This window comes from Papio anubis, chromosome 20 (genome assembly GCF_008728515.1).
Source record: "Papio anubis isolate 15944 chromosome 20, Panubis1.0, whole genome shotgun sequence".
NCBI classification, from domain to species: Eukaryota; Metazoa; Chordata; class Mammalia; order Primates; family Cercopithecidae; genus Papio; species Papio anubis.
The window spans coordinates 739196-810351 of NC_044995.1; the positions used below are offsets into that span (position 1 = coordinate 739196).

Below are 71156 nucleotides of genomic sequence, written 5' to 3' on the forward strand. Positions count from 1 at the left end.
TGGCCTTCTACTCTGCGTCTGTGTCTTCTCCTCTTTTTTATCTCATAAGGATACTTGTTATTGGATTTAAGGCGCACCAGACAATTAATGACACTCTCATCCTGAGATTCTTCACTGGATGACATCTGCAAAGACCCTTTTTCCAAATAAGGTCACATTGGTAGGTTCCAGAGGTTGGAATGTGAACGTATCTTTTGGGCACCATCAGTCACCAATTATAAATGTAGACTTGGAATAAAACTACCTGGGATCAAATCCCAGCTCTACCACTTAGGAGCTACGTGACTTCGTAAAACGATTAACCACTCCGAACACCCACTTTTTTAACTCTAAAGTAGAGATAATAATAGTTCCCTGGTACGTATGAAAGCATTTATGAAACATCAAGGATCGGCATTTTGTCCTCACTCCTACCTGACTTTGTCCATTTGATTTCAACTCATCCTCAGATTCATTTCTCAGATGTGATCCATTGAAATTTCAGGTTGTTCTATGTTAGTGAAGACATTTCCCTCCCGACACATCAAGCGCTCAGGCCTTTCTGCCTTCGCCTCACTGCAGCATTGAGAAAACCATCGGTTTAAATTAAGTGAAATTTGGCCTAAAGCTGCCTCCTTATGTGGCAAACTGTAACCTAACAATACATAAACAAACTTCAACCGAACTGAAGAGTATATGGCTGGGCGTGGTGGCTCACACCTGTAACCCCAGCACTTTGGGAGGCTGAGGCAGGCAGATCATTTGAGGTCAGGAGTTCAAGACCAGCCTGGCCAACATGGTGAAACCCTGTCTCTACTAAATATACAAAAAAAAAAAAAAAATTAGCTGGGCATGGTGTCACATGCCTGTAGTCCCAGCTACTCAGGAGACTGAGACAGGAAAATCGCTTGAACTCGGGAGGCAGAGGTTGCAGCGAGCCGAAATTCTGCCACTGCACTCCCGCCTGGGTGACAGAGAAAGACCCTGTCTCAAAAAAAATAAAAAAGAAAGAAATCATTGAGGGAGTGAGGCTACAGATAATGATATATGAAGGGATCCCACTGGTTGAGCACTTAATCTCCAAAAGTGTTCATATTTTGTTTCAAAAAGTGTTTGCATATGTGGTCAGAAGATCAAACATACAGAATAAGAGAGAAATTCTGAATTCTGTGTTGAGGACTTACTGTGTTTGGTTTCTGTCCTCCCTTCCTGGCATCTTCAATAGCCTGAAACCCCAGATCCGCTAAGGACAATTTAAGATCCCTAAAACACATGCATGTTTTAGGGATCTTAAATTGAGTCTGGGCTTATATGCAGAGGGGAAATTATTGGACAAGATGGGGCCCAGCCCATAGTTAGTGTTCAAATAATTCACTGAGTATCAAATACATGAAAGGATGAGAAGAGTCAATCTGTGGCATAGGATAAGGGGACAGTGAGCACTCTCCAGGGAAACAGAATCAACAGGAAAGTGACTGATTTTAAGAAACTGGGCTGGACACGGTGGCTCACGCCTGTAATCCCAACACTTTGGGAGGCAGAGACAGGTGAATTGCTTGAGGTCAGGAGTTCGAGACCAGCCTGACCAGCATGGGGAAACCCCGTCTCTACTAAAAACACAAAAATTAGCTGGGCGTGGTGGCATGTGGCTGTAATCCCAGCTACTTGGGAGGCTGAGGCACAAGAATCACTTGAACCCGGAAGACAGAGGTTGCAGTGAGCCGAGATCATGCCACTGCACTCCAGCCTGGGCAACAGAGCAAGACTCTGTCTTAAAAAAAAAAAAAAGGGGGGGAGGAGTAAAGAAATTGACTCATGCAATTGTGCAGGCTGGCAAGTCCAAAATCTGTAGGGCAGGCTGGAAGTGTGGAAGCTTAGAGAGGATTTGATGCTGCAGGCTTAAGGCGGAATTTCTTCTACAGGAAACCTGTTTATGTTCTTAAGGCCTTCAACTGATTCGCTCAGGCCCACCCAGGTTATCGCCGTTCATCTCCTTTATTTAAAATCAACTGATTGTAGATGTTAACTATGTCTACGAAATACCGTCACAGCAACACCTACACTAGCATTCGATTAAATAACTGGGTACTGGGCAGGGCATGGTGGCTCACACCTGGGGGGCTGAGGCGGGTGGATTGCTTGAGGTCAGGAGTTCAAGACCAGCCCAGCCAACATGGTGAAACCCTGTCTCTACTAAAAATACAAAAATTAACCAGGTGTGGTGGCGGGCACCTGTAATCCCAGCTACTCAGGAGGCTGAGGCAGGAGAATTGCTTGAACCCGAGAGGCGGAGGTTGCAGTGAGCTGGGATTGTGCCACTGCACTCCAGCCTGGATGACAGGGCAAGATTCTGTCAATAAATAAATAAATAAAACTGGGTACTGCAGGCTAGCCAGATGACACAAAAGTCTAAGCATCACAGATATCATTAGGGTCAACTGGTAGAAATTAAAGGACTTAAATTAGTGTTTCAGTAGGAACGCTCGAACCCGAATTTTGGGGGTGGGGGTGGGGTGCAGAATTCTGTGCATCGACTGCTGACTGCTCAGAGTCAGGAAACAAATCATACAAATTCTGTTTGCCCCATCTGGGCTATGCTACTATGGTATCTTGCAATAAATCCTAACAATTAGGAACCCTATTTAGGTTGGTGCAAAAGTAATTGCGGATTTTGCCATTGAAAGTAATGGCCAAAACCACAGTTCCTTTTGCACCGATCTATAGATTGAAACGGGACTGATGATTTCCTCCCTGGAGACTTATAAAAAGGATGGGAGCCGTCCAGGCAGTTAGAGGAATTATACTTCCTGGGGGTGGGGGACTAAACTAGAAGTCCACAATAAAACCATTTCCTGGCCGGGCGTGGTGGCTCACGCCTGTAATCCCAGCGCTTTGGGAGGCCAAGGCGGGTGGATCACCTGGGGTCAGGCGTTCGAGACCAGTCCAACCGACATGGAGAAATCCCGTCTCTACTAAAAATACAAAATTAGCCAGGCGTGGTGGCGCATGCCTGTAATCCCAGCTACTCGGGAGACTGAGGCAGGAGACTCGCTTGAACCCGGGAGGTGGAGGTTGCAGTGAGCCGAGGTCGCACCATTGCACTCCAGCCTGGGCAACAAGAGCGAAACTACATCTCAAAAACAAAAACAAAAACAAACAAAAAAAAACCATTTCCTATTCTCATCCAGCAGATACTAAATACAGATTGCATTCAACCTCAGGCATTCGCTTCCTAACTCCTACAATTTTTATCTGTTTTCTTCTACAAAAAAATTATGTGCACAGGGTCAGAAGGGCAGTGAAAAATGAAGAATGTTCCACTTTATTGTTGCTGGGGTGTTCCTTAATATCCTGCAAATGCAGGAGTCCTCTGCCAACTGGTGCCAGCGCTCAAGGCTTTGGCCTGGAATCGATGTGAAACTTCTGTTCTCTCTTCCTGCAAATCCAGATGGAGCCCCTGGAGCATAAAATAAAAACGGGACCAATGTCCAGGAGTGGCTCCTGTTAGGTTGGGGCAAAAGTAATTGCGGTTTCTTGGCTGGGCACGGTGCCTCATGCCTGTAATCCCACCACTTTGGGAGGCTGAGACGGGTGGATCACCTGAGGTCAGGAGTTCCAGACCAGCCTGGCCAAAAGGGTGAAACCCCGTCTCTATTAAAAATACAAAAATTAGCTGGCCGTGGCAGCAGGTGCCTGTAATTCCAGCTGCTTGGGAGGCTGAGGCAGATAATTGCTTGAATCTGGGAGGCAGTGGTTGCAATGAGCCGGGGTTGCATGGTGAAACCCCATCTCTACTTAAAATACAAAAATTAGCTGAGCATGGTGGCACACACCTATAATCCCAGCTACTCGGGAGGCTGAGGCAGGAGAATCGCTTGAACTTGGGACACAGAGGTTGCAGTGAGCTAAGATCACGCCACTGCACTCCAGCCTGGATGACAGAGTGAGACTCCACCTAAAAAAATAAATAAATAAATAAAAATAAACCATACAAATAAAGAAGCCGGGCATGGCGCTCACACCTGTAATCCCAACACCTTGGGAGGCCGAGGCGGGTGAATCACAAGGTCAGGAGTTCAAGACCAGCCTGGGCAACATGGTGAAACTCTGTCTCTACTAAAAATACAAACATTAGCTGGGCATGGTGGTGGGTGTCTGTCATCCCAGCTACTCAGGAGGCTGAGGTAGAGAATTGCTTGAACCTGGGAGGCAGAGGTTGCAGTGAGCCGAGATCGCGCCACTGCACTCCAGCCTGGGCAACAGAGTGAGACTCCGTCTCAACAACAACAACAACAACAAAAGTAAATGCAATGTCATAAATGTAATGGCAAAAACCGCAATTGCTTTTCCACCAACCTAATGGAAGGAGATCCTGGTGCCTTGCCCAGGCATGCCGTTTATACGGAAACAGAAAGGGCAAAGGTACACAGGGAGATAACTAGATAGCATGAAGCTCTGATCTCAGGTCTTTGTCCGCTTGTGGCAGGGGGAATTAAGCCTATTTAACAGAAACTCAAAGGCACACTTGCCCTGCTGTACAGCGAACACACCCATTTGTAGAGCTTGGACCACATATATCAGTGACCCTTGACTTGACATAGCGTGCAGATGGAAAATGGGGTGAAAGTCCTTCTTCCAGAGTCTGAAGTTGACCCATGAGCTGTCTGAAGCCAGCAGGCCTGGCCAGGGCTTAACGCATCCTCCCATAGTGCACACACATTAGCCAGACTACATGTTTATTTCTCAACCTACATATCGACTCTCCACTCTGTGTAGTTTACAACAGTGAACATCCAAAAATCTATCAAATAACCATTATTCTTACAGTCAAAGTGGATTTTTATCAATAGCATTCTTTTCAGATTTCTTCAGTAAACTATCTACCAAAGGGAAGGTATAAACCCTTCTGCTATGAACAGTTATCACATAAAGATATGTATTTCCATCCTGGTCATGTTATTTGGGTTTGTGTGATCTTTATTGGGCCACAAGAATATTAGCATCTGGAAGTCAGCAAGTTCTCTGAAAAATCAAACTGGTGACTTGTTGCCAAAGATGGTACCCAAAGAGCTATTTATCCAGCATTTATTCCCTGTGTCATTCCTTCCCCTTGAATCAGGACTGGACCTGTGACTAGGTTTTAACCAATAGAATAAAGCAGAAGGGATGCCTGTGACTCCTAAAATCAGATCCTAAGGAACATCGAAAGTATCACCCTAAGTCTCTTGGAGCATCCTCACTGGGAGACGGCCATGCTGTAAGGAAGCCCAAGCTAGTCATGTGGAGAGGCAGCTTTTAATTTGGGGTTTTTTAGAAATCGGAATGGGGGGAGAAAAAGAAATTGGAATAGGAGTATGAGAGGCATCTTTAAGATACAGATGTCCAAACAGCCCCAAGCTGTTCCAACCTTCAGAGCCCAGGTGCAAGTCGTGTGAGTGAAGCAGTCTTCAAACAATCCCAACCCTAGATATTATCTGGCTGCAGTGTCATGATGGACTTCAAATAAGAACCACTCAACTGAGCCCAGGAAAGCCTTAGAACCACAGAACTGTGTGTTAAGCCGGGAGTCAGCAAACTACCTGATGCAAACCAAATCGGGCCCACTACCTTGTTTGCTAAGCAAAGTTTTATTGGCACACGGCCACACTCATTCATCGATGTATTGTCTATAATGCTTTCATGCTGTAATGGCAGAGTAGTAGAAACACGGCCTTCAAAGCTGAAAATATTCATTCTCTAGCCCTTCTCAAAAAAAAAAAAAAGTCTGCCCCAATTGAGTCAGAGAACACAAAACAGTTCTGTACCCTCCCTTTGCAGGTAGGATGGTGGTGAAGGAGGTTGGACCGTGGAAGACCTGGGGTAGGGGAGCCGCCTCACTCCCTCCCTCCACCAGAAACAAACAAACAAAAAAGTTTGCCAAATCTGTGTTTTAAGCCACTAAGTTTGGGGGTGGTTTGTTAGGCACCAGTAAAGAAAACAGAACATGGATAATTTCACAATCTGTATTTTGCAACTGAAGGATACTGAAAAACCGATTTCTAAACTAAGTACTATAAAATGTTGCCAAGGCCACTTGTTCCTTTGCCCACATTCTTTCCTGGAGCAAATGTTCTAAGTGTTCCGATTCCATTAGCAGAATGATGACTCAGCACAAATTCAAAGGACTAAACCCGAGTTTGAATCACAGCTGGGTCAATTTTTTTTTTTTTTTTTTTTTTTTTTTTGAGACATAGTCTCACTCTGTTACCCAGACTGGAGTGCAGTGGCGTGATATCGACTCACTGCAAACTTCGCCTCCCGGGTTCAAGCGATTCTCCTGCCTCAACCTCCCAAATAGCTGAGACTATAGGAATGCACCACCACGCCTGGCTAATTTTTCTATTTTGACTAGAGACGAGGTTTCACCATGTTGACCAGACTGGTCTCGAACTCTTGACCTTAGGTGATCCGCCCGCCTCGGCCTCCCAAAGTGCTGGGATTACAAGTGTGAGCCTCCGTGCCCGGCCACAGCTGGGTCACTTTCTAACTCTGTAACCAAGGATGAGTTAATTAATCATTTTTTTTCCTGCTGGAGAAAAGGGAGCCTCACAAATGTTGTGATTAAGAGCACATGCTCTGGGTTCCAATCTGAGGTGGGAACTTGTTTGCTGTGTGTTCTTGAGCCCACAAGCCTGACCTCTCTGTGGCTCAGATCCTGCGTCTGTAAAATGAAGAAGGTAATATTAACTGCTTCATAGAATTCTTAGAAGCATTCAAATCATTTAATGTTTTGTGAAGTACTTAGAGTGCCTGGCACAAAATATAATCTTCATCTAAATGTTTATGGGTGAAAAAATACTGACTTTAGACCAGGCGCGGTGGCTCACACTTGTAATCCCAGCACTTTGGGAGGCCAAGGTGGGCAGATCACTTGAGGTCAGGAATTCGAGAGCAGCCTGGCCAACATGGTGAAACCCCGTCTCTACTAAAAAATACAAAAATTAGCCAGGCACGGTAGTGGGGGACTGTAATCCCAGCTGCTTGGGAGGCTGAGGCAGGAGAATGGTTTGAACCGAGAAGTGGAGGTTGCAGTGAGCTGAGATTGCATCACTGCACCCCAGCCTCGGCAACAGAGCAAAACTCTGTCTCAAAAACCAAAACAAAAGTAAAGAAAAGAAATACTGACTTTAAAAGTTCAAAAGCACCCTTCAAGATCTGTGCGTCTCAGTTTCATCATCTGTGAAATAAAGTAAAATAATTTCTCACCCTTCCCATGGTCATTGTGAAAACTAAATAACATAATCTTGTTGTTGGCAGTATTATCATAATTGTCATAATACATGATTGCTTATGATATATGATTGCTTTTAGAATTTTATAATCTAGCTTGTTTTTTTTGTTTGTTTGTTTTCTTTGTTTGTTTGTGTTGAGACGGAGTCTCGCTCTGTCACCCAGGTTCTCGGCTCACTGCAAGCTCCGCCCCGGGTTCACACCATTCTCCTGCCTCAGCCTCCTGAGTAGCTGGGAGTAACCACACGCCCGGCTAATTTTTTGTATTTTTAGTAGAGATGGGGTTTTACTGTGTTAGCCAGGATGGTCTCGATCTCCTGACCTCATGATCTGCCCACCTCGGCCTCCCAAAGTGCTGGGATTACAGGCGTGAGCCACCGCGGCCGGCCTATAATCTAGTTCTTTTAGAAAGAATGAATGTGAAATGGAAATATTTGCCCATGTGAAAGATGGCATCTATTCTAAATGTGCCTCCAGGAGATGAACTCTACCCTCCTCTCTGCTGATGACACCAGCGTTCACCTGATGTATCCGTGAGATCATCAGCTGTTACATCCAAGACAGTGGTTCTCAACTGGGGGAAAATTTTCTTTTTTTTTTTTTTTTTTTTTTTTTTTTTTAAGACAGGGTCTTACTCTGTCACCCAGACTTCAGGTCTTGGTGGGCTCTGGCTCACATAACCTCCACCTCCTGGGTTCAAGTGTTTCTCCTGCCTCCCCAGCTCGGTGGCTGAGTTACAGGCACCATGCACCAGGCCTGGCTAATTTTTTTTGTATTTTCAGTAGAGATGGAGTTTCACCATGTTGACCAGGCTGGTCTCGAACTCCTGACCTCAAATGATCCACCCACCTCGGCCTCCCAAAGTGCTGGGATTACAGGCATGAGCCATCACACCTGGACAACCAGGGGCAATTTTTTTGGTTGTCACAGCTGGAGAAGGTGCTGCTAGTGGCATCTGGTGGGAGGTGAAGTCTGCTAACTACCCTACAAGCCCAGATAGCCCCGACAAGAAAGAATCATCCAGCCCCAAGTGTCCACAGTGCTGAGGTTGAGGTAGAAGATTTGGTCTAGGATAGGTACCCTCTCCTAGGCTTGAATTAGAGCTTCTTTTCCAGTCAGCCCGTGTCCTCATCCATTACTTTGAAATAGCCTGGGTTCTCATCTGTCTCCCCAGGAAATCTGGGGGTTAGGGGGCCTCAGGGACTGGGTCTGTTTTTATTATCTCTGTCTCAGCAGTACACTAGGTTTTAACCAATAGAATAAAGCAGAATGCTTCAGCAAACTAACACAGGAACAGAAAACCAAACACCGCATGTTCTCACTTCTAAGTGGGAGCTGAACTGTGAGAACACAAGGACACAGGAAGGGGAACAACACACACTGGGGCCTGTTGGGGGTTTGCGGGAAGGAGAGCACCAGGATAAATAGCTAATGCATGCTGGGCTTAATACTGGTGGGTTGATAGCTGCAGCAAACCACTTTGTTTGTTGCACATTAACAAACATGCACGTCTTGCACAGGTATCCTAGAACTTAAAATAAATTAAAATAAGAATAAAACTGAATGGACCCTTTTCACAAGATGGTGCCGAAAGCAAAGGAAGCTCCTGCCCCTCCTAAAGCCCAAGCCAAAGCGAAGGCTTTGAAGGACGAGAAGGCAGTGTTGAAAGGCATCCACAGCCACACACAAAAAAAGATCCACATGTCACCCCACTTTCAGCCGCCCAAGACATCGTGACTTTGGAGGCAGCGCAAATATCACCGGAGGAGCGCCCCCTGGAGAAACAAGCTTGACCGCTCTGTGATCATCAGTTTCACGCCAACCAATTAAACCGCAAGTGAACCGAACGACAGCAGGACGCTGCCTTCGTATAGATGTTTTTTTTTTTGAGACAAAGGAGTCTGCTCTGCCGCCCAGGCTGGAGTGCAGTGGCGTGATCTTGGCTCACTGCAAGCCTCTACTCCCCGGTTCTTGCGAATTCTCTCAAGCTCACCGGTGCGCTGGGACTACAGGCCCGCCACCTGCATGACTAGTTTTGTATTTTTAGTAGGGGCGGGGTTTCCCGTGTGTCCGGCCGGGATGGGGTGCTCGATCTCTGACCTGCATTGATCCCGGCGCCCGTCTCACGACCTCCCAGAATGCTGGGATTACGGAAGCGAGCCGCAGCGCCGACCCATTATAGATGTTGAAATAACAAAACACGAGCTCAAACAGGCTGTGAAGCTCGATTGACTGTGGGAGAGAGGGAGGGCACATGTTCAGCCGCCTCCTGGTTTACGATGCTTTGGATGTTGCCAACAAGGTGGGATCATCAAGCTGAGTCAGCTGGCTAATTCTAAAATATCATTATGTCTTTCACCACAATTAAAAAAAAAAAGGAGGGGCGGGGCGGTGGCTCACTCCTGTAATCCCAGCACTTTGGGAAGCCAAGGCGGGCAGATCAGGAGGTCAGGAAGTCGAGACCAAGCCTGTGGCTAACACAGTGACCCGTCTCTGCTAAAAATACGTGTGCCTGGCAGTGGGGCACCTTAATCCCAGCTACTCCAGGAGGCTGAGGCGGAGAATAGCCCTGGAGCAGGAGGTGGAGGTTGCTGTGGCGAGATCACGTCACTGCACTCCAGCCTGGAGCAGAAGAGCAGAATGTTATCTCTGAGAGATAACATTGGAGCATGTGTTTCATCTTTCTCCCTAAAGAATCTGAAAAGTCAACAAATGAAACTCAGATTATAGTTATCAAGCATAGGGTGCGACACACAAGTGCTCAATATTCATAGTCTGGGACGTGATGGGAGGAGAAAAAGGGATGTTAACTGTTTTCTTGGATCATCAAATTTTTTTTTTTTTTTTTTTTTTTTGAGGACAGAATAATGCTCTGTCACCCAGGCTGGAGTGCAGTGACATGATCTGGCTATTGAAAGAAAAAATGTCTTTGATCTTAAGAACAGCTACAGAAATGCTGACCTCGGCGTGTGTTTCCCTGGCACAGGTTCCCATTGTTTCCTGTTCACTATCCCGGTGTGAGTTAAAGCTGTATCCACTTCCCATGCTGTCTAGAATTTTTAAATAGAAGTTGTCTATATATCTATACCTGTTTATTTCCATGTATTATTCTATGCTCTTTCAAGGTGTTTTTTGTTTTTGTTGTTTGTTTCTGGGGCAGTCTGGCTCCTCAACAGGCTGAGCGCGGTGGCCGGATCTCGGCTCTCCAGCTCGCCTCCCGGGTTCCATGTCTCCTACCTCAGCCTCCCGAGTAGCTGGGATAGCCTTCTCCCTATGCCAGCTAGTTTTTTGTATTTTTAGTAGAGGCAGGGTTCACCGTGTTATGAGATGATCTCGATCTCCTGACCTCGTGATCACTGCCCATCCCGGCCCCTCCAGTACTTCAGGATGGGAAAAGAAAACTGGCCACCCATGGCCTCCGAGGTTGTTATTGAGGAGTAGAGGTTAACTATTGTTTTTTTGTGATGTTCCTTCTATTGACAACTATTGCAAGTTAGGTCGTGTCCCCAGCATGGTATATCCTAAAAAGCCTGGAAGCCAAGTATTTGTGAAAATAGCCTTATTTGCAGAAAGGGAATTAGCAGAAGTGATCAAGATGAGGTCGTTAGTGTGGGCCCTAATCCAATATGGCTGGTGTCCCTATATGAAGAAAAGAGGCACAGAGACAGACACACAGAAAGGCCGCATAATGACAGAGACAGAGATTGGAATGGCCCATCCTCAAGCCAAGGAACACCAAGGATTGTCAGTAACACCGGAAGCCAGGAGAAAGGCATGAAACAGATCCTCCCTTCCAGACATCAGAGAGAGCGCAGCCCTGGTGACACCTTGATGTCAGACATCTGGCCTCCAGAATGGTGAGAGAACAAATTTCCATTGTTTGGAGCCACTTTGTAGGTGGGTCTTTGTGACAGCCTCGCTGGGAAATGAATAGAAACCCTCTAAGCTGCAGAGTGTCTTTCAGATGGTCGGAGAACCATGGAGTAGTAAACCCTGCTTTCTAATTCCTGAAACAGGTGGGTTATCACTAAGAAAATGTAAGAAACTTTTCTCTATTCCAAAATTACCTTCGCCCGGTGCTGGAAGCAGTGACTGGTTTTCAGCACCTCCTATTGTTGCAGCCTTTTTTTTTTTTTTTTTTTTTTTTGGAGTCTCGCCCTGTCGCCAGGTTGGAGTACAGTGGCGTGTGGCATGATCTTGGCTCATTGCAACCTCTGCCTCCCAGGTTCAAGTGATTCTCCTGCCTCAGTCTCCCGAGTAGCTGAGACTACAGGTGTGTGCCACCATGCCCGGCTAATTTTTGTATTTTCAGTAGAGACGGGGTTCCACCATGTTGGCCAGGATGGTCTTGATCTCTTGACCTTGTGATCCACCTGCTTCAGCCTCCCAAAGTGCTGAGATTACAGGTGTGAGCCACCGCACCCATCCCTGTTGCAGCTTTTTCACTATTGATGTTCAGTAAGTGGGAGAGAGTATTTGTTATAGGTCTTTTACTCCCACCGCCAGCAAGCTCCAGGTTCTTGTCCCACAACCAAGAAGAATAAGAAACATCAACACTGGAGACTGAGTAAGGCAGAGTGGGATTTATCAAGCGGAAGTGACAGAAAAGCTGTCAACAAGGGGAGGAGACCCAACAAAGAGTTGCTGGCTACAGGGCTAAGTTCAGTGGTTTTATGAACTGGGAAGTGGGAGGAGTGTGCTGACTGGTCTGTGGGCCACTCAGGAAGACACACAACAGTGAAAAGAGTCAATTAGAGGCTGAGGTGAAGGCTTGGCCTGCAACCAATTAGGGGCTGGAGTGATGTTACACTTTATGCAAATGAGGATTTGGCCCACAGCCAATCACACAAAGATAGGAATATGTAAAATAGGTGAAAGGTAAGGACCAATCCAGAGGAAGCATGTGAAGTGAGACAAATGTGCATCAAAGGGAGGAAAATGTGTCCAAAAAAGGAGTGGAATTTGTTCGTCTAAGTTCACGGAGTAGACGTTTCCATTCAAGGACGCGGGCTGTTTCTTATCTAGGGGCTGCCGCTTGACATTCAGGCTGTTCTTGGTCTGAAGAAATTTTGCTGATGTGAGCTCTTTCTTATCTGGGGCCTGCAGCCGAATTTTCAGGCTGTTCTTTGTTTGAAGGAGTTTTACCAAGGACTCATCCTAACTGCCTTTCTGACCACTTTCTTCCTACGTCCTCTTTCACTATCCACGGCCCTGGTCCCCGCCCTTGGGGGACATTGACATCTTCTCCCAGGTCAGCTCCTCAAAGGTCTAACTCTGGGCCACAGTGGACGTGATTCTTCCAGCTCCAGAGATTCCTGCCAGACAGGGAAAGAACCCAAACCAGATGCTGGAGATAAGATCTCAGGAGCCGGGCCGGGCGCGGTGGCTCAAGCCTGTAATCCCAGCACTTTGGGAGGCCGAGACGGGCGGATCACGAGTTCAGGAGATCGAGACCATCCTGGCTAACACGGTGAAACCCCGTCTCTACTAAAAACTACAAAAAAAACTAGCCGGGCGAGGTGGCGGGCGCCTGTAGTCCTAGCTACTCGGGAGGCTGAGGCAGGAGAATGGCGTAAACCCGGGAGGCGGAGCTTGCAGTGAGCTGAGATCCGGCCACTGCACTCCAGCCTGGGCGACAGAGCGAAACCCCGTCTCAAAAAAAAAAAAAAAAAAAAAAAAGATCTCAGGAGCCGATCCCAGCCAATCTGCCAGTGCCCATGTGGAGCCATGTTTAGGTTTTATCTATTCATTTTATTATGAAATGTCTCACACATATAGAAAAGCACGTAAACAGGCTGGGCATGGTGGCTCAGGCCCATCATCCTAGCACTTTGGGAGGCTGAGGTGAGCAGATCACTTGAGGTCAGGGGTTTGAGACCAGCTTGGCCAACATGGCAAAACCCCATCTCTACTAAAAATACAAAAATTAGCCAGGTGTGTTGGTGCCTGCCTGTAATCCCAGTTACTCAGGAGGCCGAGGCAGGAGAATCACTTGAACCCAGAAGGCGGAGGTTGCAGTAAGCCGAGATCATTCCATTGCACTCCAGCCTGAACAACAGAGTGAGACTCTGTCTCAAAAAAAGAAAAAAGAAAAGAAAAAAGAAAAGCATGTGAACAAAATTCTCTATGGCTATCATTTTGCCCTATGTCTTCAGACAAAGACTCCAGTGAGAAAGTCAAAACACAATGGAGGCTTCTTCTGAAGTCTTTCCTGAGTCTGTTGCTCTGCTCCCCTTTCCAGAGGTGAAATTGTTCTGCAACTTCCTCTTGGTGTTTACGATCGTGGTACCTCTCCCCACTGCTCTGTGCCTGTGAACATTGCCTGAGCATCGTCTCTCCATAATTAGAAATCTGCCTGTTCCTCTGACATTCTGTGCTGAGTGTATGCAGGCTGAGAGATGTAAGGTCCCATTCATTCATTCAACTGTAGTGTCATATTCCACATATTCTGTAACTTATCCTGTGTTTTCAATTAATCATTCATCCCCAGATTCAACTTTTCCATTTTTCACAGTTGCAATGTTGAAATACACATTTTTTTTTCTAGTTTCCTTGTGCATGTATGAAAATGCCTCCAAAGACATGTATCTCTACAAGTTTCAACTCCACTTATTTTCTGAAACGCTCCTCCAATGCCACCATGCAAATGAACAGATCCACCAAATTCCAACAGCCTGACCAACAGGTAGTATCGTCCCATTTTTTTCTTCCAACCTATAAGAAGTGACAAGCTACATGCGTTACTGTGATTTTGATGTGTATTTCCCTGATTACCAGTATGATTAATAATCAATTGTATGGTTTAATGACCCTTCTATTTCCCTTTTCTGTCAAATGATAATATCATTTGCCTTTTTAAAAAAGATATAAGTGCCGGGCACGGTGGCTCAAGCCTGTAATCCCAGCACTTTGGGAGGCCGAGGTGGGCAGATCACGAGGTCAGGAGATTGAGACCATCCTGGCTAACATGGTGAAACTCCATCTCTACTAAAAAATACAAAAAACTGGCCGGGCGAGGTGGAAGGCGCCTGTAGTCCCAGCTACTCGGGAGGCTGAGGCAGGAGAATGGCATGAACCCGGGAGGCGGAGCTTACAGTGAGCTGAGATCTGGCCACCGCACTCCAGCCTAGGCGACAGAGCGAGACTCCGTCTCAAAAAAAAAAAAAAGATGTAAGTATGGCCAGGCATGGTGGCTCATGCCTGTAATTCTTTGGGAGGCCAAGGCGGGTGCATCTCCTGAGATAAGGAGTTCAAGACCTGCCTGGCCAACATGGTGAAACCCCACCTTTACTAAAAGTACAAAAATTAGCTGGGTGTAGTGGCACACCCTTGTAACCCCAGATGCTCAGGAGGCTGAGGCAAGAGGTTCACTTGAACCAGGGAGGCAGAAGTTGCAGTGAGCTGAGATTGCACCACTGTACTCCAGCCTGGGCAACAGAGTGAGACTCCATCTCAAAATAAAATAAAATAAAATAAATAATAAAAAATTTTTAAAAAAGATGTAAGTATTTAAAGCTAAACTATTATCTCTAAGATTTGTCTGTGTTCCACAAATGTTGATATGTTGTGTTTTTATTTTTATTCAGTTAAAAACCCTTCTTAATTTCTAATTACTTCTTTGACCCATGGGTTATTAAGATGTGTGTTGTTTAATTTAAAAGTATTTGGAGTTAGGCACAGTAGCTCATGCCTGTAATCCCAGCACTTTGGGCAGCCGAGGCAGGTGGATCACTTGAGGCCAGGAGTTCGAGACCGGCCTGGCCAACATAGTGAAACCCTGTCAGTACTAAAAATACAAAAATTAACCAGGCATGGTGGCAGGTGCCCAGCTACTCTGGAGGCTGAGGCAGGAGAATCACTTGAACCCAAGAGGCAGAGACGGCAGTGAGCTGAGATTGTGCCGCTGCACTCCAAAGTGGGTGACAGAGAAAGACTATCTTAAAAAAAAAAAAGCTACATTATAGGATATAAATCACAACTTAGTAAAATACTACCTGTACAACTTTATACAGGTACGAAATTAGCTTTCCTAGTGGAGAACAAGTATAGCTATAATCCAGGACAGAGCATGAACTTGAGCATCAATACGAAGGATTGTAGTCCAGCAGTGAGCACAGCCTCTCATGTATCTGTAAATGCTACAGTCCCGTACAGAGCATGAACTCGGTGTCACCTGGGTTAACTCTCCTCAAGTACAGAGGGTTCAGAATGTTACTGACACAGGGTAGCTGTCAATAATTTTTGTTTATTCACTGTGTCATAATTGTTATCACTATCTAAAGTTATTTGGTAATACTGAGGAATGAATCCCCTTAACCATTTGCTAAAGTTTAGCCATTTGGTCTTGTTGTAGAGATCATTCTATCTGCCTAGATAGAGCACATGTGCACCCTCAGGTCTTTGCTGGCGAAATTCTGCTCATCTCTGAGAGATAACATTAGACGTAGCCTGTTTAATCTTTCTCCCCTAAAAGTACAAAAAGGTCAACAAAGGAGTGAGACTCACATTTACGGATTATCAGCACAAGGTGTGACACACAAGTGTTCAATCTATTCACCTAGCCCGGGACTGATGGGAAAAAGGGATGGTAACTGTTTTCTTGATCATCAAATGTTCTTTTTTTTTTTTTCTAAGACAGAAATGCTCTGTGCCCCAGGCTGGAGTGCAGTGACATGATATCGGCTCATGCAACCTCCGCCTCTGGGGTTCAGGCGATTCTCCCGCCTCAGCCTCCCGAGTAGCTGGGATTACAGGCACCCGCCACCACACCCAGCTACTTGTTTTGTATTTTTAATAGAGATAGGGTTTCACCATGTTGGCCAGGCTGGTCTCGAACTCCTGACCTCAAGTGATCCGCCCACCTCAGCCTCTCAAAGTGCTGGGATTACAGGCGTGAGCCCCCACACCTGGCTGATCATCGAATATTCTAATTTAAACATTGCTACCTTCAGATTTGGGGGTTAGAGCATTCATTAGATGATACTCATTTTAGCTTAGGGAAGCCCATGGGGAAATGGTGGAAACCAGATGGTTCTATAAGTCCTCCCAGCATCCGGAGGCCACGTATTCAGTAGGCACCCTCCCTCTGGCTTGCTGTTTGAACATGTGCAGCCATAGGCCCTCTGAGCTCTCAGAGCCCTCCACCGGGAAATAAAAGAGCTGGACCAAGGAAATAATCGTACTTGTTAGGATTTTCAGTGTGGTCAATATGAGAATTTTCTTAACTCATTCCCTAACACTGAAAGTATGTAATGAATGCCTGGTACGTTAATGGCCATACAGAAAACCAGACTGGGTCCTGTCGTCCAGTTATGGCTGAATATAAATCCACTCTCCATCTGTGTGGCAACAGCAAGTTCTTGACGTTCTTACTCAAAGAGGGTACAGTCTACACTTTCTCAGTTTCCTTGCAGCTTGTTATGATTACAGGATACCTGTTGTTTACTTTTATATTAAAATATCTTCAAACTTAAAGACGTCTTACCAAAAACAAACAAAAACAACAAAAGATTCTTGTAGGCAAGTCACACAGACTAACCAATTGTAAATTTTTTTTTTCCCTGTTTGGGAAGGGTTTAGAAACTGGAAATACTAGATTCGGGAGAACGGCAGACTTGCTTGATAAGGGACCAATGTTTGTGCAGTAACTTGGAGTGTGGTTTGTTTCTGAATCTTTAATTAAAACCTGGAATTGGCCGGGCTCAGTGGCTCACGCCTGTAATCCCAACATTTTTGGAGGCCGATGCAAGTGGATCACGAGGTCAGGAGTGTGATACCAGCCTGGCCGACATGGCGAAACCCCGTCTCTACCAAAAATACAAAAATTAGCCGGGCATGGTGGCACACACCTATAATCCCAGCTACTCAGGAGGCTGAGGCAGGGGAATCGCTTGGACCCGGCAGTCGGAGGTTGCAGTGACCTGAGATCATGCCATAGCACTCTAGCCTGGGTGACAAGAGCAAGATTCCATCTCAAAATAAATAAATAAATAAATAAATAAAATTTAAAAAGTAAAACCTGGGATTATATATCCCCAATAGATATTCAAACTTGAACCACAGTCACAAATGCCAAAATTCTTAATATGTAAATTGCAAAAATTCTTAATACTATTCTTTGCACTGTATTGTAATCATTTTATATATACGAATATATATGTGTATATATATATATTGCTTACGTTGTTTGTACAGATGTGGACCACCATTGCAACAAAATAAATTCTTTTTGCTCTAAAATATTTATAAAGAAAATACTTAAATGCTATGTATAGGGTGGTAATAAGGGAAAAATCAAGTATTATAAACAAGAATGAAGGTTTTTGTAAAGATTTCTCTTCAGTGCTTTGCAAGGTATAATTCCAGGCACATTTTCCCTGAAGTTATGTGTATGTGAGTATTCTCATTCTTCCCAACTTGCCTTTGAAGAGTGAAAAACCATTATTATCAAGCAGATTTCTATTCAGCTTCTATTCCTGCCCTGCTGTTTGTCCCTTAAGAATGAGTTTCTTGGATGTTTCCAATATGTGATTTTTTAAAAAAAATCACCATTTTTTAGAATGGTGATTTTAAATGTGTGAGTGCATGCATTATTATTATTATTATTATTATTATTATTATTATTTATTTTTTTTTTTTTTTTTTTTTTGAGGCAGAGTCTCACTCTGTCATGGGCTGGAGTGCAGTGGTGCAATCTCGGCTCACACTGCAAGCTCACCTCCCGGAGTTCAGCCATTCTCCTGCCTCCAGCCCCTCCCAGTAGCTGGGACTGCAAGGCATCGCCACCTGGCTAGTTTTGGCCATTTTTTAAGTAGAGGCGGGGTTCCTGTGTTAGCAGGATGGTCTCGATCTCGACCTCATGATCACGCCGCCTCATACTCCCAAAGTGCTACAGGCGTGACCACCATGCATTATCTTATCTCAATTATTTGCACTGATCCACCCCATCTCCCTAAGCTAGAATTACTGCCAACTGATCTGTTACAGAGGTCCTTTGGAAACACATAACTAACACTTAAGGTTGGGTGCTGCTAATTTTTTTTTTTTTTTTTTTTTTGAGACGGAGTTTTAAGCTCTTGTCACTGCCAGGCTGGAGTGCAGTAACAATCTCGCTCTGCAACCTCGCTCTCATGGTTCAAAAGCGTTTTATGCCTCAGCCTGCCAATCAGCTGGGATTACGAGCCGTAAACCCACCCGCCGGCTAATTTTTGTATTTTTGGCGGGGCGGGGTTTCTGCGTGGTGAGGTCAGGCTGGTCTCCAAACTCCTGACCTCCAGGTGATCCGCCGCCTGCGGCCTCCCAAGTGCTGGGATTACAGGCATTGACACCGAGAGCCCGGCAGTGCTGCTCATTCTTTGTGAAAATCCCGTATTGTTAGGAACCGGGGAGCTGCCACTACCTCTTGATTTTTCCATCTAAAAATATATATGTTTGTCAAATCTTTCCATATTCATAGTGACTTTTCAAGTCTTTGACCTCTAAAGATTTGCAGTCTCACATTTTATACCTATTTAAATTGTTCACAATGATTACATACGTCAGTCATCAACTAAAAGTTGTACTTTTTTTTTTTTTTTTTGAGGGCGGGTCTGGCTCTATGTGAGCTGGGGGTGCGGTGGCGGGATCTCAGCTCACTGCCAACTCCGCCTCCTGGAGTTCCGCGCCATTCTCGGCCTCAGCCTCCCAGTAGCTGGGACTACAGGCATGCATACCATGACTACTTTTATTTCTTAGTAGAGGCGGGGTTTCACGGTGGTAGCCAGAATGGTCTCGATCTCTGACCTCGTGATCACCGTCTCGGCCTCTAAAGATGCTGGGATTACAGGCTTGAAGGAGCCACCGCGCCCGGCTAAAGTTGTACTTTAAAAATTTACTACAATATGTACATTGCTGATATTTGTACTTACTCTTTTTTTCTCTAGAGTGGAGGTATAATTATGTGATATTTCAGAAGTACAGATACATGATTCAAAAAGACTCAGAAAGGGAGAATAATGTATCTTTGATCATGAATAACTGATTAGTAATTCTTGCCTATATTTTCCTGATAGCACATGACAAATGTTTCTAAGGTAACAAGATGAGAACAGATAAAGATTACGTGGTGTTTTCGATTTGGAGAGAAATATTTTAATTTTTTGATGCAGTTACAAATTATAATGTATTCATATTTGTGCTTTCTGTTAGAATAGACGATTGCAGGGTTGTTTAGATTTTGTGTTGATTCTTGAGGAAAAGCTTTTTCAGTTTGCGCTCAAACCTTAAGAAATAAATTCACCCATATTATCAAAAAAAAAAATATTTGTCCTTGTGTTTCTTATTGAATTTGTAGTTCAGTCTCATGAACGCAAACTCAGATGACCCCTAAAATGGTCTCTAGATAAGTTCGTGATTGCTCAATATCTTCAATCTTTTGAGTATAGGTCACACTATACCTCTCTTTATCAGCAAGTAAACTTTACAACAAACATGTGACAGGCTGGGACAAGGTTAAAGATCGTTTTCTCCTTGCTGTAAAAGCTGATCTGCCTGCAGCCGCCACAGCCTCCAGCGGTGTCCACAGTTGGAACCCACGCAGGAAGAAGTCATCGTGATGTCGGACGATTTCTTATGGTTTGAAGGCATAGCTTTCCCTAATATGGGTTTCAGATCTGAAACCTTAAGAAAAGTACATGATGAGTTCGTGATAAAGGATGAAGATGTAATAATATTGACTTACCCCAAATCAGGTAAGGAGGCAGAATCGTGAACTGAGAAAGGCGGTCCATTCGGTGCATGACTGGAGTGCTTGCTTTATGTCAGACAGGGCTTTAAGGGGAAGGGAAGAATGCGTAATACCACTGACAATCAGAGAAAAGGATTTAGTCAGGAAATTACGCAGTAGGATGAATGTTCAGAGGGGTAATCGAAGGTATTAGGAGCATCCACAGGAGTGAATCCCAAGGCAGATTCAGGTGTTTGTTTGGTGGCAAGGGGAGGAAGGATGACTGAGGATGACCAGTGATGTCCTGAAAGAAGAAACAGCATTTAAATGGAAATGGGAAGAATGAGTATGAAATTACTTGGTGGGGAGGGATATTTTCAGATAGGAGAATCATCAGGGACAATGGCCAGGAACCACAAAAGAGCCTGGCAATCTCAAGGGGCTTAAAGATGAGGATCGTATGTCTCTGGGAGTGGGGCTGTGGATGGAGGGTGGTAGGAGCACTGCGGATGGGGTGAGGATTGAGGCTGAAGACATTGGAAGTGGCATGGGCCTGAGAGGCCAAGAGCAATGGAAACTTATTAAGAGGATTTCAGCAAATAGCCAAAAGACGGAAGCAACCGAGATATCCACTGACAGGTGAGTGAATAGACAAAATGTGGTTTATAGATATGATGGAATGTTATTCATCCTTGAGAAGGAAGAAAATTCCCATGCATGCTACAACAGGGATAAACATCAAGGACATTATGCTAAATGAAAGAAGCCAGTCACAAAAATACAAATACTATGTGATTCCACTTACATAAGGTACCTAGAGTCATCCAGTCCGTAGAAACAGAAAGTACAGTGGTGGCTGCCAGGGACTGAAGGGAAAGACAAATGGGGAGTTGGTGCTGGCTCTGCATAGAGTTTCGATTTTGCAACACAAAGATCCTCTGGAGATTGGTTGAGTAACAATGGGAATATACTTAACACTTAACACTACGAAACTGTAGGCTTAAAAGCGGTTGACAGGCCGGGCATGGTGAAAGCTCCTTACCTGTAATCCCAGTACTTTGGAAGGTCAAGAACTGAGCCATCGCCTGAGGTCAGGGGATTCAGAACCAGCCTGGCCAACATGGCAAAACAACCCGTCTCACTAAAAATGCAAAGTGTCAAAGATGTTGTGGCACGTCTGCAGTTCAGCTACTTGGGAGATTGACCAAGAATCACTTAGACAGGAGTTGGAGGTTGCAGTGAGCCAAAAGATCGTGCCACTGCTGGATTGACAGAGCAGACTCTGTCTCAAAAAAAAAAAAAAGTGGTTCATAGCTGGCTACGATAGCTCACTGCAATCCCAGTGCTGGGGAGGCAAGGTGAGCAGATGGCTAGCAGTCAAGTTCAAAGACCAGCCTGAAGGCAATATAACGAGCCTGGTCTCTACAATAACATTTTTTTAATTGGCCAGCCGGGCGTGGCTCACGCCTGTAATCCCCAGCACTTTGGGAGGCGGTGGGCGGATCACGAGTCAGGAGATCGAGACCATCACAAGCTAACATAGATAATCCGTCTCTCACAAATACAAAATTGGCATGATGGTGAGCCAATCCAACTCAGGAGGCTGAGGCAGGAGAATAGCATGAACCTTGGGACAACACGCAGCTTGCAGTGAGCAAGATCATGCCACTTTTCCTCAGCCTGGGCAACAGGGCATCTGTCTCAAAATAAATAAATAAATAATTTTAAAATTAAGGTTGAGATGTTGCTTTTCATTGGGTTTTTTTTTTGTTTTTGTTTTTGTTTTTTTTTTTTTGAGATGGAGTCTCGATCTGTTGCCCAGGCTGGAGTGCTGTGGCACAATCTCGGCTCACTGCAAGCTCCGCCTCCCAGGTTCAAGCAATTCTCTGCCTCAGTCTCCCAAGTAGCTGGGATTACAGGTGCCCGTCACCACACCTGGCTGTCGCTTTGCCTTTTATTGATTGGGATTTCACCATCTTAGCCCAGGTCTTGAACCCCTGACATCATGATCACCTGCCTTGGCCTCCCAAAGTGCTGGGATTACAGGCGTGAGCTACCGCATCCGGCTGAGATGGTACATTATATGTTATGTATATTTTACTGTAATTTTTTTCCTTCTTTCTCCAGGAACAAACTGTGGTTGATTGAGATTCTCTGGCTGATTCACTCCAACGGGGATCCCAAGTGGATCCAATCTGTGCCCATCTGGGAGAGATCACCCTGGGTAGAGACTGAGATGGGGTATAAATTACTCAGTGAAGAGGAGGGCCCACGTCTCTTCTCCTCCCACCTCCCCATCCAGTTATTCCCCAAGTCATTCTTCAGCTCCAAGGCCAAGGTCAGTGCATAATGGTTAAGACGTGTTTGATCAATGACTTTTTTTTTTTTTGGAGGCGGAGGTCTGGCTCTGTCGCCCAGGCTGGAGTGCGGTGGCCAGATCTCGGCTCACTGCAAGCTCGCACCTCCCGGGTTACACCATTCTCCTGCCTCAGCCTCCCAGTGGCTGAGGCCACTACAGGCCATACCTGGATTTTTTGTATTTTTAGTAGGGCGGGGTTTCACCATGTTAGCCAGGATGGTCTCAATCTCCTGACCTCATGATCCACCCGTCTCGGCCTCCCAAAGTGCTGGAATTACAGGCTTGAGCCACCGTGATCAATGACTTTTAAACATTGATATGCCTAAAAGTCATCTGGAGATCTTGCTGAAATGCACTCTCCTTCAGCAGGCCTGTGTTGTTGAGACCTGAGATTCCGTATCAGGTGATGCCTATGAGGCTGCTCCCAGAACAGTCCTTGAGTTCAAGGGTGTAGACCATTCCACAGATTACCCCAGCCAGATTTAAACCAGGGATAGGGTGAAACAATAATGCCAGAATCTTAGAAAACCAGGTTCTACACCCAACCAGAATGTATAGCCATATGATATTGCTAGATAACCACCTTTGGTTGCCCTAAAAATTAATTAGCCAATCCAAATTCAACAAATGCCTCCTGCCACATAAAAGACACAGAGGTGTTCCCATGGGAAGCAGCGCATTCATCAATCAATGCCTGTGTCCAGGGTGACTGCTCTGGTGCCATGCTGAGCTCTGTACCCACTTCGTCTTACTGTGTTTAGCTATGTGTTGATATCAGCAGCCACATGCATCTCCCATGGGGCTGAGGGGTGATCACAAGAGGGACTAGGCATAGCCCAGACCTTGCATGGCTCAGACTGCTTCTAGAATCATACTTTCCTGGAAGGTGTTTATTGGTGTGTGAAGAAGTTTTTTTTTTTTTTTTTTAGACGGAGTCTCGCTCTGTCGCCCAGGCTGGAGTGCAGTGGCCGGATCTCAGCTCACTGCAAGCTCCGCCTCCCAGGTTCACGCCATTCTCCTGCCTCAGCCTCCCCAGTAGCTGGGACTACAGGCGCCCGCCACCACGCCCGGCTAATTTTTTGTATTTTTAATAGAGACGGGGTTTCACCGTGTTAGCCAGGATGGTCTCGATCTCCTGACCTCGTGATCCGCCCACCTCGGCCTCCCAAAGTGCTTGGATTACAGGCGTGAGCCACCGCGCCCGGCCTGTGGTTCGATCGTATCTCACTGCAACCTCCACCCCCGCAGGTTTAAGTGATTCTCCTGCCTCAGTCTCCTGAGTAGCTGGGACTAGAGGTGTGCGCCACCATGCCTGGCTAACTTTTGTATTTTTAGTAGACACAGGGTTTCACTGTGTTGGCCAGGCTGGTCTCGAACTCCTGACTTCGAGTGATTTGGCCTCCCGAAGTGCTGGGATTACAGGCATGAGCCACCATGCCCGGCCAAAGTCTGACTTTTTTCACTCAAAGTAACGTCTGTGAGATTTATCCATGATCTTGGGCATTGTACATGGATAATATTACTACATATCTATGAATGTAGCTTAACTTATGAATTTATTCTCCTGTTAATGATCTTTAAACCATAGTACACAAATATACATCACTCACCTTTGGAAATCTTCCATTTGCTTCCCGTTGTGAGCGGACTGTAATATCCCAGAGGGAAGGAACGATGCTTCCTTCCTCCATTGTTATATTCCTAGTGCTGTGACTGCTTCACAGGCACGTTAAATTCGATGAGTGAATGCAGTAAGTAATTTATTAAAATAATCCATTGATATTATCAGGCATTATCCAGGAATTGGCGTTTTCTCCATTTTTATGAAGATACATAAGAGTGAGGAATGACTGTACTGATTTTTCATTCTCCCATTTTTCCGTGTAAGGTGATTTATCTCATGAGAAATCCCAGAGATGTTTTCGTGTCTGGTTATTTTTTCTGGAATAGCGTGAAGTTCGTTAAGAAACCAAAGTCATGGGAACAATATTTTGAATGGTTCTGTCAAGGAAATGGTGAGTGTTCTGCAAAATATGGGGGTGTCTGGAGTCTTCTATCCGACCTCATTTAACATCCAGCCTCACATCTCTAGGTCTCACCAACCCATGGGTTGAAGGGTCCACCACCTCTGGAAGCCAAATCTGCTAAGTTTGCTTACTCTCCCGCATAGCAGCAGAACTCTAGTCACCCCCTCAGCTTGCTCCGTGATAAACCATCCTAGCTATTTTCTACGTCTCTAGAACCTCCAGTACTAGCACAGGAAACTTACATTCTCCTCTACTCTCCTAATGTGTAGATTTCTGGAAGTTAGTTTTTCACTGGCTTCCGGGACGACACAATCCTGACCTTCCGCCATGTTTTTCTGATGCCTCTTTCCAAAACCCCTCTAATGTTCTGTTTCTATCTATCTGTCTCAGAACTGTTTGCATGACTCTGGGATCGCTACACATTTAGTTATGCAGAATTCCTGGGCTTTTTCACTGCTTTCCAATTGATCTCAAAACTCTATGGGCCTGCATCTCAGCTGTGATGTGTCTCTCAGCAATACACCAGCTACAGATATCTCCATCAGAGAGAGCCACCGATGCCTCTATTTCAGTACACTCAAATTTGCACACCTTTCTGGCCAGGTGCGGTGGCTCACGCCTGTAATCCCAACACTTTGGGAGGCCGAGGCCGGTGGATCACCTGAGGTCAGGAGTTCGAGACCAGCCTGGCCAACATAATGAAACCCTGTCTCTACTAAAATTACAAAAAATTAGCCGGGCATGGTGGTGGGCACCTGTAATCCCAGCTACTCTGGAGGCTGAGGCTTGAGAATCGCTTGAACCCGGGAGGCAGAGGTGGCAGTGAGCCAAGATCATGCCACTGCACTCCAGCCTGGGCAACAAAATCGAAACTCCATCTCAAAAAAAAATTTTTGAACACCTTTCTCCTATGGGCGAAATGGTTTCTAGTGCACCTTTACCTTACTCCACCCCTCACCCAAAGGCTAGCATGAGCCTAATATTTCATAAGCATCCTCTTTTCCCATCCCACTCCCCTGGACCCATCACCACTTTCCTTTCTCTAATTATTAATCAAGTCCTACCATCTTGATTAATATCTTCATTCTGGTCTCAGCACTTTGGGAGGCTGAGGCAGGCGGATCACCTGAGGTCAGGAGTTCAAGACCAGCCTGGCCAACATGGCAAAGCCCCATCTCTACTAAAAATACAAAAAATTAGCCGGGTGTGGTGGCATGTACCTGTAGTCTCCAGCTACTCGAGAGGCTAAGGCAGGAGAATCGCTTGAATCTAGGAGGCAGAGGTTTCAGCGAGCCGAGATCACTCCATGGCACTCCAACCTGGGTGACAGAGTGAGACTCTGTCTCAATAATAATAATTAATAACAATAATAATAATGTATTCCATACTTGACAAGTTCTAAGAGAGACCATCTTAAATGTTGTCACCGCCCCGACAAAAAAAGGTAAGTATATGAGGAAATGAATATGTTAATTAGCTTGCTTCTGTCTGATATGGTTTGGCTGTGTCCCCACCCAAATCTCGTCTTGAATTGTAATCCCCATAATCCCTACATGTTGCAGAAGGGACCTGGTGGGAAGTGATTGGATCATGGTAGTGGTTTCCCCCGTGCCGTTCTCATAATAGTGAGTGAGTTCTCACGAGATCTGATGGTTTTTTTGTTTTTTGTTTTTTGTTTAGAGCTTTAGGGTTTTTTTTTTTTAATTTTTCTTTTATACTTTAAAAAGGTATAGGGTGCATGTGCACAATGTACAGGTTTGTTACATATGTATACATGTGCCATGTTGGTGTGCTGCACCCATTAACTCATCATTTACATTAGGTATATCTCCTAATGCTATCCCTCCCCCTCCCTCTACCCCACGACAGGCCACCATGTGTGATGTTCCCCACCCTGTGTCCAGGTGTTCTCATTGTTCAAGTCCCGCCTATGAGTGAGAACATGCGGTGTTTGGTTTTCTGTCCTTGCGATAGTTTGCTCAGAATGATGGTTTCCCACTTCATCCATGCCCCTACAAAGGATATGAACTCATCCTTTTTTTGGCTGCATAGTATTCCATGGTGTATATGTGCCACATCTGAGATCTGATGGTTTTATAAGTGTCTGGCATTTCCCCTGCTGGCACTCACTTCTCCCTCCTGCTGCCTTGTGAGGAAGTAACCTTGCTTCCCCTTCCATGACTGTAAGTTTCCTGAGGATCCCCTAGCCATGCTGAACTGTGAGTCAATTAGACCACTTTCCTTTGTGAATTACCCAGTCTTGGGCAGTTTTTCATAGCAGTGTGAAAACTGACTAATACACTGTCATTTCACAATGCATACATATTTCAAAACATTGTGTTATATACTGTAAACATATACCATTTGTTGGTACCCTTTGACCAAGTTTCATTCAAGTTTTGTCAATTATACGTTAACAAGCTGGTGGGGTATATAATAGATTGGATGCTTGCCCTCATAAAATGTGTAACCTATCACTCTTTCTGCCACTCCATGCAGTGATCTATGGGTCATGGTTTGACCACATTCACGGCTGGATGCCTATGAGAGAGAAGAAAAACTTTCTGTTATTGAGTTACGAGGAGCTGAAACAGGTAACCCCATCATTTTTAGAGTCAGTGCACACCCTCTCACCATGTCCTTACTTCCCCTAAATTCTCTCCATCGCGCTGTGTCTTCATGCCACCCTCTCAGTTAAAGTGGAGCCTGGTGAAGAGTCACGAAGAGTGGGATTAACTCCCTGGTCTTCATTGCCCTATTTCTGGTTGACCCTTGCCCAAGCTTCATGCTCCTTACTTCATCTTAAAACATCTAAGCCAGGCACTTTGGCTCACTCCTGTAATCCCAGCACTTTGGGATGCCGAGGCGGGTGGATCACGAGGTCAGGAGTTCAAAGCCAGCCTGGCCAAGATGGTGAAACACCATCTCTACTAAAAATACAAAAATTAGCCGGGCATGGTGGTGAGCACCTGTAATCCCAGCTACTCAGGAGGCTGAGGCAAGAGAATCGCTTGAACCTGGGAGGTGGAGTTTGCAGTGAGCCAAGATTGTGCCACTGCACTCTAGCCTGGGTGACAGAGCAAGACTCTGTCTCAAAAAAAAAAAAAAAAAAAATCTAGAGACTTTGGAAGGCCAAGGCGGGCCTAGCACTTTGAGGCCAGGAGTTTGAGACCAGCAAGATTCCAGTCTACAAAAGAAAAAAAAAATTAGCCAGATGTGGGGGTGCACACCTCTAATTCCAGCTACTCGGGAAGCCGAGGCCAGGGGAATCACTTGAGCCCATGAATTCGAGGCTGCAGTGAGCTATGATCACACCACTGCACTCCAGCCTAGAGCAGCAGAGCAAGACTCCAGCTCTAAAATTTAAAATAAGGAGCATGTTCCATGCATTGAGGCAGAGTATGATGTCTCCTGCTAGCACTGGTGTATGTAAAAATTTCTCTGGGTGAGACCTATTTTGCTGCTGATAACCAAGCATTGAGAGGGCACTGGAAGAGAGGACGGGACTGGGTAGAAGTGGTTTATTTCCAGAGATGGTTCCAAGTGTCTGACATCTCAGCTTGGCTGGTATGAACAGAAATGAAGGCATGCAATCAATTTATCTCACTATTCTGAGATCCAAGTACTGGAGTGAATAGTGACCTAGGGGAAAAGCTATCAAATGATACTCAGAACCATTGAGTGATTAGGCCATTGAAAGAACAATTTGAGGCCGGGCTCAGTGGCTCACGCCTGTCATCTCAACACTTTGGGAGGCCAAGGCAGGTGGGTTGCTTGATTCCAGGAGTTTGAAACCAGCCTGGCCGACATAGCAAGACCCCGTCTCTACTAAAAATACAAAAAATTAGCCGGGTGTGGTGGCGGGCACCTGTGGTCCCAGCTATTCAGGAGGCTGAGGTAGGAGAATCACTTGAACCCGGGAGGAAGAGGTTGTGGTGAGCCGAGATAATGCAACTGCACTCTAGGCTAGGCGACAGAGTGAGACCCTGTCTCAAAAAAAAAAAAAGAAAAAGAAAAAGAAGGTTGGGCACAGTGGCTCATACCTGTAACCTCAGCACTTTGGGAGGCCGAGGTCAGGAGTTCAAGACCAGCCTGGCCAACATGGTGAAACCCCATCTCTACCAAAAATAGAAAAAATTAGCCGGGCGTGGTGGCACACACCTGTAGTCCCAGCTACTGAGGAGGCTGAGGCAGGAGAACTGCTTGAACCCGGGAGGCCGAGGTTGCAGTGAGCCAAGATCACACCATTGTACTCCAGCCTGGGCAACAGAGCAAGACTCTGTCTCAAAAAATAAATAATAGTAATAATAAGAATTTTTTAAAAATAAAGAAAGAAAAAAGAACTTGACCTATTAGTGGTATCTTACAGAAAAGAGAAGATAACACCAACATTGGATTTTGTTCCACCTGAGAGACGTCACATCCCAACACCTTCCTCTGGCTCCTACTGTCCAATCCTCTATGGCCTATGGCCTGAGCATGAATTTCTTTTTTTTTTTTTCTTTCTTTTTTTTTTTGAGACGGAGTCTCGCTCTGTTGTCCAGGCTGGAGTACAGTGGCACAATCTTGGCTCACTACAACCTCTGCCTCCCAGGTTCAAGCGATTCTTCTGCCTCAGCCTCCCGAGTATCTGGGATTACAGGCGCCCACCACCACGCCCAGCTAATTTTTGCATTTTTAGTAGAGATGGGGTTTCACCATGTTGGCCAGGATGGTCTCGATCTCCTAACCTTGTGATCCGCCCACCTTGGCCTCCCAAAGTGCTGGGATTACAGGCGTGAGCCACCACTCCCGGCCTTTTTTTTTTTTTTTTTTTTGTTTGTTTGATTGGGTTGGAGTCTCACTCTGTCGCCCAGGCTGGAGTGCAGTGGCATGATCTCGGCTCACTGCAGCCTCTGCCTCCCAGGTTCAAGCGATTCTCCTGCCTCAGCCTCCTGAGTAGCTGGGATTACAGATGCACGCTGCCATGCCCAGCGAATTTTTTTTGTATTTTAGTAGAGACAGGGTTTCATCGTGTTGCCCAGGCTGGTCTTGAACTCCTGAGCTCAGTCAATCTGCCCACCTCAGCCTCCCAAAGTGCTAGGATTACAGGCATGAGCCACCGCACCAGCCTTTTTTTTTTTTTTTTTTTTTTTACACAGAGTCGTGCTCTGTCACCCAGGCTGGAGTGCAGCAGCGCAATCTCAGTTCGTTGCAATCTCCGCCTCTCGGGTTCAAGTGATTCTCATGCCTCAGCCTCCCAAGTGGCTGGGATTACAGGCATGCACCACACCATCTGGCTAATTTTTGTGTCTTTGGTACAGATGGGGTTTCACCACGTTGGCCAAGCTGGAATAAATTTCATTTCTATTATGAAGCCCTTTGTAACAAGTTTGGTGGCCACCTCAGATACATGATCCCATACCTTCCTAGGATTTTCCCTTCAGATCACACAATGAACTTATTTTAGTTATTTCCACAGTTATATGTCTTCTTATTAGATAACCAAGGTTTATGAAATACAGAAAACAAAGCATTATGGATTCTAAGAGTAAGGCCTACGATTCAAATAAAGTCCTTCTGGTTACAATAATCCATTTTGTTGGTCAGCTGCGGTGCAGTGGTTCACGCCCATAATCCCATCACTTTGGGAGGCTGAGGCGGGCAGATCACCTGAGCTCAGAAATTGGAGCCCAGCTTGGCCAACATGGTGAAACCCCCTGTCTACTAAAAATACATAAATTAGCAGGGAGTGGTGGTGCATGCCTGTAACCCCAGCTACTCAGGAGGTTGAGACAGGAGAATTGCTTGAGCCTGGGAGGTGGAGGTTGCAGTGAGCTGAGATCACGCCACTGCGCTCCAGCCTGGGCGACAGAGTGATATCTTGTCTCTAAAGAAATACATAAATAAAATCTTACAAATAAAAATCTATTATCTTAATCTCCTAGGTTCATGAACCTAGTCCAATTACTGAGATGAAATATAAGAAGATATTGTAAAACTCTGTGTGTTATTCAAAAGCTAGTTACGGGAAACAGTACTATCTGACAGCGCAGCTGGGATTTGAAATCTAAGCGCTTAAGTCTCTGTCAGATTCTCCCTGAACCTCTCCTTGCTAACCCTGATTACTGTCTAGAAGCCTCTCTAAACGTCTCTTAAGAAACCCGAGGCTCTGTGTTTTATTGTTAAGTTGTCCTAAGCTCCACCACACAGGAAAATCCACAATGATCCTTGCATCTTTTGTGGTTTTCCGGATGGTTTTGTTTTGTTTTGTTTTCGAGACAGGGTCTCACTCCACTGCCCAGGCTGGAGTACAGTGGTGCAATCACAGCTCACTGCAACCTCAACTTCCTGGGTTCAGGTGATCCACTCACCTCAGCCTCCCAAGTAGCTGGTACCACAGGTGTGCGCCATCATGCCTGGCTAATTTTTGTATTTTTTGTAGAGACAGAGTCTCACTATATTGCCCAGGTGGGTCTAAAACTCCCGGACTCAAGTGATCCGCCTGCCTCAGCCTCCCAAAGTGCTGGAATTACAGGCAGGAGCCACGGTGCCCAACCCATCCTTGCGTCTTTTACATACTTCATGCCCTCTCTTCTTTACCTTTTTTTCTTTCTTTCTCCTAATTGCATTCAACTCAATCCATTCTCACGTCTGCATGTTGTTCCTCTCTTCCTCCTCCTCCTCCTCCTTCTGCAGTCCCCTCCTTCTCATCTTACTTTTTTTTTTTTTTTTTTTTTTGGACAAGATCTCACTCTGTCACCAGGTTGTAGTGCAATGGCATGACCTCAGCTCACTGCAGCCTCCACCTCCTGGGTTCAAGCAACTCTCCTCCCCCAGCCTCCCGAGTAGCTGGGATTACACGCACCCACCACCATGCCCTGCTAATTTTTGTATTTTTAGTAGAGACGGGGTTTCACCATGTTGACCAGGCTGGTCTCGAACTCCTGATCTCAAGAGATCCACCCACCTCAGCCTCCCGGAGTGCTGGGATTACATACATGAACCACCACGCCCAGCCTTGTTTTTCTCTTTTGTATCCTCTCTTGATTTTTCTTTTTTAGGACACAAGAAGAACTGTAGAGAAGATCTGTCAGTTCCTGGGAAAGACGTTAGAACCCGAAGAACTGAACTTAATTCTCAAGAACAGCTCCTTTCAGAGCATGAAAGAAAACAAGATGTCCAATTTTTCCCTCCTGAGTGTTGATTTTGTAGAGGAGAAAGCACAACTTCTGAGAAAAGGTAAAAGAAAATCCTTTCGTTTCCAAATATACCAGAATACATGGCACACATGCCTATGGTCACAACTGGGCGCTAACAGTTGAGATGAAAGAGTGCTTCTTTTTTTTTTTTTTTCTGAGATGGAGTCTTGCTCTGTCGCCCAGGCTGGAGTGCAGTGGTGCAAGCTCAGCTCACTGCAACCTCCGCCTCCAGGCTTCAAGTGATTCTTCTGCCTCAGCCTCCTGAGTAGCTGGGATTACAGGCACACGCCACCGTGCTGAGCTAATTTTTGTATCTTTAGTAAAGACGGGGTTTCACCATCTTAGCTAAGCTGGTCTCGATCTCCTGACCTTGTGATCCACCCTCCTGGGCCTCCCAAAGTGCTGGGATTACAGGCATGAGCCACGGCGCTCGGCTAATTTGTCAGCTTTATTTGCTCATCACCCAGAACACTTGTCCCATGGCTTCATCAGGGAGCCTCTTCTCGTGGTACTGATGTGGGCTGTAGGCGCGTAGGGAAAGTTGGTTCTGCCTGGGAAGGTTATCTGACTTACGTGAGGTCATTGAGGTTCTCTCTCCTCCGAATGTGACATGAGCATTATCCATTCTACAAACAGTGACCAGGTAAACGAGCAACGCTTGCCAGATCTACAAGCTGTGATTCACCTGAGAAACGAGGACAAGGACGGGGTTGGGGATGGCCACAGTGCGACTGCCCCACTGATGAGTTAGGGTAGAGATCTTTGCCCTGGACAAAGAAATGTGTGAAGGAAGGCTTCATCCGGTAAAGGGAGAGAAGGGAGACTTTGCTGTCAGACGCTGTAAGGTGCCAAGATGAATGGAAATGTCTATTGCATGCAGTGAAAGAATCCATTTTTCCAGGGCCAGGTGCGGTGACTCATGCCTACAATCCCAGCACTTTGGGAGGCCACGGTGGGTGAATCACCTGAGGTCAGGAGTTCGAGACCAGCCTGGCTAACACGGTGAAACCCCGTCTCTACTAAAAATACAAAAAATTAGCCAAGCGTGGTGGTGGGTACCTGTAATCCCAGCTACTCAGGAGGCTGAGGCAGGAGAATCACTTGAACCTGGGAGAAGGAGGTTGCAGTAAGCCGAGATCATGCCATTTGCACTCCAGCCTGGGCAACAAGAGTGAAACTCCGGCTCAAAAAAAAAGAATCCATTTTTCCAAAATCCTACAGTTCTAATATATCTGGGACAGTGCTCCACGGAAGAAAAGAATTAAATCCTTCAAATGACCCAGAGTCTTGGGCAATTGTAAAAGTAAACGTTGGTCGGGTACGGTGGCTCACGCCTGTAATCCCAGCACTTTGAGAGACCAAGGCGAGTGGATCACTTGAGCTCAGGAGTCTGAGACCAGCCTGGGCAACATGGTGAAACTCTGTCTCTACTAAAAGTACAAAAATTAGCCATGCATGGTGGCGCACACCTGCAGTCCCAGCTACTTGGGGGAGCTGAGACATGAGAATCACTTGAAGCCAGGAGGCAGAGTTTGCAGTGAGCCGAGATTACAACACCATACCCTGCTCACACAGAGCGAGATGCCATCTCAAAAAAAAAAAAAAAAAAAAGAAAAAGTAAATGTTGAAATGTTGAGACTTCATATAACTCATCTATATTAGGGATACATGACATACGCATATACCACAGAAAGAAAATACACAGAGCCTGTCCTACATGATATGTGTTATGAGGTGAAAGACAGCAAGGATGGGGAGTGACCTCTAAACTGGGTGGTGAGAGAGAACCTCGCTGAGAAACTTGAATTGGAACAAAGACTTGAAAGAGGCAACAGGGCAAGTCATAATAATCTGAGACAGCAGCATCTGGCTATACATGGACACCCACCTCTGAGGAATGGGGATGCCTGTCATGTTTGAGGCGGAATCAGAAGTCCCCGTGTGAGTAGAGTGATGGAGAGGGTAGTTTTAGGGGATGAGCTCAGAGAAGCCACAGGGGCTGGATCACCTGGAGCCCTGTAATCACCTCCAGCACTTGTACTTGAGTGAAACCGAGAGTCCTTGGAGAATCTGAGCAGAGAAGTGACATGATCTGGGATCATGAGGGCTGCCATGCGGAGACTAACTTATGAAAAAGAATGATCAAAAGCAGAGACCAGGCTGGGCACAGTGGCTCACATCTGTGATCCCAGCACTTTGGGAGTGCCGAGGAGGGTGCATTCACCTGAGGCCGGAGCCCGAGACCAGCCTGGCCAACATGGCAAAACCCCATCTCTACTGCTACAGGCACAAAAAATTAGCCGGGCATAGTGGCAGGTGCCTGTAATCCCAGCTTTTCAGGAGGCTGAGGCATGAGAATGCTTGAACTCAGGAGGCAGAGGTTGCAGTGAGCGGAGATGGCGCTACTGCACTCTAGCCTGGGGGAAAAAGAAGACTCTGTCTCCACCAAAAAAAAAAAAAGAAAGAAAGAAAAAGAGCAGAGACCAGTTATAAGTGTACTGCAATAATCTAGGTGAGAAATGATGTTGGCTTAGGTCAATGTGGTAGAAACAGAGGTGGTGAGACGTGACTCGATTCTGGACATGCCAGATGATATACTGACATTATTGCTGAGGAATTGTACACAGGATGGATGGGAGAGAGGAGAAGGTAGGAAATCGTTTCCAGCTAGGTGAACGACTATGTGGCCAGGCAGGACAAAGGCCCACCATGAACCATCGGCCATTCTGCTGTGTTATCGACAGTGTCCATGTCAGGTGCCTGGTGGGAACGGACCAAGGAGATGTGTGATGTGACCTGAGTTTCTGCTTCATGTTTCCAGGCATATCTGGGGACTGGAAAAATCACCTCACAGTGGCCCAGGCTGAAGCGTTTGATAAACTGTTCCAGGAGAAGATGACAGATCTTCCTCGAGAGCTGTTCCCCTGGGAATAGCGTCCAAAACACTCTGGATCTTATATGGAGAATGACGTTGGTTCTCCTGTCCTTGTACATGTACCCGACTGGGGGTCATTGCATAAGACTTATTATTTTATCCTGAAGCCTTAAATATCAAACCTCTGCATCTCTGATCCCTTCCTTGTTAAAAGTTACCAGGCTTCCCGCCGGGCACGGTGGCTCACGCCTGTAATCCCAGCACTTTGGGAGGTCGGGGGGTTGGGGGATGATCACGAGGTCAGGAGAGCAAGACCATCCTGGCCAACATGATGAAATCTCATCTCTACTAAAAATATAAAAATTAGCTGGGTGTGGTGGTACGTGCCTGTAGTCCCAGCTACTCAGGAGGCTGAGGCAGGAGAATCGCTTGAACTCAAGAGGCGGACGTTGCAATGAGCCAAGATCGTACCACTGCACTCCAGCCTGGGTGACACAGTGTGAGTCTGTGTCAAAAAAAAAAAGCCAACCAGGGTTCAGAGAACCAGGGTTCAAAGCCCAGGGATGCAGAGGTTGCAGTGAGCTGAGTCACGGCATCCCAGACTTTTTTAAATGCTTGCAATATTTCCAACTTACAGAATGCTACAGGAATAATGTACGTACTACCTAAAAGGATGTCTAAACATTTTTTAATAAAAATAAATAGCTACAGTGACAGATTTTAGAGCAAAAATTAGTAATAAAAATAAGAAATAAAATTACAGAAGCACTTAAGGTTCCATTTATTTTCGTCACATGTATCTCCACAATTTATTATTACTCTAACCTTAAGGAGGGCAATTTCAATCTAATTTTATCCTCTTACTCTGTGTTGTTACACCATATACAAAAAAATGGTGTTTATGGAGGCTTTTAAAACTTACATAAGGCCAGGTGCGGTGGCTCACACCTGTAAACCGAGCACTTTGGGAGGTCGAGGGCAGATCACTTGAGGTCAGGGGTTTGAGACCAGCCTGGCCAACATGGTGAAACCCCATCTCTACTAAAAATACAAAAATTAGCCGGACGTGGTGGTGGGCACCTGTAATCCCAGCCACTCAGGAGGCTGAAGCAGGAGAATCGCTTGAACCCAGGAGGCGGAGGCTGCAGTGGGTTATGATCGCACCACTGCACTCCAGCCTGAGCAACAAAGCAAGACTCTGTCTCAAAAAAAAAAAAAAAAAAGTATTATATTTTCTAGCTGTTTGGCTTTAGCTTAAATTACACAAGTGGAAAGAAATATAATGTTGCCTCTGTGTCTTATCCATGCTTTTCTCCTACTTGAATGTGGGGTGTCTCTCCCCCATCCCACCTGGAGGTCTCCTGTGTGGAAGGAACCAGCTGGTCTAGGTGGCTCCTGGGGACACCCCAGGGCAAAGCTCTGGCTGGCCGCTCCCTGGGCTGGAACAATGATGTACTGTTGTCCCCTGGTGGCCATGGAGCATCACAACAGGTAAGTGGAAGCCTAGGACTCTCCCAGTTCTGGGGGTGCCCCTGAATGAACCCCATCTCTGATCTGACCCCACTGTGTCTCTAGGGACACAACTGCATCTCGAAGTAACAACAATAAAAACCCACAATATCCTTAAGTTATTTCCTGTCAGGCATTTTCTTTAGAAGAATTACAAGGAAGCAGTCTGGGGTTTTTTGTTATTTTGGGGTTTATTTTTTTGAGATGGAGTCTTGCTCTGTCACCCGAGCTGGAGTGCAGTGGCACAATCTCGGCTCATCGTAACCTCCACCTCCCGGATTCAAGTGATCCTCCTGTCTCAGCCTCCCGAGTAGCCGGAACTACAGACGCCAGCCACCATGCCAGGCTAATTTTTGTATTTTTAGTAGAGATGGGGTTTCATCATGTTAGCCAGGTTGGTCTTAAAGCCCTGACCTCAAGTGATCCACCCACCTTGGCCTCCAAAAGTGTTGTGATTACAGGCGTGAACCACTGCACCTGGCAGAAACAGTCTGTTAAAATGGGAGTTTGGGAAAGAAATTTTTTTGAGACAGGGTCTTGCTGTGTCATCCAGGCTGGAATGTGGTGATACCACCACAGCTCACTGCAGCTTCGACCTCCCAGGCCCAAGGGATCCTCCCGCCTCAGCCTTACGAGTAGCTGGGACCACAGGTGGTGCCATCACACCTCGCTAATGTTTTAATTTTTTGTAAAGACAGGCTCTCACTATGTTGCCCAGGCCAGTCTCAAACTTCTGGGTTCAATCCATCCTTCCACCTCGGCTTCCCAAAGTGCTGGGATTAGAAAGCGTGAGCCACCTCACTTGGCCTTGAAAATCCTTTTTTTTTTTTTTGAGACAGAGTCTCACTCTGTCACCCAGGCTGGACTGCAGTGGTGCAATCTCGGTTCACTGCAAGCTCTGACTCCTGGATTTAAGCAACTCTCCTGCCTCCGCCTCTCAAGCAGCTGGGACTACAGGCGCCCGCCACCATGCCCAGCTAATTTTTTGTATTTTTAGTAGAGACAGGGTTTCACCGTGTTAGCCAGGCTGGTTTCGATCTCCTGACCTCGTGATCCGCCCATCTCAACCTCCCAAAGTGCTGGGATTACAGGCGTGAGCCACCATGCCTAGCTGAAAACCTTTTTAACTAATGAATTTACTGGTGGCTACTGTATTCATTTGATATAAAATAATGACCATTCACAGGCCAGAACCGGTGGCTCATGCCTGAGGCGGGTGGATCATGCCAGAGCTTGGTCCTGGGGTGTCCCCTGGAACCACCTAGACCAGCTGGTTCCTTCCACACAGGAGACCTCCAGGTGGGATGGAGGAGAGACACCGCACATTCAAGTAGGAGAAAAACATGGAAAAGACACAGAGGCAACATTATATTTCTTTCCACTTGTGTAATTTAAGCTAAAGCCAAACAGCTAGAAAATATACTTTTTTTTTTTTTGAGACAGAGTCTTGCTTTGTTGCTCAGGCTGGAGTGCAGTGGTGTGATCATAACCCACTGCAGCCTCCGCCTCTCGGGTTGATCTTGATCTTGAGCCAAGATCAAGCCATTGCACTCCAGCCTGGGCAACAAGAGCGAAACTCCGGCTCAAAAATAAATAAATAAATAAAATAAAAATAATGACCATTCAAGCATCTTTCTTTGTGGCACTTGATTTTATCTAGGTGGATTTCTGTGAAAGGGACAATCAGATAAGCAATTCTGACTTCTTTTAGTAAAAATAAAGGTTTTTATTATTATTTTTTTTTGAAACAGAGTCTTACTCTGTCACTCAGGCTGGAGTGCAGTGGCTAATCTTGGCTCACTGCAGCCCACCTCCCCGGGTTCAAGTGATCTCCCGCCCCAGCCTCCTGAGTAGCTGGGATTACAGTGCACCACCACACCTGGCTAATTTTGTATTTTTAGTAGAGAGGAGGTTTCACCCATGCTGGCCAGGCTGGTCTCAAACTCCTCAACTTAGGTGATCCGCCTCCACCTTGGCCTCCCCAAAGTGCTGGGATTACAGGCATGAGCCACCAAACTGGCTTCTTGGTGTCTTCTTATCAATGACGTTACACATCATCTCCCCAGGATTTTGTCTACTCCACGGCAGGGATTTGACCGAGAACAGCAGTACTCAAGTTTTGCACATTGAATCGCCAAAGCTTTAAAACATACTGGTGCCCTCTTGCATCCCAACAACCTCACTATTTTATTTTTTTTAAGAGATAAGCCAGACTGCATTCAAACCTATAATCCCAGTGCTTTAGGAAGCTAGATGGGAGGATTGCTTGAGCCCAGGAGGTCGAGACCAGCCCAGACAACATAGCAAGACCCTCTATCTCTGCAGGAAAAATTAAAATTAGCCTGGCTTGGTGGCACACATTGTAGTGGCACAGCCACTAGGAGGCTGGGGTGGGAAGACTGCTTGAGCCTGAGTTCAGGGTTACAGTGAGCTGTAATCACACTGCTGCACGCCAGGCCCGGTGACAGAGGAGACCCCGTCTTGAAAGAAAGAAAAGAAAGAAAGAAAGAGAAGAAAGAAAGAAAGAAAGAAAGAAAGAAAGAAAGAAAGAAAGAAAGAAAGAAAGAAAAGAAGAAAGAAAGAAAGAAAGGGAGGGAGGGAGGGAGGAGGGAGGGAGGAGGGAGGGAGGGAGGGAGGAGGAGGAGGAGGAGGAGGAGGGAAGGAAGGAAGGAAGGAAGGAAGGAAGGAAGGAAGGAAGGAAGGGAGAAAGAGAGAAAGGAGGGAGGGAGGAGGAGGGAGTGGAAGGAAGGAATGGAGGAAGGAAGGAAGGAAGGAAGAAAGAATGAAAATAACTTGGGGTGGAGATCCTGTCTCAAAGAAAGAGGAAAGGAAGGAAGGAAGGGAGGGAGGGAGGAAGGAATGGACAGGACAAAGAATGGTGGAGATCTTGACCAAAAGGAAAGAAAGAAAATCAGTCAATTTAGATGGGATGGGCGGAAATAATGGAGGTCAGGAGTTGAGACCAGTCTGGCCAACATGGAAACTTAATAAAATGAAAAATTAGCTGGGCGTGGTGGCGGGCAACTGTAATCCGCTTGCCACTAGGGAGGCTGAGGCAGGAGAATCGTTTGAACCCGGGAGGTGGAGGTTGCAGTGAGCCTAGACTGCGCCATTGCACTCCAGCCTGGACAAAAAGAGCAAAACTCCATCTCAAAAAAAAAAAGAAAAAAAAAAAAAAGAAAATCAGAAACTAGATCCAGGGACCTAGGATGAAGTTGGGTGTTAAAGCAAGAGGTTTTGACCAGGCACGGTGGCTCACGCACTTTGTAATCCCAGCACTTTCGGAGGCTGAGGCTGGAGGATCACATGAGATCAGGAGTTCAAAACCAGCCTGGAAAACAGTGAAACCTCATCTCTACAAAATATACAAAAATGTCGAGTGCGGTGGCTCACGCCTGTAATCCCAGCACTTTGGGAAGCCGAGGCAGGCCGACCATGAGGTCAAGAGATCAAGACCATCCTGGCTAACATGGTGAAACCCCATCTCTACTAAAAATACAAAAAATTAGCCAAGCGTGGTGGCGGGCGCCTGTAGTCCCAGCTACTCAGGAGGCTGAGGCAGGAGAATGGCGTAAACCCAGGAGGCGGAGGTTGCAGCCAGCCGAGATCGCGCCACTGCACTCCAGCCTAGGCGACACAGCGAGACTCTGTCTCAAAAAAAAAAAAAAAAAATTGGCTGGGTTTGGTGGTGGCAGGCACCTGTAATCCCAGCTACCCAGGAGGCTGAGGCAGGGGAATCACTTGAACCCGGGAAGCAGAGGTTGCAGTGAGCCAAGATCGCTCCACTGCACTCCGGCCTGGGAGACAGAGTGAGACTCCCTCTCCAAAAAAAAAAGGAAAAAAAAAAAAACCACGATGGCCCCCCTCTCTCCGATCCTTACAAGACAAAGACATTTCAACCTGCACTGTCTCCATCTCCATCCCGGAGCATGCAGGACGGTATTAAGCTTGAACTTGACCCATTTGTCGAAGGTACAATGACCTGTTCTCATATGTACCCTGAATCCTTTCATGTTACGCTTTTTGGCTACAGGCAGGAAAACAAAGAGAAATTCTTGCTGTTGCCAAGACAGACATGGGGAATTTCCAAGGCCTGCCTTCTGAAAGTCACCTCGTCCCTTCTTCCTTGGCCCAGTGAGAAGTTCAGATGTTTCCCTTGGGGATGCCCAGAACACAGCCTGGGATGATGAGGAGAGGCGGGAGAACTTCCTAGGAGATGGTAAAACTCCCTGGGCATTTTCAGATTCGGGAGGGAGTGAAGGGGGTTGGCATTGCTTGGGTGAAAAAGGAGGGAAATTGAATGGAGAAGATATAGCCAGGAGTGGTGGCTCCTGCCTGTAGTCCCAGCACTTTGGGAGACATGGGCTGGAGGATTGCCTGATTTCAGGAGTTTGAGACCAGCCTGGGCAACATGCAGAAACCCTGTCTTTACAAAAAAAAAAATTAGCCAGGCGCAGTGGCATGCACCTGTAGTCCCAGCTACTCAGGAGGCTGAGGTGGGAGAATCGCATGAACCCGGGAGGCAGAAGTTGCAGTGAACTGAGATCGCACCACTGCACTCCAGCCTGGGTGACAGAGCAAAACCTTGTCTCCAAAAATAAGAATTGAGGCTGGGCACGGTGACTCATGCCTGTGATTCCAACACTTTGGGAGGCCAAGGTGGGTGGATCATCTGAGGTCAGGAGTTTGAGACCAGCCTGGCCAACATGGTAAAACCCCATCTCTACTAAAAATACAAAAATTAGCTGGGCGTGGTGGCTGGCGCCTGTGGTCACAGCTAGGGAGGCTGAGGCAGGAAAATTGCCTGATCCCGGGAGGCGGAGGCGGCAGTGAGCCGAGATTGCACAACTGCACTCCAACCTGGGCGACAGATTGAGACCCTGTCTCCAAAAACAAGAAGAATTGAGGACATTAAAAAGACAGGAATTCTGTTCTACTTAATCCATTCACTTTCTATTCAGCGAATCAGGGCACATGCAAACTCAATCTTCATTCATTAACAACTAATCCATGGCCCGGCGTGATGGCTCACGCCTGTAATCCCAGCACTTTGGGAAGCCGAGGCAGGTGGATCACCTGAGGTCAGGAGTTCCAGACCAGCCTGGCAAACATAGTGAAACCCCATCTCTACTAAAAATATAAAAATTAGCCGGGCGTGGTGGCGGGCACCTGTAATCCCAGCTCCTTGGGAGGCTGGGGCAGGAGAATCGCTTGAACCTGGGAGAGGAGGTTGCAGTGAGCCGAGATTGCATCACAGTGCGCTCCAGCCTGGGTGACAGAGTGAAATCCTGTCTCCAAAAAAAAAGAATTGAGGAGATGAAAAAGAGAGGAATTCTGTTCTACTTAATCCATTCACTTTCTATTCAGCTAATCAGGGCACACGCAAATTCCATCTTCATTCATTAATAAACTAATCCATTTTCCATTCACTGATATGCCTGCAGGGCCCTGAAGCACCACCATCCCCCTCCCCCAGGCCCAGGATGTGATTCTGAATCTACAGTCAGACTGGACCACCTCTCCCGGCATGCCGCCAGAATGTCCACAGGAACTCCCTCACCTACAATAGATGGATTAGATTCCTCCCTACTCTTCCCACACTGTCAGAGTCTGACTGGTGTGAAGTTTCCGTGTTTTTATGTGTATTTTACTACCAGGGTCGGCTAGATAAGGAGGAGCTTTCATTACATCCTGGGAGTCTGTCCCCGGCACACACGCACAGCCGTCCTCCCTTCCCCCCACATCTGATCTAATTCTCTCTCTGCTCTGCTGAGGCTGGCCTGGCCTAAGAGGATTAGAGCATTTGCTAAACCCGACCAGGACAGGGTCAGAGAACCCGCTGTGGGGAGACCCAGGGCCAGGACGGCCACCAGGGGGCGGCAGAGGAAGTGAGACGCGGAGACGGGTGTGGAGTGCCGAGGAGGGGGCGCTCGTCGGCTTAGCACCATGAACTATGTTCATTTTCAAATTTACAATGTTCAGATAAGTTATGAGAGTTCAGAAGAATTGAGCTAGGTTCCCGGAAACAAAATAAACAGATCAACTGAATCCTACGTACAAGACAAATATATTTTTTAAAAATAAGAAATTTAAAATACCATGTGAAATATCAGACAATAATAACAATGAAGTACAAGAAATAAATCTACAGAAAGATGCATGCAAGAGCTCTGTGATTAGATAATCATATTTCAGCCAGGCGCAGTGGCTCACGCCTGTAATCTCAGCACTTTGGGAGGCCAAGGGGGGTTGATCACCTGAGGTCAGCAGTTTGAGACCAGCCTGGCCAACATGGTGAAACCCCATCTCTACTAAAAATACAAAAACTAGCTGGACATGGTGGCGTGCGCCTGTAATCCCAGCTACTCAGGAAGCCAAGGCAAGAGAATCACTTGAACCCAGGAGGTACTTTGCAGTGAGCCAAGACTGCGCCACTGCACTCCAGCCTGAGCAACAGAGTGAGACTCTGTCAGAAAAATAATAATAACAATAACATTTCATGAAGAACCTTTGTAAAACACCAATTGAATGAATATAAATAAGTACTAAGTCGACTAGACTTTGTAAAAACTTCAATTTCTCCCAAAAACATTTATAAATTTCATGTCATTGCAATTAAAATTCCAACAATTTTCTTGAAGAAACTTGAAAGCTCAAGTCTGGGCAACATGGAGAAACCTTGTCTCTATAAAAAATACAAAAATTAGCCGAGTGTGGTGGACCACACCTGTAGTTCCAGCTAGTCAGGAGGCTGAAGTAGGAGAATCACTTGAACCTGGGAAGCAGAGGTTGCAGTGAGCCAAGATGGCACCACTGCACTCCAGCATGGATGACAGAGTGAGACCCTGTCTCAAGAAAAAATAGAGGCCGAGACGGGCGGATCACGAGGCCAGGAGATCGAGACCATCCTGGCTAACACAGTGAAACCCCGTCTCTACTAAAAAAATACAAAAAACTAGCCGGGCGAGGTGGCGGGCGCTGTAGTCCCAGTTACTCGGGAGGCTGAGGCAGGAGAATGACGTAAACCCGGGAGGCGGAGCTTGCAGTGAGCTGAGATCCGGCCACTGTACTCCAGCCCGGGCGACAGAGTGAGACTCCGTCTCAAAAAAAAAAAAAAAAGAAAAAAGAAACTTTTATAACAGTTTTTGTCCATCAAGTCTAATTTTTAAATTGGATTTTTTCTTCCACTAAAGTATCAATCTGCTGATGAATGTTTTGAATGCTACACACAGTGACCTACTTACCAAAAGCAAGAAGACAAGCCACAGAATAGGAGAGCCTCACAGAATATTAACTCCCAGTGGAATTTTATGTTAAAACATCGTGGCTGGGTGCAGTGGCTCATGCCTCTAATCTCAGCACTTTGGGAGGCTGAGGCAGGTGGAACACTTCAAGGTCAGGAGTTCAAGGCCAGCCTGGCCAACATGGTGAAACCCCATCTTTACTAAAAATACAACAATTAGCCAGGCATAGTGGCTGGCACCTGTAGTCCCAGCTACTCAGGAGGCTGAGAATCACTTGAACCTAGGAAGCAGAGGTTGCAGTGAGCCAAGATCATGCCACTGCACTACAGCCTGGGCAGCAAAGCAAGGCTCTGACTCAAAAAAATACTTATATGAAATCAACTACAAAAAAATGGGCCCAAAAGACCATGAATAGTCACTATTTAATAAAAATAAGAAAAAAATTTTTTTAAAAAACTAAAAATAGTCACTATTTGAAAATGCCTAATGCCCATATGAGAATTTCTCCATCTCTCAATCATCAGGGAAATGGATATTACAACCACAGCAAAGCCACAAGTCACTGGATCAACAAACATTTAAAAAGTCTCACAATCCTCAGTGTTGGGGAGGATGCTGACGAGCAGGAGGGCTGGGAAAAGCCCTTTACAAAGCTCTCAAGTGGCATCCACTAATGCCAAACATCCCAGTGAGCAGTGACTCCAATCCCAGCAGAGAAATGCTCAGGCTCAATTCAAATGAGGGGCAGGCACATCCACAGGCCACCTGTGATGGCTGCACAGTGAAGACAGCAAATGTCCGCCTGCAGCCGGGTGGGTAAAGGGTGGTGCATTCACTGCAGAAAGTCACCAGCAGTGTAGACCAGCCACTCCAGGCCCTCTGGGATCTGAAGAACTTTGCAGGCACAGGCCCCCTATAAATCCAGTAATGACCCAAGGACTGAGTGATTTTCGTCCACGGAGCCATCCTTCTCTTCGTACTGAGATGTCGAGGTAAAGAGTGAGGATTCCTCGAACAGGTCCATGGACGGGAGCAGCTCCGTGAAGTCAGGGAATAACTGGGTTTCTGGCAACAAGTTGGAGGCATTGGGGCTCTGAGGCCACGTGGCGCCTGGGGCTGGGGCTGGGAGTGATTCTGGACCTGGCATCAGGGCTCGGCCTAGGACTGGGTCTGGGATTGGGCCTGGGCCTGAGATGGGGGCGGGGAATGAACCTTGGCTCGAGCCTGGATCTAACATTGAGCCTGAGAGTGGACCTGACATTGGGCCTGGGATCTGGGCTGGGCCTGGGATAGGGCCTGGGATCTGGGCTGGGCCTGGGATAGGAGCTGGGATTGGGCCAGGGCCTGGACCCTGGGCAGCCGGGAGGCCCTCCTGGGCTCCACACCCAGGGCCACCCCAGGTCCGGTGGAGGCTGTAGATCGTGGGTTCTGCTGCTGGGAGGACTCCCCAGGGGCCTGGCTGAGGGGAGATCCAGGAACCCCGGCTCTGCGGGAACTCAGGACCCCCAGGGACGGAGGCGAAGGCTGCAGGGACTAGGGGTGCAGCGCGGGCTCCTCGGCCTCTCCGCCCAGGGACGCGCTGGGGCTGCTGCTGGAGCCGCCGCTCCCGAGCTAGTTTGGCGCGGCGATTCTTGAACCACACCTGGGGGCAGAGGGGACAGGGAGGAGGTGTGAAGGAGGGGCTCGCGCGGTCCGGTGAGCCGCTTGGCGGCGGGGCCGGCCTCAAGCCTCTCCCTGTGTTCACCCCCACCCCGCGCCCACCATAAGAGGGACCCCGGCTCACAGGCCTGGAGAAGGGAGGGGAGAGGGAGGGGAAAAGAGGGGGAGGAGGGTGGGGTGGGAGGGGAGGAGCGGGGCCTGCTGCCCGGGAGCCCGGGGGGCCAGGGAGGGTTCGAGGGGAGGACCGCGGGTTCTCAGGGGGGCCTGAGGTCTGGGCACCAGGAGACCTCGTGGGGGACAGCTTGGGCCGATCCTGTGGGCGGGTTTGGGTTGGCAGAGAGTTGGAACAGGACTCGATGCAGCCCGGGTCTACACTGGCGGGACCCCTTGTGTGGCAGGGCAGGAGGTGGTCGGGCGGGCCAGGCCCCGGTGAGTGAGAGATGAAGAGGCTCCTTGGGGTGACTGGGGCGGGCGGGGTGGGGCTGGGAGTCAGACCTGCAGTTGGTGCTCCTTGAGGCCGAGTGCCTTCGCCAGATTCAGTCTCTTGTCATAGTTCGGGTACTGGTCGTTCTGAAAGTAACTTTCTAGCATTTCCTGCTGGCTTTGAGTGTAGACCGTGCGCTCCTGCCGCTGTCTCCTTGGAGGGTCCGGGGCCACGGGAGGGCCTGGGGGCGGGAGGGAAACAGGTCAGAGAAGGCCCCAGGGAGCCCCCGGCCCCGCCTAGGGACCCCGTCCCCTGCCCGAGGCCAGGAGCCCAGGCAGCGTGGGCTGGGGCGGCACCGCGGATGGCAGCCTGGTATCCGGACCAGACCTTGCACCTCTCTGGGCCTCAGGATCCACATCTAGGAAATGGGCATGATAACAGCTCCTGTATTATTAGGGACCCCACAGAAGGGAAGGCAGGCAGCCTAGGCGTCTCACCTGGGAGCAGACAGGGCTGCTTCAGGCCTGCTCAGCCCTCCCCCGCTGCCCCTTCCCCTCCCATCCAAGGGCTATAGGGACCCTGACACTTGCAGGGGTTCAGGCACCTGCCCAGTCATCTGCTCCACTCAACTGCATGGTTTAATATCTTTCCTTCTTTCTTTTTCTTGGAGAGGGGATCTCACTCTGTCACCCAGGCTGCAGTGCAGTGATGTGAACACGGCTCAAGGCAGCCTCCACCTCCTGGGCTCAAGCAATCCCCCCGCCTCAGTCTCCCGAGTAGCTGGGACCACAGGTGTGCACCACCACCCGGGGTAACTTCTTGTATTTTGCAAAGACGGGTCTCACTGTGCTGGCCCAGCTGGTTTCAGAGTCCTGGGCTCAAGTGATCCCTCTCTAACTTGGCTCTCCCAAAGAGCTGGGATCACAGGCGAGACGCCTGCCCAGCTGTGCATGATTTTTTCATTTCCAAATGCCCCTGCTCCCCTCTCTGCAGGACGGGAAGCCACCCGCACAGGCCCAGCCCTGCTCTGGCTGCCCAGATCTGCACTCTGCAGCCTCGGCCACAGGATCAGCTCAGACCCCTCACACCCCTGCCCCCGCTCACCTTGTTGATGACCAGGGTCTTGCATCCTGCGTCCTGCTCTGTTCCCAAACACAAGTGTGTACTGACAAGTGCTTGGCTCTTAAATCACTTCTGTGCTGTGCCCACCCTGGCCCACCCTGCCGGGGCCCCCCCTTTCCCACCCTGCCCTGCAGTCCCCCCCCCTGGAGGAGCTGAATGATGGATGAATCCTTCATCACTGATCAGGTACTGCCTGCCAAGCTGTGCTAGGAGCTGGGGAACCTCAGTGGGCAACACAGCCTTGGTTTCACCCTCGTGGGCCCAGGCGAGGTGGCATTCCACGCGGGGTTGGGGAGTCAGCATTGTGACCTGTGGTTGGGGTCCCCATCTCAGGAGAGGCACCGCCAGTCAGACCCCAGGAGTCATCCTTGTTCCTTCCCAGGGCTGGGGCCCCGCATGACCAATGTCAGCGAGTCTACCCACTCCTCCCGGCTCCCGGGCTGCCCGCCTTGTCCAGCCACCATCCCTCCCTCCTGGATGACCCCACAGCCTCCTCTTTGGTCCTTTGAGGCCACTCTGGCCCCTACTATTCATTCTTGTAGTTACCTCCCCTCCAACCAGGAGGGGACACAGGTTCTGATGGATGTTTCCATGGGCCGCTGCTGATCGGCTCTTGTGAGTGAATGAACCCGCTGCTGATGTATACAGGGAACCCATGACCTTGGTTAACACAAGTCAGGTCCCTTCGAGATGCATCCGCTGTGTCAGACCCCTGGCTGCTCTCATCTCCTCATAGCAGGATCCACGTGGGTTCAGGGGTCAAGGAGATTGACAAGGCTCATGATCCAGGGAGCTAAAAATTAGTCAATCAAGGCCGGACATGGCGGCTCACACCTGTAATCCTAGCACTTTGGGAGGCCGAGGTAGGCAGATCACCTGAGGTCAGGATTTCAAGACCAGCCTGGCTAACATGGCAGAACCCCATCTCTACTAAAACTACAAAAAGAATAGCTGGACCTGGTGGCAGGCACCTGTAATCCCAGCTACTTGGGAGGCTGAGGCAAGAGAATCACTTGAACCTGAGGCGTGGAGGTTGCAGTGCAGCCTAGGCAACAGAGGGAGACTCCGTCCCCACCCCCCCGCAAAAAAAAAGAAAAGAAAGAAAAAGAAATGACTCATGCAATTTCAAAATTCAATAAAACTCAGACATAAACAGGCCTCGCTCATTGTTTTCACCGGATACTTAGAGTTCTGTTGTAGAAAGCAGCATCCCCAGCAATGATTCCTCATCACATGTGTTGTCCGGCTTCATGTACAGGACATGCTGGGAACACAGTAGTGACCCCGGAGATTTTGCACTGTGGCTATTTATTTGGCCAATAAAGGCATAAACAGATGAACAAGCTCACTGGTACTATTTTGTAAAGATAGGCATTTAAATATAAGAAAGTTTGGCCAGGTGCAGTGGCTCATACCTGTAATCCGAGTACTTTGGGAGGCCGAGGCGGGAGGATAACCTGAGGTCGAGAGTTCGAGACCAGCCTGACCAATATAGACAAACTCTGTCCCTACTAAAAACACAAAATTAGCTGGGCGTGGTGGCACATGCCTGTAATCTCAGCTACTCAGGAGGCTGAGGCAGGAGAATGGCTTGAACCTGGGAGGTGGAGGTTGTGGTGAGCCAATATCGCACTATTGCACCCCAGCCTGCGCAACAATAGTGAAACTCCATCGCGAAATAAATAAATAAATAAATATAAACTGAAATAAAACAAATAGTGGCTGAGCATGATGGCTCATGCATGTAATCCTAGGGCTTTGGGAGCCAAGGCAGAAGGATCACTTGAGGTCAGGAGTTCGAGACCAGCCTGGGCAACATAGCGAGACCTTATCTCTACAAAATATATATATATTTTAAAAACTAGCCAGGCATGGTGGTAGGTACCTATAGTCCCCGCTACTTGGGAGGCTGAGGCAGGAGGATCCCTCGAGCCCAGGAATTCGAGGCTGCAGTGAGCCATGATCAAACTACTGCACTCCAGCCTGGGCGACAGAAGAGCGAGACCCTGTCTTGGAAATAAATAAATAAATTGTAAAACAAACAGATGGTATGTTTACAAATTCGCTGCACTATTTTTTTTTATTTTTTTTTTTGAGACGGAGTCTCACTCTGTCGCCCAGGCTGGAGTGCAGTGGCGCAATCTCGGCTCACTGCAAGCTCTGTCTCCCGGGTTCATGCCATTCTCCTGCCTCAGCCTCCCCAGCAGCTGGGACTACAGGCGCCCACCACCATGCCCCGCTAATTTTTTTATATTTTAAGTAGAGCTGGGGTTTCACTGTGTTAGACAGGATGGTCTCGATCTCTTGACCTCGTGATCCACCTGCCTCGGCCTCCCAAAGTGCTGGGATTACAGGCATAAGCCACCGCACCCGGCCTCACTGCACTCTTTTAAACGGTTGCTTAGTATCTCATAGTGGCATCCTTTCATCATTGTATCTATATTCTGCTTCCTTTCTGGGAACAGTTTACCATAATTGCACATTTTGTTCCACTTTTCGGTAGCTGGGAACACATTATTCACCAAGGCAGATGATGGCCCTGCTGTCAACAGAAATGATCTCGCAGTTTTCTTGGTCTGTAAGATGTGAGTAGAAGGTCCCCCTCACTGTAATTTCTTTTTTTTTTTTTCTTGAGACGGAGTCTTGCTCTGTCGCCCAGGCTGGAGTGCAGTGGCCGGATCTCAGCTCACTGCAACCTCTGCCTCCCGGGTTTACGCCAGTCTCCTGCCTCAGCCTCCGAGTAGCTGGGACTACAGGCGCCCGCCACCTCGCCCGGCTAGTGGTCTTTTTTTTGTATTTTTTAGTAGAGACGGGGTTTCACCGTGTTAGCCAAGATGGTCTCGATCTCCTGACCTCGTGATCCGCCCGTCTCGGCCTCCCAAAGTGCTGGGATTATAGGCTTGAGCCACCGCGCCCGGCCTTGTAATTTCTAAAAGAAATCAAATGTAAGACTTTGCATATTCGAGGCCAGGCGTGGTAGCTTATGCCTGTAATCACAGCACTTTGGGAGGCTGAGGTGGGCGGATCATGAGGTCAGGAGTTTGAGGCCAGTCTGGCCAACATAGTGAAACCCCATCGCTATAAAAAATACAAAAAAATAGCTGGGCGTGGTGGCAAGCACCTGTAATCCCAGCTACTTGGGAGGCAGAGGCAGGAGAATTGCTTGAACCCAGGAGGCAGAGGTTGCAGGAAGCCTAGATCGCACCACTGCACACCAGCCTGGGTGACAGAGCAAGACTCTGTGAAAAAAAAAAAGAAAAAAGAAAACTTTGCATATTCGATTGGCAAAGATTAAGACAAAAGACTCTACCTAGGCTTAGTAGGTGAAGGGGTAGGGAATCTGATTATTTCTCCAGAAATGGTTTTGGAGCATAGGTTGATTTTTTTGTTTTGTTTTGTTTTGTTTTTGGTTTTGGTTTTGGTTTTGAGACAGGGTCCTGCTCTGTTGCCCAGACTGGAGTACAGTGGCATGATCACAGGTCACTGCAGCCTTGACCTCATGGGCTCAAGCGATCCTCCCACCTCAGCCTCCCAAGTTGCTGGGACTACAGGCACCCACCACCCTGCCCGGCTAATTTCTTATATTTTTTGTAGAGACAGGGTTTTGCTCTCTTGCCCAGCCTGATCTCCAACTCCTGGGCTCAGGCGATCCTGCTGCCTCAACCTCCCAAATTGCTGGGATTGTAGGTGTGAGCCACCATGCCCAGCTGGTTGGTTTTTAAGACTGACTTGGTGATACCTGTCAATGTCCATCAGCTAAAGACCATCAGAGGGACACCAGTAGTCAAGCAAAGTTGAGTTTAGTGTCTTCTTGCAAGAAGGAGGAACACGAAAGGGAAGGGAATCTTTGGGGCCTCTCAGTAAGAGGGTGTTTGAAAGTATGTTTTAGATTGATGCGAAAGGAATTGTGGCTTTTGCCCTTGCCTTTTTTTTTTTTTTTTTTTTTTTTTTTGTGAAATGATGTCTCGCTCTGTCACCCAGGCTAGAGTGCAATGGAGCGATCAATCTCGGCTTATTGCAACATCTGCCTCCCAGATTCAAGCGATTCTCCTGCCTCAGCCTCCCGAGTAGCTGGGATTACAGGCACCCACTACCATGCCCAGCTAATTTTTGTATTTTTAGTGGAGATAGGGTTTTGCCATATTGACCAGGCTGGTTTCAAACTCCTGACCTCAGGTGATCCGCCCACCTCGGCCTCCCAAAGTGCTGGGATTACAGGCATGAGCCACCACTCCCAGCTGCCCTTGCTTTTAATGGCAAATGTTATAGGATTTGAGCTTGTTTGATAATTTTGGAAAGGGTTCAAAACAGAGTGACTTTTATACCAAAAAAAACAAACAAAAAAAAAAAATGTTTAAAAACAGGAAAAAAAAAAAAAAAGAATGTAAATCAGGGAAGCGAAGAAATATTTGTGCACTAATGTTCACAGCAGCATCTTTTACAATAGCCAAAAGGCTGAAACAATCCAAATGTCTATCAAATGAACGAACAAAATGTGGTCTATTCATGCAATGGAATATTCTTCAGCCTTAAATAGGAAGTTTCGGCACAGGCTACAACCTCCATGAACCTAGAAAGTATTTATGCTAGATGAAATAAGCCAGGACAAATATTGTATGATTCCACTCCCAAGAAATATCTAAAATAGACAAATTCATAGAGACAGCAAATAAGCTAGAGGTTCCCAAGGGTTGGGGATGGGGAGAATGAGGAGTTCAATATTGGATAAGTATGAAGTTTCAGTTTGGGGCCGGGTGCCCTGGCTCAAGCCTGTAATCCCAGCACTTTGGGAGGCTGAGGCGAGTGGATTTCTTGCCCAGGAGTTCCAGACCAACCTGGGCAACATGGTGAAACCCTGTCTCTACTAAAAATACAAAAATTAGCCAGGCGTGATGGTGGGTACTACTCAGGAGACTGAGGTGGGAGGATCACTTGAGCCCGGGAGGTGGAGGTTTCAGTGAGCCAAGATAGCACCACTGCACTCCAGCCTGGGCAACAGAGCGAGATCCTGTCTCTAAAAACATAAAAGTAAATAAATAAATTAAAGGTTAGGATGGTAAATTGTATGTTATGCCTATTTTACTGCAGTTTTAACATATAAGAAAAGTGGTTTTGCTCTGGGTTCGATGCTATCAGGGAAAGAGGGTCACTCTGATTCTCTTACCTTGAAGGTGAGGGGAATGAGGAGTGCACAGAACTAGGGATTTTGTATAGAAACAGTGTCACTTGTATTCGACAGAATAGGAGGACGTGGATCTTCGTGGTTTGAACACCATGTTTCTCTCTGGGTTCAGACGTGATTACAGAGAGCTCAGGGCAACACAAGGAATAACCTTGTGCGTTTGTGCTTGTTTCTTTGTTTAAATCCAGTTCTTGCACCATGCATCGTGTTTTATGAAATCCTTTCTTTTTTTAATAATGTTTATTTGTTTATTTATTCATTTATTTATTTATTTATCGAGACGGAGTTTCGCTCTTTCACCCAGGCTGGAGTCCAATGGTGCGATCTTAGCTCACTGTCTCCTGGGTTCAAGCGATTCTCCTGCCTCAGCCTCCCGAGTAGCTGGGGTTACACGTGCCCACCACCAGGCCCAGCTAATTTTTGTATTTTTAGTAGAGATGGGGATTCGCCATGTTAGCCAGGCTGGTCTCGAACTCCCAATCTCAGGCAATCTGCCCACCTCAGCCTCCCAACGTACTGAGATTACAGGCATGAGCCACGGTGCCCCGCCTGAAATCCATTCTATCCAAAGAGAGAGCATGGAAGGCGCGGATGTGAGTGCAAGGCCAGCCCCTGGCCATTGGGGGCTGCTTTTCTCTTTCTGATATTTCACCAGCTCCCTTGTACTGAACATTCCAGGCAGTGTCTCAGAGCAGCTGGGAAGCCCTGGAGGTCCTCGTTATTATCAGCTGTGTGACCTTGGGTAAAAGCCTTCCTCCCTCCAGGATCAGTTTCCCCACCTATACAATGGGCCTGGGTGGATTCAGGCATCTCTTATCATGACATCTGCTCAGGAGGGGACCTGGCACAGAGAACCCTCCCTGATCCCTCCCCTGCTCCCCTGGTTTGGAGAATCCTCCCCAGTCCTTGCAAGTTTGTCCCCAGGGCAATGTCACTAGCCGCCCTGCCTCACCTCACCTCCCCCCTGCAAGAGATACTGATCAACATTATTATCTTGAAAACCAGCCTCCTCCCCAGCCCCCACCGATGCATCAAGTTTAAGCCAGCAATTTTCTTTTTTGTTTTTTTTTTTTGTTTTCTGTTTTTTGGTTTTTTGAGACAGAGTCTCCCTCTGTTGCCCAGGCTGGAGTGCAGTGGCGCAATCTCAGCTCACTGCGACCTCCGCCTCCTGAGTTCAAGCCATTCTCCTGCCTCAGCCTCCCGAGTACCTGGGATTACAGGTGCCCACCACCATGCCTGGCAAAGCTTTGTGTTTTTAGTAGAGCCAGGGTTTCGCCACGTTGGCCAGGCTGGTCTCAAACTCCTGACCTCAAGTGATCTGCCCACCTTGGCCTCCCAAAGTGCTGGGATTACAGGAATGAGCCACCATGCCCAGCCATAAGCCAGCAATTTTCAAGATCTAGTTGGCATCAGAATCCCCTGAAGAGCTCCTTAAAACCCAGATCCCTGGGTCTCACCCCTAAAGTTTCAGTTTCTGATTAGCAGGTGATGCTGACGCCACTGAGCTGCAGCAGGAACCACACTTCGAGAACGGCTGTTGTCAGCTCAGCGGCAAGCCTGTCTGTCCACCTCAGCCCCACACCTGGCCTCTGTCTCAGAGCTTGCCTTGTTTAGGGACAGGAAGAGGCCGGCAAGCCAGGGCAGGAAGGATGGAGACTTGAGCCAGGGCCAGATGGCATCAGACCTTGGAGGAGTTCAAATGTTATTCCCAGAAAACAGAAAATAAGAGAGAGGTGCAGAAGTGGGAAGACATCATAAGCTTGGGAAGCGGGGCGTCACGGTGGGGTACAGCGGGGAGAAGAAAAAAAATAAGAAGACAGATACAAGAAATAGAGGCCGGGCACAGTGGCTCACACCTGTAATCCCTACACTTTGGGAGGCCGAGGCGGGCAGATTACAAGGTCAGGAGTTCGAGACCAGCCTGGCCAACATGGTGAAACCCCCATCTCTACTAACAATACAAAAATTAGTCTGGCGTGGGTAGCAGGTGCCTGTAATCCCAGCTACTCGGGAGGCTGAGGCAGGAGAATCACTTGAATGTGGGAGGCAGAGGTTGCAGTGAGCTGAGATCGTGCCATTGCACTCCAACCTGGGTGACGGAATGAGATTCTATCTCAAAAAAAAAGAAAGAGACAGAGAGAGACAGAGAGAAAGAAAGAGAGAAAGAAAGAAAGAAAGAGAGAGAGAGAGAGAGAGAGAGAAAGAAAAGTAGGAAAAGAAGGAAAAGAAAGAAAAAAGGGAGGCCAGGCGCAGTGGCTCACACCTGTAATCCCAGCACTTTGGGAGGCCGAGGCAGGGGATGGGAGGGATCGCTTAAGCCCAGGAGTTTGAGACCAGCCTGGGCAACAAAGTGAGACCCCATCTCTACCGAAAATACAAAAATTAGCCGGGCATGTTGGTGCATATCTATAGTCCCAGCTACTCAGGAGCCTGAGGTGAGAGGACCATTTGAGTGTGGGAAGTCAAGGCTGCAGTAAGCTGTGATGGCATCACTACACTCCAGCCTGGGCGACTCAGCAACAACCTGTCTCAAAAAATTAAAAAAATAAAAAGAAAAAGAACACAAGTTTCTTGAACCATGCTTGAGCAGCAAAGTAAAGAGACAAGAAGGCCGGGCGTGGTGGCTCACGCCTGTAATCCCAGCACTTTGGGAGGCTGAGGCGGGCGGATCGCGAGGTCAGGAGATCGAGACCATCCTGGCTAACACGGTGAAACCCCGTCTCTACTAAAAACACAAAAAAATTAGCCGGGCATGGTGGCGGGTGCCTGTCGTCCCAGCTACTTGGAAGACTGAGGCAGGAGAATGGTGTGAACCTATGAGGCAGAGCTTGCAGTGAGCCGAGATCGCGCCACTGCACTCCAGCCAGGGCGACAAAGCAAGACTCCGTCTCAAAAAAAAAAAAAAAAAACATAAAATGAAAGTGTAGAAATTGGAAAACAAGACATAGGCACAGTTTTGCTCCCACATGCACAGCAGGCATGAAGGGTGACACACAGGAAGCTGCTGAGAATGGTGGCCCCATGGACGGGCCGCCATGGGGCCAGGGAGAATTTTCCTGGCATGCACTGCGAATTCCCCAAGGGGCAGGGTTATTAACGATGCAAAATGTAAGTGAAATGGGCCAGGCGCAGTGGTTCATGCCTGTAATCCCAGCACTTTGGGAAGCCAAGGTGGGCGGATGGCTTGAAGTCAGGAGTTCGAGACCAGCCTGGCCAACATGGCGAAATCCCATCTGTGCTAAAAATACAAAAATTAGCTACATGTGGTGTTGTACACTTGTAGTCCCAGCTACTTGGGTGGCTGAGGCAGGAGAATCGCTTGAACCCAGGAAGCAGAGGTTGTAGTGAGCCCAGATCGTGCCACTGCACTCCAACCTTGGCAACAGAGTGAGACTCCATCTAAAAAAAAAAAAAAAAAGTAATAAAATAAAATAAGGTCTATTGTGTTTTTAGAAAATTGGTTCCTTTCTCTGGTATCTTAAACCACACTCCCTTTCTCTTGGGAATAGAGTTTCTTTTTCCCAAATTCATAGAAAATAGCTGCTTTTTCATCTACTGCTTTGGGCCTCGGATTTTCTCTGGAAAATGTCTCCTTTCTGGCCCACCTATAGGGGCATTGAAGTAAAACATTGGTTGAGGAAAATTCACAAACCAAGTGTAGTGGTGCGATCATGGCTCATACAGCTTGGTGCTGCTGATGGGCGGTGATTACACAGATGTATTCCTTCCTTCCTTCCTTCCCTCTCTCTCTCTCTTTCTTTCTCTCTTATTTTTGAGATAGGGTCTCCCTATGTCATCCAGGCTGGTCTCAAACTTCTGAGCTCAAGCGATCCACCCACCTCAGCCTCCCAAAGTGTTGGGATTACAGGCGTGAGCCACCGTACCCAGCCATGTATGCATTTCTGTTAGTACAATACTAGAAGTAGAATTTTGGGGTCACAGATAAGCCATTTGTTCAAATTTTATAGATAACGCTTAACAGATTTCCAAATCGATTTTACCAGTTTACATTTTCGGTTACTCCATATCCTCACCAAAACTTGGCATGGTCTGTCTTTATTTTCTGTTTGTTTCTTTGTTTGTTTGTTTTTGGCAGGGGTTGGGGGTGGGGAGGAGGACGGAGTCTTGCTCTGTCATCCAGGCAGGAGTGCAGTTGCGCAGTCTCATCTCACAGCAAACTCCGCCTCCCGGGTTCAAGAGATTCCCCCACCTCAGCCCTCTAAGTAGCTGGGATTACAGGTGCCCGCCACCATGCCCGGCTAATTTTTGTATTTTTAGTAGAGATGGGTTTTCACCATGTTGGCCAGGCTGGTCTCAAATTCCTGGCCTCAAGTGATCTGCTTGTCTCCGCCTCCCAAAGCGCTGGGATTACAGGCACGAACCACCACACCTGGCCAGACTGTTGAGTGTTTATTCATCGTTTACATATCTTCTCGGAGCACTGTCAATTCAAGTCCTTTGCCCATTTTTAAATCAGGGTTTTTTTTTGTTGTTGTTGTTGTTGTTTTATTGTTTATTTAGGAGTCGGTATATTCTGATTATCAATCCCTTAAAAAATGTGTGATTTGCAAATGTTTTTTCCTATTCTGTGACTTGCCTCTTTACTCTGTTGATAATGGTTTGTTGTTGTTGTTTTGAGATGAGTCTCACTCTGTTGTCCCGGCTGGAGTGCAGTGTGGCAACGTCGACTCACTGCAAGCTCCGCCTCTCGGGTTCAGGCCATTCTCCTGCCTCAGCCTCCTGAGTAGCTGGGACTACAGGCGCCGGCCACCACGCCCGGCTAATTTTTTGTATTTTCGGTAGAGACGGGGTTTCACCGTGTTAGCCAGGATGGTCTCGATCTCCTGACCTCGTGATCCGCCCGCCTCGGCCTCCCAAAGTGCTGGGATTACAGGCATGAGCCACCGAACCCGGCCTATAGTGGGTTTTTTTTGTTTTTTTTTTTGATACAGGGTCTCGTTCTGTCACGCAGGCTGCAGTGCAGTGGCGCAATCATGACTCACTGCAGCTTCAGACTCCTGGCCTCAAGCGATCCTCCCGCCTGGCCTCCCAAAGTGCTGAGTAACAGGTGTCGCCTCAGTGCCCACCCGTCCCCTCACTCTGTCCTTAATTATCCCTCCCTCCCAGTCATTGTCTTTCCCAGCCCAGCGCCCCAGGTGAATGTCAGGAGCTGGATTCCTATGGTGTCCTTTGTATTGGAAATTGCACAGTGAGGTGTGAATGTGGCCAGTGGATAACGTCCTCCGGCTCCTCCTGGCCTCTTTTTTGTCTATTCTGTTCCCACCTAATCTCTTCCTCTCTTCCTCCACCCTGCTCTCCGTTTCTCCTCTGAAATGCATTTTCTCTCTCCCTCTCTCTCCCTCTCTCTGTGTGTGTGTTTCTCCTCTCTCTCGCTCTCTCTCGCTCTCTCTCTTCTCTCCTCCATACTTTACGGAGGCTAAAACTTTGGGAGGCAGAGGTGGGTGGATCACCTGAGGTCGAGAATTCGAGACCAGCGTGGCCAACATGGCAAAACCCCGTCTCTACTAAAAAATACAAAAGTTAGCCGGGCGTGGTGGCGCGCACCTGTCATCCCAGCTACTCGGTAGGCTGAGGCAGGAGAATCGCTTGAACCCGGGAGACGGAGGTTGCAGTGAGCCAAGATTGCGCCATTACAGAGCAAGACTCCGCCTCAAAAAAAAAAAAAAAATCGTCCCAAAGTTACCCCGACAAAGCTGCGCCCCCTTGCGGTGTGACCCCCACCCCCCGGCCCCCTCAGTTTACTTCCCTCCAGTGTTTTTTCATCTTTAACCTGAGAAGCACCAGGAAGGCTGAGATTGGATCCCAATTGCCTCAGGAAAGTTAATTAACCTCTCCTGATTCTTAAAACCAGGGACGGGCACGGCCCCTCCCTCAGGGAGCTGTACTGACGTTTCAATGAGTGAAGGGGCTTAACAATCAGTGCCTGGCACCTAGGAGGAGCTCCGTGAAGGGTTTAGCCGTGATTTTATCATCAGTGTGTGCCCCAGGCACCAGTGCTTTTCCATGGAGGGGATAGGAGTGGAGGAGGAGGGGGCATCATTTCGATAAAACTCCCCGAAGTCCCCTCCCCCACGGGTCATGCGTCTGAACCTAATCCTCGCTAATTCCCCTGCCATTCTGCTGAGGCTGGGCTGTTGCCATAAGAGGATTGCAGCATTTGCTAAATTAGTCCTGGTCAGGGGCAGAGGAAACAGCTGGGGGAAGGGAGGGTGTTTGGAGACCAGGAGGGACAGAGACATATGGGGGTGAGGGAAGAGACGGAGAGAGGGAACCAGGGCAGAGAATCACTGACCGTTGAAACCTAGGAAGGGGAAAACAGGAGAGAAGAGAACACGAGTGGCGGTCAGGTGCAGTGGCTTGCCCCTGAAATCCCAGCGCTTTGAGAGGCCGAGGCGGGAGGATCGTTTAGATACCAAGAGTTCAAAGCCACACTGGGCAACATAGCAAGACCCCATCTCTACACATGCATAAATAAAAATTTGAGAACAGGAGTAAAATGAAGGACAGAAAATGGAAGGGACAGAGACCAGCAAGGAGGCCGGCAACCTGACGACATGAATATCAAGACTGGGTCCACCCCCTCCTAGCTTGGGACCTCGGGCGGGTCTCCCAGATGCCCTCTGCCTCAGTTTCTACATCTGTGAAATAGGGATCATAATAATAGTATCATCTGAGGGACCATTCTGAGGATTAAAAGAGTTAGAACCGACTTACGCCACTGCCTGCTCAATAATTTTATTTTGTTGTCCTTCTGATTTACTAGGTTATAATTTATGTCCTATAAAATCCATTCGGTTTTTTCCCCAACTCTTTTTTTTTTTTTTTTTTTTTTTGAGACAAGAGTCTCAGTGTCGCCCAGGCTGGAGCGCAGTGGCACAATCTCAACTCACTGCAACCTCTGCCTGCCAGGTTCAAGTGATTCTCCCACCTCTGCCCTCCAAGTAGCTGGGATTACAGGCACCCGTGACCACATCCAGCTAATTTTTATACTTTTAGTAAAGACAGCGTTTCACCATGTTGTCCAGGCTGGTCTCAAACTCCTGACCTCAGGTGATCCGCCCTCCTCGGCCTCCCAAAGTGCTGGGATTATAGGCATGAGCCACCGCGCCCAGCCTACCTGACTCCCTTTTCACTCTCTTATTGAAATACATTCTTTTTCTAGGGTGTGATAAGTTTGGGGAATTATATACAGTCCCAGAAACCATCACCATAATAAAGATAGGGAACATTTCTAGCACCCGCCGAAGATCCTCATTTGTTCCTTTGCAGTGACTCTCTCCAGCTGCTCCCTAGGTCTTGACAAGCACTATCTGCTCTCTGCCCGTAGAGTTTTATCTTTTCTAGAATCTCATAGGCATGGAATTGTACGGTATTTGCTTCTTTTTGTTAATTTTATTTTTATTTATTTATTTCAGTATTTGCTTCTTTGTTCCTGGTTTCATTTGTGTGTGTGTGTGTGTGTGTGTGTGTGTGTGTGTGTGTGTGACAGGGTCTCACTCTGTTGCCCAGGCTGGAGTGCAGTGGCACGATCTCAGCTCACTCCAGTCCCAACTTCGAGGACTCAAGCGATCCTCCCACCTTAGGACCCCAAGTAGCTGGATCTATAGGCACGTGCCACCATACCCAGGAAATTTTTTTAATTTTTTTTAGTAGAGACAGGGTCTCATTATGTTGTCCAGGCTGGTCTGGAACTCCCGGGCTAAGGTGATCCTTCTCCCACCTCGGCCTCCCAAAGTGCTGGGGTTACAGGTGTGAGCCACGTGCCCAGCCTGGATTTAATTTTCTTTCTTTTTTTTAAGACATGGGGTCTCACTCTGTCGCCCAGGCTGGTCTTGAACTCCTGAGCTCAAGCAATCCTCCCAATTCCGTCTTCCAAAGTGCTGGGGTTACAAGTGTGAGTCATTGGGCCCAGCCCTAGTTTCTTTCACTGGGATATCAACTACTGGGAGTTCATTCCTTTTCATAAATGAGGAATATCTTTTTTTTTTTTTTTTTTTTGAGACAGAGTCTCGCTCTGTCACCCAGGCTGGAGTGTAGTCGCGCAATCTCAGCTCATTGCAATATCTGCCTCCTGGGTTCAAGCGATTCTTATGCCTCGGCCTCCCAAGTAGATGGGATGACAGGCACGTGCCACCACGCTCGGCTAATTTTTGTGTTTTTAGTAGAGACAGGGTTTCCCCATGCTGGCCAGGCTGGTCTCAAACTCCTGACCTCAAGCAATCCACCCACCTCCACCTCCCAAAGTGCTGGGATTACAGGCGTGAGCCACCATGCCTGGCTCAGGGTATCCTTTTGTATGGATGCATCAGGGCTTGTTTCTCCCTCCACCTGCAGATGAACATCTGGAAGTTTTCAGCTTGGGACCATTATGACTAAAGCTGCCAGGAATAGCATAAGTACAAGTTCAGTAAAAATAATAATAGTAAAGACCCAAGTGCCTGGTCAACATGGTGAAACCCCATCTCTACTAAAAATACAAAAATTAGCTGAGCGTGGTGGCGTGCCTCTGTAATCCCAGCTACTCGGGAGGCTGAGGCAGGAGAATCACTTGAACCCGGGAAGCAGAGGTTGCGGTGAGCAGAGATCGCACCACTGCACTCCAGCCTGGGCGACAGAGCAAGATTCCATCTCAAAATAATAATAATAGGTTAAGATAAATGTTTAGCATGATGATTTCAAGGTTCATCCATGTCGTGTTTATCAGTGCTTCTTCCTTTTCATGGCTGAGTAATATTCCCTTGCATGAGTAGACCACATTTGTTTCTGTGGACAGACATTTGAATTGCTTCATCTTCTAGCTACTGGGAATTGTCCTGCTATAAATTTGATGTACAAGTTTTGTGTGAACACCTGCTTTCCGTTCTTTGAGGCATATACTTTGGAGTGGAATTGTTAGGTCACTATATATTTCCAGGACATTTTCGTCATCCCAAAAGGAAACCCAATATTCATTAAGCAGTCACTCCTCATTCAACCACACAGCACCCCTCACCCCAGCCCCTGGCAGCCACTAATTTCTGTCTCTATGGATTTGCCTTTTTTTTTTTTTTTTTTCCCCGAAATAGACTCTCAGACTGTTGCCCAGGCTGCCAGGCTGGAGTTCAGTGGTGCGATCTCAACTCACTGCAACCTCTGCCTCTCAGGTTCAAGCAATTCTCATGCCTCAGCCTCCCGAGTAGCTGGGATTACAGGCACGCACCACCACGCCTGGCTAATTTTTGTATTTTTAGTAAAGGCGGGGTTTCACCGTGTTGACCAGGCTGGTCTCAAACTCCTGACCTCAAGTGATCCACCCACCTCAGCCTCCCAAAGTGCTGGGATTACAGGCGTGAGCCACCACCCCTGGTCAGATTTGCCTATTCTGAATATTTCATATAATTAGGATAATACAATACATGTCTGGCTTCTTCTGTGAATGTACTTAATGCCACTGAATTAAGCACCTTAAAGTGGGAAAAATGAATTAAGAATCATGCAATGGAAAAGATGGTACATTTTATAGTATGTGTATTTTACCACAAAAATAAATAAATGCTTATTGAGCTCTTTCCCTGGACCCAGCTTCAGGACCAAGTAATTAATACAATAACGTCATTTCGTTCTCTTGAGGTGGGTCTTCTTAGATGCTCCATGCTACAGGTGGGGAAATTGAGGCTGGGAGAAAGGAATCACTCTAGGTCAGATGACCAGAAGAGGCTGAGCCAAGCTCGGACAGCAAGTATGACCCTCCATCCTGTGTATAACTCCCAGTCATCCCCCAACAAAAATCTTTTTTTTTTTTTTTTTTTTTTTTGAGACGGAGTCTGGCTCTGTCGCCCGGGCTGGAGTGCAGTGGCCGGATCTCAGCTCACTGCAAGCTCCGCCTCCCGGGTTTGCGCCATTCTCCTGCCTCAGCCTCCCGAGTAGCTGGGACTACAGGCGCCCGCCGCCTCGCCCGGCTAGTTTTTTGTATTTTTTAGTAGAGACGGGGTTTCACCGTGTTCGCCAGGATGGTCTCGATCTCCTGACCTCGTGATCCGCCCGTCTCGGCCTCCCAAAGTGCTGGGATTACAGGCTTGAGCCACCGCGCCCGGCAACAAAAATCTTAACCTGGAATTCAGCAATTGAGAGGACTGCAGGCAGAGAGAGATGACCTAGAAGCCGGGCGCGGTGGCTCACGCCTATAATCCCAGCACTTTCGGAGTCTGAGGTGGGTGGATCACTTGAGGTCAGGAGTTCAAGACCAGCCTGGCAAATATGGCAAAACTTCAACTCTACTAAAACATACAAAAATTAGCCGGGCGTGGTGGTGGACATCTGTAGTCTCAGCTACTCAGGAAGCTGAGGCAGGAGAATCACTTGAGCCCAGTAGGAGGAGGAGGTTGCAGTGAACTGAGATCAAGCCACTGCACTCCAGCCTGGGTGACAGAGTGAGACTCCCTCTCAAAAAAAAAACAAAAAACACAAAACAAAAAAACAACCTAGAGCTGGAAAAACAGGAACTCAGAGGTGGGCCAGGCATGGCAGTTCACACCTGTAATCGCAGCACTTTGAGAGGCCGAGACAGGTGGATTGCTTGAGCCCAGGAGTTCGAGACCAGCCTGGCAGCATGGCGAAACCTTGTCTCTACTGAAAATACAAAAATTAGCCGGGCGTGGTGGCAGGCACCTATAGTTCCAGCTACTCAGGTGGCTGAGGTGAGAGGATTACTTGAGCCCAGGAGGCAGAGGTTGCAGTGACTGAAGACCATGCCACCGCACTTCAGCCTAGGTGACACAGTGAGACCCTGTCTAAAAAAAAAGAAAAAGAAAAAAACAGTCAGAAAAAAGTCAGACGCAAAGAAAAAGAGAAGGAAGGAAAGAAAGAAAAAGGTGAAAATCCATCAAAATGAAACAAGGACCTGGGAGTCTGAAAGATAAGAGGAAGAAAGGAAAGAGAGAGAGGAGAAGAGATGAGAGAGAAAGGGTGAGAGTGAGAAACTGAAAAGGATCCGGGGAAAGAGCTGAAGCTGCAGAGGGCTGGATGCTGAGAGGGAAGGCTGGGCCGGAGGCTGGGCGTGGCTGTAAATGCTGGCGTTGATCTTCACATCCTGCCACTGAGGCAGCGATCATTCTCATCACCCCCCTGTTTTTTCAGGAGGGGCACTGGAAGGTCACAGATGGGTGGGGCTGGGGCTGGCCCTGGGGACCCCTGTTCCTCCTCCTCCTCCTTTTTATTTATTTATTTTTTATTGATTTATTGATTTATTGATTTATTCTGGAGACAGGGTCTCTTGTTCCGTCACCCAGGCTGGAGTGCAGTGGTGCAGTCCTAGCTCCCTGCAGCCTCAAACTCCTGGGCTCAAGAAATCCTCTTATCTCAGCCTCCCGAGTAGCTGGGACCACAGGCACACATCACCACGCCCGGGTAATTTTTTACAATTTTTTTTAGAGGCAGAGGTCTCGCTATGTTGCCCAGGCTGGTCTCAAACTCCTAGCCTTAATCAATCCTCCCTCCTCAGCTTCTCAGAGCACTGGATTACAGGCGTGAGCCACTGCACCCAGTCCCTGATCCTTTGTAAACTGGCTTTAGTGAGACATCAAGGAAAGGAGGGTGATGAGACAGGAAACACATGGATGGGCCCAGGCCCCACAGACAGAAGGAACAGAGCAGTTCCTGTTTCTACCTGCCCCTCCTGGAAACAACACGGAAATTAAAGAATCACCCAGACTTTAAATGAGATCCAACATTTTAATCGGTTTCACTCTGTGGGTGGGCAGAGAAGGGGAACCCAGAGGCCAGTGTGTGGGGAAGAGGAGGACAGAGAAGGTGGTACCTTCTCAGGGAGGCTCCTGGCTTCTTCCTTCTGTCCCCACCTGCCTTGTCACTCTTCCTGGCTTTAGGACGTAGAACGTTTGAAATCGCCCGTGCACAGCTTGAAGAACCAGCACTCAGGAGCCCAGCCCAGGAAAAGCAACTTGTAACCTCCTAGCCAGATTTGGTTCCCTGCCGTCTCCGGCTCCTGGCAGAGTCTCAGAAGGCCCCAGGATCAGGCTGTCTTGAAGTCTTACCCCGTCAGCCTGTGATGGGGGCCCCTTGGCCTCCTTTACTTCTCACTCTTTCCCAGAACCTTGCATCCCTCCTTCAGTCCCTCCCTGACTCCCATCAAGTTTCTATGACTTGTTTGCACAAGACGCAGCCTCCCTGGTGAATAAGGAGAAGATTCTCGTCCACGCCTAGAGTCCCGGCCTCCAGTGCGAGCTTCAGTGTCTCTGAAGAATGAAATTTATAGTGGATTCTGATCCCAACGTTTGCACAGACCCAGAGCACAATATCATCTCATCCCTGCCCTTCCCGTGTGAATTTTGTCTAGCTCCCCCAGCCTCCCCAGTGACATATGTTGTCTTCCTCTGTCTATATTTTCATCCCACACTGGACTCTTGAGCCACTCCTGGGTTATTTTTGTTGTCGTTATGATTGAGACGGAGTTTCGCTCTTGTGACCCAGGCTGGAGTGCAGTGGCGCAATCTCTTGCTCTCTTCAACCTCCGCCTCCCGGGTTCTAGCAATTCTCCTGCCTCAGCCTCCCGAGTAGCTGGGATTACAGGCACGTGCCACCATGCCCGGCTAACTTTTGTATTATTAGTAGAGACAGGGTTTCACCATGTTGGCCAGGCTGGTCCCGAACTCCTGACCTCAGGTGATCCACCTGCCTCGGCCTCCCAAAAGTGCTGGGATTACAGGTGTGAGCCACCGCACCCGGCCCACTCCTGGGCTTAGTGTCCCAGAACCCAGCAAGACTCAGGCCTATGAGAGATGAACATGTTTTATGTTGAATAAAAGCCTCTTTGTGGGCTCTAGAGATCAGGGTGTACCCCTCAGGGGTCTAGGCTGTATGCACCTCTTCTGGTCTGGTGCTGGAAACATCATCTGATGCCTCTCGGCCTCTCTCCTCTCCGCCTCTCTTCACACCTCGCCTTTCTCCTGACCCTGGGGTGCTGCTGACAGTGTGCCCCGGCTCTGAAGTGTATATTGTGCCCTATCTTCTTCCCAACTCTTAGTTCAGCGACCTCAGGTTGCTAGCTTGAAGTCAGCCATGGTGGGAGTATTTACACCACGGAAACTGACAAACACTCCACAACCAAGCTTTTCCTCTTCCTTGGAGAGCCCATTGTTAGACCTCTGCCAGCACACCACTGCCTTACTGCCCTACTTTTTTTTTTACCCCTTGCCTTGTGAACTCCACCAATGAGCGGTTCTTGGATCCCGCCTCCCCACCCCAAAATGAAAGGAGAACTCAGACTGAGGAGGCAGGGAGCCAGCACCCAACTTCTGAGCATCAAACGACTTCAGTCCGTCTTCAGGTTCTCACAAGGGCTTGCCTGTGTCACCATGAGTAAAATTCTATTTCAAGAAATAATGGTGCCACCCCAGGAAAATGTCGTCAAGTCAAGCTCTATTTTCCAATCCCACCATCGAAACTGAACACCAAAAAAAAAAAAAAAATCTAAAAAAGGAAATGTATTTTTGAAATGTAGGAGTGCCTCCTCCAAATCTATGTCCCCCTCTTCCTGTCTCTTGTTTATTTACAGATGGGAGGCTGTCCAGTTGCTGCTTCTCTGTGAAATAGCCATAACTATAGGTGGTACGTCCCATGCAGCTACCCCAATTCCACCAGTGTCTCACCTTTAGAAAATCCTACAACAAAAGAAGAAAGGAGTAGAGATGCAACAGGCAAGCTGCGTTTCATTTCCCTACCAAATATACACATTCCCAATATGCTAATGAGCAAATGAGTGATAAAATGTCTTTTTAAAGAAACTAAGAAGAAAAAGGACATATATGTATAGCTACATATATGAATATAGATCTTTGTCTCTCAAACAGCCCCCTAAACCTACCAGGTAAGCCTGACATATTTGTGAAGTCTGTAAAATTCCCAGATGATTTATTTTTAATGTAACTGCATCATTGGCCTAAGGTTTCCCGATGGGGCTTCTTAAAGTCTGTCTTTGGAATTTCTAGAAAGGTCCTTAACCATATGCTAAAGAAGTGTCCACACGTAGGGCGGGGCACCGTGGCTCACGCCTGTAATCCCAGCACTTTGGGAGGCCGAGGCGGGCGGATCACTTGAGGTCAGGGGTTCGAGACCAGCCTGGCCAACATGCTGAAACCCCGTTTCTACTAACAATACAAAAAACTAGCTGGGTGTGGTGGAGCACACCTGTAATCCCAGCTACTTGAGAGGCTGAGGCAGGAGCATCGCCGGAACCCAAGAGGCGAAGGTTGCAGTGAGCTGAGATAGCACCACTGCACTCCAGCCTGGGTGACAGAGCGAGACTCCGAGTCTCAAAGAAAAGTGTCCACGTGGAAAGTTAAGGAATCAAGCCCCTCTACCTGCTTGTTCAAGGGCATGGTGATTCTGACCTAAACATGACCCCAAATCAATTGCAAGTTTGGTTTGATTTCTTCTTGGAGCAAGTTCTCAGCACCACTTTCTGAAGCCTGGAGCTCGTGGTGTACTTCAGCGGTCACAGTCGTGCCAGACGGTGTTGGGCTTGAGAGAATCACTAGGACCTGTGAACTGTCCCGGGAGAGGGAGGAGCCTCTCCCTGTGGAGGAAAGGGGTGGGCTCTGTAAGCTGAACACGGAACCCGGAGACCACGGCTGTCGGAAGGACAGCTGGTTCCGGTTGCTTTCTCAGGGATGCCGTCCCGGGATCTAAGCTGCAGGGAAGCAGATTCGGAAGAGAAAGGGTCCCGAGGCCCGACGGGGAGAGATGGAGACTGCGTCCTCTACAAGATCTGAAACTTCCAGGCACTCTGATCCTTGTAGTCCAGAGGGTCCATGGGATTGTAGGTGAATTTCCAGGTGCCCGTGGGGTCCTTGAATTCCAAGCTATCCACGGGGCTGTAGGCGCCATAGCTCTGGCCTGATAGGGAGGTGGGGGACTGGGCCAGGGAAGGTCCCACCGAGGGGCCAGAGAGGGGGCTAAGAGCTGGGCCCCCTAACTGGGGCACCATGGGAGAAAGGTAGGGGTCTAGGCCGCTGAAATAGGAGCTCGGAGACCCATAGGCGGAGGGGGAAGAGCAGAAAGCGGAGGCCGGGGCATAGGTCATGGCATAGGGGGCCGAGGTCAGAGACGGCCCGGAGGCCACCAGCCCAGCCCTCTGCGCCTCAGGCAAAGGGGACTCAGATGCTGGGCTCCAGATGGACACAGTAGCCACTGCCGTGGTTGGGGAGCCTGAGGGGCCGGGCAGAGGGGGACTGTAGGAATCTGAGATGCCCAGAGGGTCTGGACAAACATCCGTGGAGGGTCTTGGGGACGTGCCTGCCTTCCTCTTGGCAGGCCGGGCCTTGGCCTGGCCCCCTGGGGGCTGCTGCTGCTGTTTCTGCTGCTGCCGCTGCTGCCTGCATTTAGCCCTGCGGTTCTTGAACCAAACCTGCGGGGTAAGAGGGGAGATGGGGGTGGGTAAGTGGGGAAGAGGTCCAGGAGAGCCACAGGGTGCTTGGGGATGAGGACGCTTGTTGGTGAGAGGTGCTGGGGTCACATCTCTCTACTTTGCATCCAGCTGTGGGGCATCTATTCATCCATCCATCCATCTATCCATCCAATCATACCTGCATGTGCATGAACCTGGAAACATCACGATCATGCCTACAGGCGTTCTGCTCATCTAATGCAAACATGCTGCGTGCCATTATGCGTACATGCACCATCGTACATACATCGTGCCTACGTTGCCGTATATGATCATACATACATCATACACATATTCATCCACCCATCTAATACAGAGCATTGCACCGCGTTGAATTATGCATACATACACCATACGCATATTGCATCATGCCTACGTTGCCATCTATCTGATCCGCACATGCGCCACATCACGCACCGTCAATACCTTACGTTCCTGAAAATCTGGTCATACGTACGAAGTGTACATGCATGCATCATGCACATACGTCATACATGCATTAATGGGCCATCTGATCATACATACATACACCATACACATATTCATCCACCCATCTAATACAAACATGCACACGTACAGTTATACATACATACACCATGCACCCATACCCCATCCTTATCCATCCTTCCTTCCACCACTTCATCCATACCCCATCTATCTGATCCTTCCCCTTCCATACATCATACATATACATCATACATACATTCCCTGGTCCATCTGATCATACATGCAAAATTAATACATACATACATCATACACATATACATCATACATACATTCCTGGTCCATCTGATCATACATGCAAGTGTACATAATACATTATACACACATACATCATACATGCATTAATGGAGCCATCTGATCATACATACATACATCATACACATATTCATCCATCCATCTGATCATACAGATATACAATTATACATACATACATTGTACACACATACATCATACACACATACATCATACATATATACACATTAATCCATACATATGATCATACAAACACATATTTCATTTATCCATCTAATTATAATATACATAAATAAACCCATCCATTCATCCAATCATGCATGCATGCATACATACATCATACCCTACAGGCATTCATCCATCCATCTAATACAAACATACACACATACAATTATACAGGCATGCACTATACATGCATGCATCATGCATACATTTATCCATCTATCTGATCATACATACTTCATACACGTATTCATCCATCTGGTCATATGAACATACAAATATCCAATTATAGGCACATACATTGTACACACATAACATCATACATAACTATGCACTAATCTAATCATACATACATACAATCACACAAACACACATATTTCATTTATCCTTCCAATCATACACATGTGTATATGCACATATACGTAACATCATACCTGCAGCATACAAACATGCATGCATACAATTATACATACATACACCATACACACATACATTATGTAGACATCCATCTGATCATACATATATACCTCACACATGTATATGTTGTACAAACATTCACCAGTCCATCTGATCATACATACATCATACACTTATCCATCTGATGATACATACAATTGTACATGTACATCATATGTAGATTCATCCATTCGTCTTATACATATAATTATATGTACATACATCATACACACATACATCATACACACATTAATGGATCTATCTAATCATACATACATCATATGAATATTCATCCATGCATCTGATTATACAAGCATACAAATATACAATTATACATACATCATACACACATACATCGTACACATATACACATACATCATACACATATACACATTAATTTATCCAATCATACCTATGTCTAATCACACAAACACACACATTTTATTTATCTGTCCAATCACATACACCTGCATACACTCATATATACATAAATACACCAATCCAGCCGGACACGGTGGCTCACATCTGTAATCCCAGCACTTTGGGAGTCCGAAGCAGGTGGATCATGAGGTCAGGAGTTCGACACCAGCCTGACCAACATGGTGAAATCCTGTCTCTATTAAAATACAAAAATTAGCCCGGTATGGTGGTGCGTGCCTGTAATTCCAGCTACGCAGGAGGCTGAGGCAGGAGAATTGCTTGAAGCCAGGAGGCGGAGGTTGCAGTGAGCCGAGATTGTGCCATTCCAGCCTGGGCGACAGAGTGAGACTCTGTTTCAAATAAATAAATAAATACACCCATCCATCCATCCAATCATGCATGCATGTATACATACAATTGTACATGTGTACATACATCATGTATATATATATATCATGCGTGCATACATTCGTCATCTATCTAATCATACCTACATGCATTCATACAAACACATATATAAATGTATCCGTCCATCATACACACAGACACTCATATATACACATACATACACTCATCCATGCTTCCAGTCATACATGCACACACACATATACAGTCACACATACACATTCATCTCTGCATCCACCCACCCATCCATCCATCCGTCTATTCAGTCAATGAACAAACATGCATTAACCATCTTCTGCTACTCTGAGGGTCCATCAGTGGAATTGACATTCTAGTTGGGAGAGACAGAGTCTAAATAAACGGACTCTGAGATACCTTACATAAACTGTATGAACGTATGATCATATGAACATACAAATATACAATTATAGGCACATACATTGTACACACATAACATCATACATAGCTATGCACTAATGTATCTAATCATACATACATACAATCACATAAACACACATACTTCATTTATCCTTCCAATCATACACATGTGTGTAGGCACATATACGTAACATCATACCTGCAGCATACAAACATATGCAACTGTATGGTATCTCAGAGGGCGATAGATACAAACATACGTAAACTGTATGGTATCTCAGAGGGCGATAGATACAAACATACGTAAACTGTATGGTATCTCAGAGGACGATAGACACTGTGGAGGAAACGATTGAGCGGGATAGTGGGCAGCAGTAGAGTCAGGGTCTTGGGGAAATACTGCAATGTTAAATGCTGTGTTCAGCATTGATTGATAAACTGATTGATAAACAAAGACTCGAACAAGGGGCCTGCTGTGTGGTTATCTGGAAAATAAGGATTCCAGATAGAGGAAACTTAGTGCAAAGGCCCGAGGCAGGAGGGTGCTTGGCAGGCAGGTCAGTGCCCGGCGCGGCTAGAGAGGAGCGAGGGGCGATGAGAGCCTTAAGAGGCGGTCAGTGGTATGGTGGGGAGAGGAATTATTGTCTCCTTGATAACTTTGGGTGTCACTCTGTGATCGCTCCCTCCTCCCATCACTCTGAGTTCCAGGGAGGCCCCTGGAAGGTCACAGGAAGGGTCGGGAGGGGTCCAGGGACCCTCCACCCCACCTGAACCCTGGACTCAGGCAGATTGATCTTCAGAGCCACCTCCTCGCGGGCATAGACGTCTGGGTACTGGGTCTTGGCAAACAGTGCCTCCAGCTCCTCCAGTTGGCTCCGGGTGAAGGTGGTCCGCTCCCGCCGCTGCTTCCTGGGGGCGCCTGGGGTGGGACGGGAAACAGGACCCTCAGGTCATCCACCATGGGCTGATGCGAGGCCCTGAGGCTGAGTGGGATGCCAAGAATTCCATCCCGGTTGCCATCTGCCTAAACTAAGGATGGAATGCACATTCCCTGCCCTTCTACGCCTTCCTCTGTGCCTGGCACTCTGTGGCTCCTGCCTGACCCCAAGGGGAATTGGCTTTAACTCTACGAGGAGGTGTGTGAGTCGTTTTCCCTCTTCTAAGCTTTCTCATGCACTAAGACATATTTAGTTGAAGCATGACATCGCTGACATTCAACCATTTCTAGCCTATAAAAGCAGCAAGTCTGGGCTGGGCGCGGTGGCTCACGCATGTAATCCCAGCACTTTGGGAGGCTGAGGCGGGCAGATCACAAAGTCAAGAGATCGAGAACCAGCCTGGCCAACATGGTGAACCCTTGTCTCTACTAAAAATACAAAAAATTAGCCGGGCGTGGTGGCTCCCAGCTACTCGGGAGGCTGAGGCAGGAGGATCGCTTGAACCCAGAAGGCAGAGGTTGCAGTGAGCTGAGATTACGCCACTGCACTCCAGCCTGGTGACAGAACGAGGTTCAGTCTCAAAAAAAA

The 71156-nt window shown here is 47.6% G+C and overlaps 3 protein-coding genes across 3 annotated transcripts in view; 1 reads left to right on the forward strand and 2 right to left on the reverse strand.

Moving 5' to 3' along the window:
* Positions 1–19730: 19730 nt before the first annotated feature.
* Positions 19731–35155, forward strand: SULT2A1 (sulfotransferase family 2A member 1). Its single transcript, XM_031659105.1, has 6 exons — positions 19731–19992; positions 22079–22289; positions 24199–24325; positions 26837–26931; positions 31381–31558; positions 34340–35155. Exons 1-6 carry the CDS (start codon positions 19841–19843, stop codon positions 34450–34452), a joined length of 876 nt encoding a protein of 291 aa, XP_031514965.1. The 5' UTR covers positions 19731–19840; the 3' UTR covers positions 34453–35155.
* An 8350-nt stretch (positions 35156–43505) lies between these two features.
* LOC101000610 (tetra-peptide repeat homeobox protein 1-like) lies at positions 43506–46358 on the reverse strand. Its single transcript, XM_031660363.1, has 4 exons — positions 46334–46358; positions 45301–45470; positions 45051–45118; positions 43506–44933 (listed from the first exon to the last, which is right to left on the reverse strand). The coding sequence occupies exons 1-4, from the start codon at positions 46356–46358 to the stop codon at positions 44060–44062; spliced, it is 1137 nt and encodes a 378-aa protein (XP_031516223.1). The 3' UTR covers positions 43506–44059.
* Positions 46359–65783: 19425 nt separating this feature from the next.
* Positions 65784–71156, reverse strand: part of CRX (cone-rod homeobox) — a 7189-nt gene continuing 1816 nt past the window's right edge. Inside the window, exons 2-3 of the mRNA XM_017952567.3 lie at positions 70398–70549; positions 65784–66954 (exon numbers count right to left, since the gene is read on the reverse strand). Coding sequence (XP_017808056.1) covers positions 66307–66954; positions 70398–70549 — 800 coding nt within the window. The 3' untranslated portion in view covers positions 65784–66306. The remainder of the gene's footprint in view (positions 66955–70397; positions 70550–71156) is intronic.

Coding starts and splice junctions, on each gene's coding strand:
- SULT2A1 (XM_031659105.1), top strand. CDS start 19,841: ATGTCGGACGATTTCTTATGGTTTGAAGGCATAGCTTTCCCTAATATG. Junction 19,993..22,078: donor TCAGGTAAGGAGGCAGAATC/GTGAACTGAGAA, acceptor TTCTTTCTCCAG/GAACAAACTGTGGTTGATTG. Junction 22,290..24,198: donor TCTTCAGCTCCAAGGCCAAG/GTCAGTGCATAA, acceptor TTTCCGTGTAAG/GTGATTTATCTCATGAGAAA.
- LOC101000610 (XM_031660363.1), bottom strand. CDS start 46,358: ATGCAAGACCCTGGTCATCAACAAG. Junction 45,471..46,333: donor AGACCCTGGTCATCAACAAG/GTGAGCGGGGGC, acceptor TCCCGCCCCCAG/GCCCTCCCGTGGCCCCGGAC. Junction 45,119..45,300: donor TCAAGGAGCACCAACTGCAG/GTCTGACTCCCA, acceptor ACCCGCCCACAG/GATCGGCCCAAGCTGTCCCC.